This window comes from Quercus robur, chromosome 8, assembly GCF_932294415.1.
Source record: "Quercus robur chromosome 8, dhQueRobu3.1, whole genome shotgun sequence".
Taxonomy (NCBI): Eukaryota; Viridiplantae; Streptophyta; class Magnoliopsida; order Fagales; family Fagaceae; genus Quercus; species Quercus robur.
In genome coordinates, this window is record NC_065541.1 from 46,472,813 (window position 1) to 46,533,760 (window position 60,948).

Here is a 60,948-nt window from a genome sequence, read left to right on the forward strand (position 1 = left end):
AAAGTAAATAAAAGAGAAATAAAAAAAAGGTTTTTACGTTTTAAAAATATTAAAGCCTAGTTTGGTGGTGAAGATATATAAGTTAGAGATTGAGGAATTTAGATTTGTTTTGTTTTGTTTTTGCAGCATTATTGTCAGGGAGAGACCAAACATGGCCTTAAGGTAATACGAGGAAATAAAAATGAAGAAAGAGAAAACAGAAGAGGGAGAGTAGAGAGTGAAATATAAGAAAGAAAAGGAACCTGGAAAAAATTAAAGCAAAAGAGCCAAAACGACGCCGGAGAGCAGCGAGTTCGACGATACCACTGAACGAGGTGAGGAAACCCTTGAAACGACGATTGAGGCGTCGTAGCGTTAACTAAGGATAGCGTTTTTCTTTTTCTTTTTCTTTTTATTTTAATTTTTTATTTCCATTAAAAAATAAAAATATTTATTTATCTTTTACCTTTTACTCTTTGTGTAACTTGGGCCTTATTGTCCGGCCCGTTTTTTATATGAAAATTATGGATTTGGGCTAGACATTTCAAAATGGGCCCTCAAAGAAAGTCAAACCCGCCAAATAAATCAAAAAAAAAAAACCCCTTGTATATCACAATCACAGATCGTCACAAAGATTCAGCAGTTACTCTAATTTTGTAGTAGATAGCACATAATGCAGTTAGAATAAAAGACTGAAGAAACCAAAAACAGTTTTTTTTTTTTTTTTTTTTGGGGGAAAGGTAAGAACCAAAAACAGTATAGATACAAGAAAACTTCAAAATATGTGTAATATAAGTATCACGTACGCCACACATGAATATCAAGAGAGATAAAGTGTATACTCAATTGCTACAGAATTCATATTGGTAGCTAATTATGTCAAAACATAATTTCACTATATTTAAGAATCACTATAATTGATAAGGAAAAAAAAGAAAAGCATTCAAATTTTTGGCCTTCCATGGCTATGTATAAATGTTTTGCATACTACATGATATATCACTGTCATTTCAAAATAGCTTAAGCTGTTAAGACAATTGGTAATTTATCATTTAATCTAACACTACAAAAGCAATGCACTACTTCTCCCAATCCAAACAATGATTTTGAGTATCTTTTAAACTTTAATTTTCTAGATATGACAACCTTCAACTTTATGATAATTGTGTGAGAACTATAAAAAAGTTAAAAGGACTGGAATTGACAAACATAAAAGATTACAATGGTGAATTTAAGGCAAAATTTATCGAATAGTACTTGTTAAGGAAAATTTTAGGAGAATAGCATGTGACTGAAATTACTTAGTTATGTAAACTCTTTTTGGAACTCGAGTTTGTCAAACTCAAGTTCCAACCAAAATCGAGTTCAGCAAACTTAAATTCTAATTTGTTATACAATGTTAGACTGCCACGCAACCTAAACTAATTGAAACTCGAGTTTGATAAACTCGATTTTGGGTTAGAACTCAAGTTTAACAAACTCGAGTTCTAGAAAGAGTCTACATAACTAAATAACTTCACCCTCATGCTATCCACCTAAAATTTTCCTTAAAAAGTACTATTCAGCAAATTTTGCTGTGAATTTAATGACTTTTCCTCCGAATGATGGTGTCCATAATTCTTTGAACACCTAACTTTTATTTTTGGTGTTTATAGTCAGTCCTCAGCCACCCGTTTTGCAAATACTGCATAATTATATGAAGTGAAGGAATCCTTGGGAGTAGCCTTCAAATACTGGCTATAGCTTCAAGTGCTTAGATGCGCTGCCAAACTAAAATTGATATTATTTTTACAGGTTGTGGCTTATCAATATGCATTTAAAGGGTTGGCTTGAATTGCATGGATGCACAATTACTACATTCACGAATAATGCTCAATGAAAAAGATTAGAGAAACACTACTTGTATTCTTGAATAAGGATTAAAGATTAAAGATTAAAGTTTATAGTTTAATACTTGAATAAGAACATCAATAAAATGAATGAGCTTATCATTGATATGTATTCTTGGGGATGAGGGGATCTTCTTAAGCTCAACTTGGTTTTAGCATACTAAGGGTCTGTTTGAATTGAGGAGGGAGGGAGAGTGGAGGACTCTACTTTACTTTCCTCCACTCCCTCTCCCTCCCCCTCAATCCAAACAAACCATAAGGGTTCAAGTCAACACAAATCTTCTTAATTATCTCAAACCATGGGCATCCAGTTTTAGCATGCTAAGGGATCAACACAAAACTTGCCAAAATCCAAATTTGTTATTATTGTGGTATGTGTTAATAATTTAAATATTGTGAGGACTCTAGAGACGGTATTGGTGATGAAATCCCACGGGAAATGGATTTCCATGGGATTTTATCAAAGGCTCATATTTTCATCTACATCAATAGGAAGAGGGTTGTAATGAACATATGAACAAGGTAAATATTTATTATAGCATAAATGTTTAGCACAAACTAACACTTTCTTCCTCTCACAACTGCATAAAAGTTAAAATCAGTCCACCAACCATTGGCATCTAGAAGCAAAAAAAAAATTCCTGAAACATAATTTAAAAAGATTCATCGTTCAAATTCTTTAAAAAAACTTCCCAAGTATACATACACTGCAACTTATGTAGGCTATATAGGAGAAATAACAATGTAGGATAGTGTTTTTTGGAAAATCATTGTATTTTTTTTTTATAATAAAAAAAAGGGTAGAGGGGGGGGCAACGTGAGTTCCAAAAAATCATTGTATTTCACACCATGAATTAGACTTGGCTAGATGGGTGACTTTCAACACACCAGAGAAAAGATATAAGGAAAATCCACCCTTAACACTTTTCCAAGACCCACAATAGTATCTATGAAGGTGCCGACACTTTTGAAATACTTCGCTTGTTCCAATAGTGTTCTTTAAAAAAAAAAAATTGCAAGATACGGGAGGGATCGATACTTATCTTTTATTTCTTTTTAGTTTTAATCTTGAACACTTATCTAATTATCTTTAATTTACTTTTTTGGATCTTATTCTTGGTTTGTATTATAATTTATAATTTTCATTTATTAGTCATGAATTCATTTTATTATCCATTATTGCTCTATGTTTAACATAAAAATGCTCAACAATATTTAAAAATATAAATGATAATATATTTAATAATTAATTAATATAGGTATCCCGTCATGTTGTATCCTAATTTTTCAAAAATTATTGTATCATACATATACCTGTACTCGTATTCGTGTCCGTGTATGTGCTTCATATCCGTGTCCATGTATGTGCTTCCTAACATTGTATTAATCTCCTTCATTCCACATGCCATAAAGGGAACATTGAGTTCATGTCAATCGAGGACAAATGCATCACTCAACTATATATAAAGAATACATAACTTATGAGTTCTAAGGAAGGAGAATAAATTTCAAAGTTCTATGGAAAGAACTGTGATTACTTTCTTATACTACAAATTTACATAGTTTTAGCGTTCATTCAATCTTACAATATAAACTCATGTAAAGAAATGACACTATGCTAGGAAGAAAATCTAAACCTTTTTTTTTAGAAAATGAAGAAAATCTAAACATGATAAGAAGATAATATAAAACAATTTGATATGAGGAGAATTTATTGAAACCTTAAGAGATTGTTCTTGTCTTACTCATAGGAACCAATGTGGCAATGTTCGTGTCATGCATTCCAAATAAACAACATATATTGATCCAATTCTCACAGTCCAGAGAACAAAGAATTCAAGTGCTCAAATTTGTTCTTCCATCATATTTTCCCAATTCCAATAAAAGAGATAAGTTCAACTTATTATAATCTTATAATCTCACACTCACCACAGCCCCTGCTCTCAAATCCTTAAATTGCTAAATTGAGGATTTCATACCAAGTATTTATACTTTGAAATCCTTAAACCTTCCAACATGGGACTTCAAATCTTTTCCACAGTTATGCAAACAACGTTGGCAAAACCAATTACACACAACACAACACAGCCACTTCACCACCCCATTATCCTCAAACATGTCACACGCTAAAGAAACAACATCTAAAGCTCTACAAACACGCATATGTATACATTCATCAAAAACCAGAATTTTAACAGAATTTTAGGACTTCATGAACTCTGAGAAAACATAATTGCATAATGCAATTATCAAAATTAATCAAAACCCATTAACCAACATCATTAATAAATTAAAAAATTAAAAAATTAAAAAAAAAAAACAAAAAAAAAACAAAAACAAAACAAAAGGAAATTGTAAGGACTGAATTTGGATTGGACCTAGTATAGGATTGGGTTTTAGGCCAACAAGCCCAAACAATGAATTTGTAGAGTGTGGGTGAAAGAACTAGTCCTACTCCAGAAGAAAGACAATAAAAGTTGTTGAATTAAGATCATTAAACACAAGTAAAATAAGAAAATCTGTTCTCGGCACGGCCTGAGGAGTTTATGTTATAATGTCTTGTTGATGAACAAAGTTACAAAAGTTCACAGTATTATTACAAAGATTTCTTGATTTTTCCTGATCCTGCTCCTTTAGGCCACCTTCCCATGCTATATACTACAATCTTAGTATCATCCCCACCATACACATGTAGATTAGATTCTAGGAACTCCTTCTTGTCCCATCCAACACCTCCCAAAACCATCAACTAGTAGCTGTAAGACTGTTTGACCACTGTTTAGGTATCACCTCCACATTAATGCGGCCAGAGAGTTAGTTGGAAGGCATTTAATGTGGAGATAACAACTTTTGAAGAGATTTGTTGCCTCCCCTTTGCTTATCTCTTATCCAATGCCCGACTCTTATTTGTGATACAACCTTAAAGAGGGTCCAGGATGATAAGACATTCTTACTGATTTCGGATCTCCGTTTCCGAGATGACTTTTCTCCTTGGACGTATTTTGGACTATCATATACAATCTTTATTCCTTCTTCTTATACCATTCCCATTATAATTTTATTTGATCATCCTCAGATTGGTTAATATCCTCAAATTGGGTCATAGGCCCAATTCATACAGTTTTAATAGTACCTTCTAGATAATTGGCCCCCACAATAGCCCCTCAAAATCTTGCTTTCCGGCTCCTCGGGAGGAAAGAAGGATTTTGATATCCTCAATCCATCCCGTTTATGGTTATGCCCTCCCGAACTCCCAAGTGCCTTTTTACCTACTCAAGGCACGCTCCTGACGCTTCAGCATCCATAGCGTGTCATCATTAAATTTTGGCGGCTCCCTTATCCCCCACGTTCAATGACAGGATGTAAATCCAACGGTGGAGGATTTTCTTAGGTTTACGAGTGGGAATTTTCCCGCTTGTAACTTCTGCGCCACTATAAATAGTTTTTCAAATCAATTCATTTTCCTACTTTCAACAATCACACAGTCCTAGAGCTCATACACTGAACCTGTCACTCTCTCTCACATCCCTGTGCGTCTACAAATACTAAAAATTTGTCCAAGGACTTTCTTTTCAAACCTATAAGTTTCCTTGAATCCTCTTAGTTTTCGTTTCAAACTTGTTAATTTTTCTTCAAAACTTCTTAGAAAATGAGTAAGTTCAAGCGTTTAGTTGAGTCTGAGGAGGTATGGAAAGATTTAGGGCTAAGTATAGGATCCCACCAACAGTGGGCATGAGATACGCTGCCCAGGGGGAATGGGAAGGTGCTAGGAAAACAAGAGAGGTGGTAATCCCCATGATCGCCTTCATAGAGGGAGGGATGACCATTCCCATAGGCACTATCACTAGGAACTATCTTAGGTTCTTTAGACTATCTCCCACACAGTGCGCCCCAAATATGTTTAGGGTATTGGGTAGTATAGAAACTCTAAACGAGAGAATGAAACTAAATTTGACCCACCATGATGTGAATTGGATATACAACTTACACCATCTGACGGGACAAGGATATTACCTTAAGTCTAGGTATCCCGCAGTAAGGTTAATCCAGTGCCTCCCCACATCAAACAAAGGCTTAAAGGAAGACTTTGTAATCTTTTCTGGGAAATGGCATGATGGCCTACCCTGTCCGACTAAGGAGGGAGAACCAGGTGGGGGTATAGCCGTAGATTTATGTGTCTTGGCTTGTATTTCTCTTTTATTTCCCAATATCCTTGCTTCTGACAAAATTTTCTTCCATTTTAATGATTTTGCAGATAAGCATTCTACTAAACCCCAGCTCAACTTAGTCAACAAAGAGAGCTTAGATAGGATTTTACGGGCTGAGGTGTACGTAAACGAAGCCGACGGTCAACTACGAGCAGTGCACTTAATTCTTGGGTACACACCCATTTCTCTCGCATTTCAAGCCTCTAAGTACGTGATAAAAGCCAACGATCCTGGACTCCACCGTATTAGTGTTGCCTACGAAGGATTCGTTGTCCCAGAGGGTATTCCCATTCCTGAAGGTACACCCCTTACTCGGCCACTCTTTGTAGCCACCCCTTCAGTAGGAGCATCCTCGTCCCAACTCATCCTTAAAGAAGAGGAAGAGGAAGAAGAAGAAGAAGAAAAAAGTCCAGAGGGGATCGTAGATTTGTTAGATTCCTCAGAGGAATTTGAAGTGTTCAACCAAGCTCCATCTCCCGAAGGTATACCGGCTGACATTTACTTCTAGCATCAAGCAAAAGTGTTTGCTCACTCCCAAGTGCAGAAGATCGTAGCAATATAATTCTCGAAGTACCGAGGTCGAACCACAAAGAGCGGGGTAAATTCAAAGACAATGTAATTAAAAAACTTTTGGTGAAGATGAAGAATAATTTTTGTTTGGTAATTGTAAACAAGAATAACAATGATAACTTATTTAAATCAATAATGTAAATACTAGGGCATCAGGGTGTTTTCCTATATCGATATGAAATTCTTTGTGATCTAAGAAAATATCTATTTCATAATTGATTGTTCTTATACAATTAAAAACTTATGATTCGGTTGAACTGAGACAATTCAAGAACGCATGATAATCTCGATTAATAATGCGGTTAGAAAAGTTTTCAGAAAAACTCATTCACTTTAAAACCTGATTTCTATTTGAAACTATTAGAAATTCCTCTAAACAATAAGAAAAACATGATTGAACTTATTGAAAGCATGGAAGAACTAATAAATCAAAAGAAATCTAATTGAACAATCAAATATGTTGTTGATAAAATCCTAGAAAGAATCACATTTAATATTCATACCGTATAGAAGAAACATAACCCCTAGCCCTAGCAAAGAGTTTAGGCTGCCATTAGAGAAAGGAAAATACAAGGTTTTCTCTCCAAATTTTTTTCTACACCGCCTCCCTCCAAAACCCTAATGTCTAAGTGTCCAAAGAAAATAAAACATTTACTATTTTAATTTCCGTCCAGGTTTATAGCAGTAACTTGTGAGTTAATTTCGGCCTTAAAAAGTTGAGAATTTCGAAAAACTCAAAACTAGAAAGCTGTAGATATTTAAGTCACGGTTCCAACCCATCTGGCCTTGTGTCAATTGGATTTTTGAGGAGAGAGATACATCCAAAATACTGATCAGTACTCAAATCAGATTTTTCCTTTTCAGGTTCTGCCTCTTTGATTTCTTTCCTTATTTGAAGCTTCCAATCATGGTAGATGATCCAAGAACTCCAGCTGCACCTCCTTAGACATTTAAGCATGGTGCTTTAGCTCCACTTTAATTCTAGTTTGGCCTCCATTCTCTCACAAATTCTTGTAAACTCGTCTTTCTCACATGATTTCCTGAAAGTAGAAAATTACACACAATAAATAGCATCTTATTCAAGAAATTATGTAAAGATAAATAATAGGGACTAATGCAAATCATGGCTTAATTATACAAATTAAGCATAGTAATAAGGAGATAACGCCCATATAAATATATAACAAGTATACATTTTAAGGCGTTATCAAGAAGTCACCACTTCGGATGAGATAGGTATCCAGAGGAAACCCCAAAAGAGTTTGATGGAATTAATAGAATCCCAGCCCGGAAAGGGTGCACCGGGGAAATCCGCACAACCAAAGCTTCCTCCTTCTCCTCCGCCATCTCTGCCATCTAGACCTGATCCTGCTGATCCGAAAAGGAAGAGAGAGTAGAAGGGAAAGGATGTAGTGGATGTTGGGAAGTCTCATCATGCTCATGAGGACGAGACCCAGAGAGCTGCAAAGCAGCAAACGACTAGCCATACATCGCAGAGAGGTGTGGAGAGGGGGGATAATCAGCCTCTAGAGCCTCAGGCTTAGCCTCCAACACCCATGCTAAATGGTGAACCCCTGAGGGATGATGCATCACTCAGGGATTTCAATGGGGGTATTGGATGCCATGTTGCCTCAGCTTTGGAGGGGGCTCTATTACTCCCGACCGATATGGCCGAGCTGAGGAACATCAGGAAGAATGAGGTTTTCCTCAACCTCAAAAGATATTTAGGCATGGTATGATGCTATCCTTCTTCCTTTTTTTTTTTTTTTTGTTATGTTACTAACCCTTTTCTTTTAGGCTGTCCAAGCCACTTTCAGGGTTGAGGAGATAACCAACTCTTGCTATCAGCAGTTGGACGATGAGAGGAGAAGGCGTGTAGCAGCTATGCAATCGTTCAACTTTGCTGATCAAAGCAATGCAGATTTAAGAAAAAAGCTGACCGAGGAGGAGAAGGCCCAGAGGAGTGCTGACTCGGCTCTGAAGAGCGCTGAGAGACAAGCCGAGGATCAGAGGCAGCGCCTTCGTGAGGCCAATGACCAGCTGACTTCTTCCAAGGAGCAAATAGTAGCTCTCAGGAAGAAACTGGAAAAAGCCCAGAAGCTCAAGGATCAAGCTAAAAAATTGAGAGATGAGGCCAAGAAGGCTAGGGACGAGGCTGAACAGCATGGTTACGACGTCGACGTAGCCGAGACCGAGGATACCCTCCGAGCAGAGGTTCCTGTCGTATGCCGAACCTACTATACTCAGACTTGGGAGGAAGCTCTCAACCGAGCCAGGGTTGAGGCTTCTTCTGAGCTGAGAAGGCCAGAAAAAATTTACTTCCCACCAGCCATACAAGCCTCGAACCTTCCTTCCACTCAAGGTAAGGTGGCTTCTACGGCTGCTAACCCGATCGGGGAAGCATTGCCTCAGGACCCTCTTCCTCCCAATCAGCAGGAGCAGCCAAAGGAACCTGAAGTTTCAAAGGAAACATCCTCGAATAAGGCTGCAAAGGTTCCATAAGATGGGGCAGCTTCCCAAGGTTTTGAACAGGCCTTAGCTTCAACTACTATGCCTGCCGAGGGAGCCCCTAAAGAGAAGGAGAAAACAATTCCTACTAAAGCGGATAAACCAGATAATAAGAACTCCAAGGACAAGCTTCAGATAAAATTAAAACATTGAATCTTCCTTTTGTAATGTAATTATGACTTCTGCAATGTAATTTGTTTTCTTCCAAGACATGTTTTAATGATATATGCATTTTTACTTTCTCAAATTTGTATGAGTTGTTATTTATTTTATTTTTACTTTATTTGTTTTGTTTACTTATATTTGTTTTATTATTATTATTTTTTTAGTAATTTTCATTTTGACTGTCCTTTGTTTGAACATAATCATATGCTAGAAAAGTACAAAGTTACTTACACAAGAGAAAAACAAAGTTTACACATTTTTTTAATTGGCAATCAGAGTGGATTGTAACCATTGAATCCGTAGTACTATTAAGAAATAATTTGAATCTATCAATTCTAGCAAGTTTAACTTCAAGAAAAATGTTCTAATGTTTAATCAAATAAAGCTAAGTCCAGGGCACTCCAGAATACTTTAAGTGATGCTCATGGGCTTACTGCGGTTTATATCTTTATTAGGTGATAACAAACCTTGTGATCCGAGAAAGGGAATCAGGAGTTCATTTCCTTTAAATGCTTAAGTTCATGTTTGACTAACATGTTAACAGATACCATTTGGTATTAATTTCCATTAAGTCTATGGTCCGAGGAACCAACATGACTTAGTTTCTGTTCAATACTTCAATAGATGTCAAAGGGTATTGATTTCCACTAAGTCTGTGGTCCGAGGAACCTGACATGACTTAGTTTCTATTTAATACTTCAATAGATGTCAAAGGGTATTGATTTCCACTAAGTCTGTGGTCCAAAGAACCTGACATGACTTAGTTTCTGTTCAATAATTCAATAGATGTCAAAGGGTATTGATTTCCACTAAGTCTGTGGTTCGAGGAACCTGACATGACTTAGTTTCTGTTCAATACTCCAATAGATGGGGAAACACACAATACATGATTGGAACAAATTAAAGAAGAACTAAACAGAACTATTTTTATTAATAATAATACCTCTTTAGATTGTTTACATTCCAAGGATGGAGTACAGTTTTTTCATCTAGATCCTCCAAATAGTACGCACCTATTCCTACCACCGAAGTGATTCTATACGGCCCTTCCCAATTAGGCCCCAATTTTCCCTAGGTTGGATTCTTGGTGGTTCCCAAAACTTTCCTCAATACCAGATCTCCTACAGCCAACGGTCTTAGCTTTACATTTGTATCATAACCTTGCTTGAGTTTATGCTAATAGTAGGCCAGTTGGACCATCGCGTTTTCTCTTCACTCTTCGATCAAGTCTAGACTCTTTTCTAACAACCCATCATTGTTGTCCGAGGTAAATGCATTTGTTCTCAGCATCGGGAAACCTGTTTCTAGAGGGATTACAGCCTCGGCCCCATATGTCATTGAGAAAGGGGTCTCTCCTGTTGACCGTCAAGGCGTTGTCTGATACGTCCAAAGAACATGTGGTAATTCCTCCACCTATTTTCCCTTCACATCATCCAACCTCTTTTTAAGTCCATTCACTATGACCTTGTTGACAGCTTCAGCTTGCCCATTTCCTTATGGATAGGCTGGAGTGGAATATCTATTCTTTATCCCCAGATCAGAACAGTACTTCCTGAAGGTTTTGCTATCAAATTGAAGGCCATTATCCGAGATGAGGGTATTAGGGACCCCGAATCGAGTAATGATATTCTTCCAGATAAACCTTTTGACATCCACATCTCTGATATTAGCCAAAGGTTCAGCTTCGACCCATTTGGTGAAATAATTTATGCCGACCAACAGGTACTTTTGATTTCCTAGTGTTTTAGGGAAAGGACCTACAATATCCAAACCCCATTGAGCAAAAGGCCAAGGGCCGAAAAGAGGATTAAGAACTCCTTCAGGCTGGTGAATGTTTGGCGCAAATCTTTAACACTGATCACATTTTCTAACATATTCTTGTGCTTCCTTTTGCATACCCGGCCACCAGTATCCTTGAGTAATGGCCCGGTGAGATGAAGATCTTCCTCCTGTGTGACTTCCGCAAATTCCTTCATATAGTTCTTCTAGGAGTAATTCTGATGTCTCGGGATGTACACAAAGCATATATGGTCCAGAAAAAGAACGTTTGTACAACTTTTTATCCTCGGACAGCCAAAACCGAGGAGCTTTCCTTCGTACTTTCTCAGCTTCTAACTTCTCTTCAAGCAATATATCCCTTTCAAGGAATAGCAATATAGGATCCATCCAACTCAGCCCTAACTTGATTTGATGGACCTGGAGCAAGTCTCTCTTTATTTGGGTAGGGGTGCATAAGTCTTCGACAAGTATCACTCGGGGCAAATCTTGTGCCGAGGAAGTGGCAAGGGTAGCCAAGGAGTCTGCATAGGTATTTCCACTACTGGGGATATGCGATAAGTCGAAGAATTCAAACTTTGTTTGCATACGCCTAACTTGGCCCAAATATTCCTGCATTCTTATATCTCGAGCTTCCAATTCCCCTTTTACTTGACCTACGACCAGTCTTGAATCTGAGAACACTTCCACTGTCTTTCCACCCATTTTCTGAACCATCGTCATTCCCATCAACAAAACTTCATATTCTGCTTCGTTGTTTGTAGTCGAGAATCCCAACCTCAAAGATTTTTCAATGGTGATCTTCTCAGGAGATACCAGAACCAGCCCCACTCCTGATCTCCGCTAGTTTGTTGCTCCATCCACATATACTTTCCAGGGTGAGGGATATTGTGTGGAGATTAGGCCAACTGATTTTTCGTCCGCGTCATGCTGCTTCACATCTACTTCTTCAGGAAATTCAGCAAACTCGGCTACTAGATCGGTGAGGACCTAGCCTTTTACAAAGGTACGAGGCATATGCTTGATGTCAAAAGCCCTTAGAATCGTGCCCCATTTAGCAATCCTCCCAGTATAATCCGCGCTCCGGGGTATTGACTTGAGCGGTAATTAAGTTAGAACAACCACGGTGTGCGCCTGGAAATAGTGGGGGAGTTTTCATGTAGCATGCACCACTGCCAAGATAGCCTTCTCCAGTGATAAATACCAAACCTCGGCTTCATGAAGTGACTTACTTACGTAATAGACTAGTCTTTGGATGCCACTGTCTACTCGTATCAAAACAAAGCTTACCGCATGAAAGGCTACCGCCAGGTAAGCAAACAGAACCTCGTCCACCTCAAGACTAGACATGATGGGCGGCCGAGATAGGTACTCTTTAAGCTATTGAAATGCTACAGCACACTCCTCGGTCCATTCAAATCCTTTCCATTTATGCAGCAAAAGGAAAAAGGGTCTGCACCTATCCACTGACCTGGAGATAAATCGGTTTAAAGCAACAGTCATCCCGGTCAATTTCTAGACCTCCTTAGGGTTCTGAGGTGGTTGCAAGCTATTAATGGCCTTGATCTGATCAGGGTTCACCTTAATTCCCCTGTGAGTCACCATGTAGCCCAAGAACTTTCCCGAGCCTACACCAAACGAACACTTAGAAGCATTCAGGCATAACTTGTGCTTTCTCAGAATTCCAAAAATGTCCGCAAGATCTCCCACATGCTCAGACACCACCTTACTCTTTATGACCATATCATCAATATAGACTTCAATGCTCCTGCCCAACTAGGGTTCAAACATTTTTGTCATCATCCATTGATAAGTAGACCCTACATTTTTCAAACCAAAGGGCATCACTTTGTAGTGATAGTTTCCAGTGGGAGTGACAAAGGCTGTCTTTTCCTGATCGTCCAGCGCTAGTGGTATTTGGTGATATCCTTAAAAAGCATCCAAAAAACTCATCCGAGGATGACCTATCGTCGCATCCACCAACTGATCTATCTGAGGCATAAGGAAAGGATCTTTGGAACAGACCTTATTGAGGTCCGTGAAGTCCACACACACACGACATTTCCCAGTTTTCTTTTTCACCACCACCGTGTTAGCTAAACACTAAGGATAGAAAACTTCCTTGATAGCCCCTGCCTGTTTAAGCTTGGTTACTTCATTTTTCTGACAGCCTCGGCATGCTCTTTTGACAGACGCCGAAGCAGCTGTCTCTTCGGAGTGATGGAAGGGTTAACATTCAGATGATGACAAATGAAACTTGGATCTACACTCGGGACTTCATACGCATTCCATGCGAACACATCAACATTTTTTCTAAGGAATTCAACCAATTGTTCCCTTTCCTGTAGGGGCAGTTGAGCTCCAATCTGAAAGAACTTCTCCGGATCATCGCCAACAATTACCCTCTCTAGATCTTCACATTTCGCCTCGTCGGCTGGTCTATTGAAGGGCAACGCCGGAGTTTCTGATTGCTATAAGCCATTATCAGCAGTAGCCGAGATTTTAGCCTCAGGCCGATATTGGATGGCCGTGACCAAGCATTGTCTGGCTGTAGATTGATTTCCTAATATCTCCAAGACTTGGCCTCCGGATGGGTACTTCATCTTCTAGTGAAGAGTAGAGGAGACGGCCCCCAAGGTATGAAGCCAGGGTCTACCTATAATGGCCATGTATGGAGAGAAAGCATCTACAATAATGAAGTCCACCTCCACCACATCCGGGCCGGTCTGCACAGGTAATCTAATCTGACCTTTCGGAACGACCATTTTACCTTCAAAACTCGCCAGAGGAGAACTGTAGGCTATTAATTTTTTAGGATTCAAATTTAGCCCCTTATATAAGTCAGGGTACATTATCTCAGCTCCGCTACCTTGGTCAATCATCACTCTTTTCACATTGTACCCACCAATTCTAAGTGTAACCACTAAAGTATCATCATGGGGCTGTATGGTTCCAAGTTTGTCCTCATCTGAAAAAGCTAACACCAGTGGGATGCCCATCTTGACTCTCTTAGGCATTGAGCTAGATTTCTCAACTAGGTAACGAGATACTGACATTACCCTGAAAGGACAAGATCCGGTCCTCCCTGGGGCAGCAAAAATGACATTTATTGTGCCAAGAGGGAGCCTCAAAGAAGCATCTCCCTGAAACTCTGAACCCGTTTGGCTTCCTCGACCACTGGAATGATGCAAGAGTTGCTTTAACTTCCCTTCCTAGACTAATTGGTCTAGATGGTCCCACAAGTTTTTGCAATCCTCGGTAATGCGCCTATGATCCTGATGATAGTGGCAGTAAAGGTTTTGATTGCGCCTCATAGGATCTCCTGCCATCTTGTTCGGCCATTTAAAGAACAGCTCGTTTTTAATCTTCTCCAGGACTTGTTGTACTGGTTCTCGGAATACGGCATTAACCACCTGGGTGTTGGCGGATCCTGGCTGCCCAACAAAATCTTTCCGAGGTCGGTTATTATTGTACCGGTCCGACCTGAAATCCCTCCTCTCCTAAGGGATCACCTTAGCTTTTCCTTTCCCCTGTATTTGGTCTTCCTCTACCCTTCTGTACTTGTCAATCCGATCCATAAGTTAGTGCACACTGGTAACAGGCTTACCAGTCAGAGACTTCCTCAGGTCATTCTCAACTGGGAGGCCAGCCTTGAAAGTACTAATGGCCACATCGTCATAATTTCCGTCTATTTGGTTAAACATCTCCCAATATCTATCTGAGTAGGCCTTCAGAGTTTCCCATTCTCCCATGGACATAGATAACAAGGATCCCAAAGGCCGAGGAACCCTGCTATAAGTGATAAAGCGAGCACCAAAGGCCCGGATGAGTCTCTTAAAGGAATCAATAGAATTAGCCCTCAAACCATTGAACCACCTCATCGCTTGGGCCCAAACTAGATGGAAAGACCTTACACATCAAAGCCTCATCCTTAGAATAGACGGCCATCCTTTGATTGAAATGACTAACATGTTCCACTGGATTTGTTCGACCATTATAAATGGTAAATGTGGGTTGGTGGAAACTCCAAGGAAGACTCGTGCGAAAGGCAACTTAGAAACTTGGCTCAACGCCTTATTCATGGCATCGTTCCCCAGGCCTTTGTAAGGTGGGCTCTTGTGTCTACGTCTATGGTAGTATTCCTCATCGTAGGAGAAAGATTCGTTGGGTGGAGTTCTGGATCTCCGTCTATAGCTAGCACCATCTGTCTCCTTAGAGGACAGCTCGGAGTTAGGCGATGAATGTCTTCGCCGTGCATGGCGCAACTCCTTTTTCAACTCATCAATTTCACGTTACATGTCTCTATCGTTCCTTGCATGGGAAACATGGCTCTTCCCTCAAGACTGGCTTTTACTAGTATGAGCCACGTGCACACTTTTTTCACGATCTCCTCTCTGTTCGAGGCCCCTACGTGGATTGCTATGTTGAGACCCCCTTGATTCTGCTTGGTGTGGATTAGCATCCACCTGGTGTGGTCCTGTCACTACCTGGTGTGGACCTGCTTCTTCCATCTCAAACGTTGTACCCGAATTTCTTTCAGAATAGATCAAGTCCTTCCCACAGACGGCGCCAATTGTAAGGACTGAATTTGGATTGGACCCAGTATAGGATTGGGTTTTAGCCCAAACAAGCCCAAACAATGAATTTGTAAAGCGTGGGTGAAAGAACTAGTCCTACTCCAAAAGAAAGACAATAAAAGTTGCTGAATTAAGATCATTAAACACAAGCAAGACTGGCTTTTACTAGTATGAGCCGCGTGCACACTTTTTTCACGATCTCCTCTCTGTTCGAGGCCCCTACGTGGATTGCTATGTTGAGACCCCCTTGATTCTGCTTGGTGTGGATTAGCATCCACCTGGTGTGGTCCTGTCGCTACCTGGTGTAGACCTGCTTCTTCCATCTCAAACGTTGTACCCGAATTTCTTTCAGAATAGATCAAGTCCTTCCCATAGACGGAGCCAATTGTAAGGACTGAATTTGGATTGGACCCAGTATAGGATTGGGTTTTAGCCCAACAAGCCCAAACAATGAATTTGTAAAGCGTGGGTGAAAGAACTAGTCCTACTCCAAAAGAAAGACAATAAAAGTTGGTGAATTAAGATCATTAAACACAATTAAAATAAGAAAATTTGTCATCGGCACGGCCTGAGGAGCTTATGTTATAATGTCTTGTTGATGAACAAAGTTACAAAAGTTCACAGTAGTATTACAAAGATTGGTATCATCCCCACCATACACGTGTAGGTTAGATTCTAGGAACTCCTTCTTATCCCATCCAACACCTCCCAGAACCATCAACTAGTAGCTGTAAGGCTGCTTGACCACTATTCAAGTATCACCTCCACATTAATGCGGCCAGAGAGTTAGTTGGGAGACATTTAATGTGGAAGTAGCAGCTTTTGAAGATATTTGTTGTCTCCTTTTTGCTTATCTCTTATCCAATGTCCGACTCTTAGTTGTGATGCAACCTTGAAGAGGGTTCAGGATGATAAGACATTCTTATTGATCTTGGATCTCCGTTTCCGAGATGACTTTTCTCCTCAAACATATTTTGGACTATCATATACAATCTTTATTCCTTCTTCTTATACCATTCCCATTATAACTTTATTTGATCATCCTCGGATTGGTTAATATCCTCGGATTGGGCCATAGGCCCAATTCATACAGTTTTAATAGTACCTTCTAGATAATTGGCCCCCACAGAAATAAAAGCATGGCAAAGATAAAACTATTATCTTTTAGAACATTGGATGCAAATGCTCTTCTTTGATTTACTCTTCATTTAGGGTTCCATTGATTCTTGATACTGGCATTAGTATCATATTAGGATATTATTTTTTTTGCTTCGTTGCTTTATTTTATTTAATTTTTCTATGTCATACATAATCATATCTAAACTTTTTAAAGTTGTGGATTCTCTTAATTGATATTAGTCTTTTGTCGTCAAATAAGAAATTTGATATTAAAACCCCTATGTGCACAAAAAATTAATTAGTGTATTGGTATAATAAAAAAGAATAATTATCATAAAACTAAGGTTGAATTCTATTGTAAAATTAATAATTATGGAAAATAATAAATAAAAAAAATTTCCAAACCCATAGCAATTGCAAGTTGCAACCTATGCGAGCTATACCTATAGGGATTAGCGACCCATATGAAATATGAATCCCCAAAACTGAGGGTAAAAGTGGCATTACTGAAAAAAAAATAAAAAAAATAAAATAATAAATAAATAAATTAATTAATTAATACAGTCAAGCAATATAAAATCGAGAACCGTCTGTATTAGCCAAGCAAATTCAAAATTCTCATAAGAAGAGAATATGGCTCAATTTTCCTCTACCCAAATTCAAAATTCTTAGAAAAAGAAAAAGAAAAGAGAAAGCTTCTTGAGAGACTTCATTCGGCTAAAGAGGATTTCAATTTTCGATCCTCAAGCAAATTGTGTTTAGAATTCCCCGAAGAAGATTTCAATTTTCAATCCTCAAGTAGATTGTGTAGAATTCTCATTTACTTTTTCTTTGGAATCTCTATTATCAGGTAAAGAACATTTCTTTTAGTTTTTACCCCAATTTTTCAAGATAGGGTTTAGATAATATGTATTGAATGCATGTTTAATTATGGTATATTATGTTTTTAATTGAGATAATATGTATTGGATATGTGTTTATCTAAGAAGCATAGGTGTGGATTTGGGTTCGGGTGTGGGTGTGGGTGCGATGCAGTGTAACGACACTGAAATTTTTGAAAAAGTAGGACACAGGTGAGGTAGGATACGTTTATTAATTAATTAATAAATATATTTATATTTATATTTTCTATATATTGCTAAGCATTTTTTTTTCATATAATGGTAAACATATACCAATTTAAGAGTAATAGTAGATAATAATGAGAATTGAGATGATTTTAGGTTTTTTCCTTTAAAGTTTGCCCACAAATGGCAAAACGGTGTGTTTTGATCTAATATTTTACCATTTTTTTTAACAAGAATTTCAGCCCATATCGAACTGAATCAGACCAAATCAAACCATATCGGGGAAAAATAAAAAATAAAAAATAAAAATCGTCCATGTATATGCATTTAGCTGCTTCCACAGTCGCACGACGCGTCCATGCAAATCGGACTTGGGTGCGCTAGCCAAATCGGCGCACTCGTGCTTCCCAGGTGTTTATAATAGTGTTCAGATAATATGTATGAATGTGTGTTTCATTTTCGATGGCAAGCTCTTTGGTGTTTAGAGAAACAAAAATTAAACCACTCAGTCTCAAAATTAAAAATTTTCACTTTTTGTCTTTGTTTTTCAATTAGGGTTTTCTTGTGATGATTTTTTGTTTTCCAATTAGGGTTTTATTGAGATTGATTTTTTTGTTTTTCAAGTAGGGTTTTCTTGTTTTTCAATTAGGGCTTTCTTGTGATTGATTTTTTTTGTTTTCAATTAGGGTTTTCTTATTAAGAGGATGATTGTTAAGTGTATTTGTTTCAAAATTTCATATTTTTCAATGAATTATGAATCTCATATGTGACCATGCCATTAACTCACCAAGAATAATGTAAAGTGGGCCACTAAACTGTCAATATGCTTTTTTAAAAAAAATAAAAGCAATACAAAAGACCTTTCTAATAAAAATGTTGTAATTTTTGGGGTTTCTTTTTGTAATTTATTGTATCATACACTTGAACTTATTTACCAGCTTGTCAAATCTTGACACAGATTAAGAAAGTTTCTTGAGAGAATTAATTTGGCTGAAGAAGATTTCAATTTTCGATCCTCTCGCAGATTGTGCTTCTCTGGAATCTCTATTATCAAGTAAAGAATATTTCTTTTAGGTTGTGTTTGGATGGTAACATTTGGATTTGGATTTGGATCATTGATTTAAAATGCCTTGATTTGAAATCCCTTGATTTTGAAATTCTTTGTTTGGATCTTTTTAAACAATGAAGGATTTGAAATTTATCATTTAAAATTTCATTGTTTGGATACGTAAATTTGGATTTAGATTTGGATTTAGATTTAAGATCAATAAAATATATTTTTTAATTATTATTTTTCTTAATCATTCTACATTTTAATTTTAAATACATGAGATAATATTAATAATCCAATTAACAAGATGATGATTAAAAATTTTTAGTCATAGCCAACAAAAAAAATAACTTGCCAGCTATTGATAACTAAAATATTTTAAATCAACTAGAGAGGACACCCAAATGCATGGGTTTTTTTTTTTTTTTTTTTTCAACAACATTCAAAATCACAAACTAAAAAATTACTCTAAAGTTTTCAACTCTGGTATTTGGTATTTGGACCTTGGTATCAAATCTGTCAACATCCTAAAAAATGTTAGATTAGCAACAAGAAAGGAAAAAAACACAGTACAAACAAGATGAGCAATACAAGCACAGTAAAAACATAGTACAAACAAAATAAAAAGATCACAAAAAAGTAATTTTTTTATACCAATCATACAAAAATAATAATTTGAACAAGCTGGACTCTATACTTGTTCTCGATCAGAGCCTTATATCCTAACATAAATTTGAACAAGCACTTTTATTTTGTACTATTTAGTTCTTGCTAATATTAGCAAATATTATTTGCAAACTGCTCGAGGTAAAAGACACAGAGATACTGATATATATGTAGGCATTTAGCAAGGTCTCTTAGACGATATTTGTTATCTAAAGACTTTGGCTTTAGCCATTCCCAAGTTTAATCAATCAATCATCATCTGGTGCTTTTATAGCCATACAAAATACATATGATCCATTTTGTTAGCGCACCACTTATTTGACTATTCTACAAATTCAAGTTTCTGTAGCCTCCATATTATCTGTGTAAGATTAGTCTCACTACAAATGAAATACACAACAAGATTTTTAATTTATATAGAAGCTGTACGCAGACATACATGGCAAAACGGGTCAAAATTTTCTGACCCGACCCAACCCGAAAATACATGACTTGAACCCAATTTTTTGGACCCGAAACAAAAACGGGTTGACCCGTGACCCGACCCAATCCACGACCCGAACCCGAACCATTTTTTAAAACTTTTTTTTTTGGTAAAAAAAATAAAATTAAGACAATATTAGTTTAATTGTTTGTTATGAGCTTTAAGGAAACAATTGAGACATTTACATAACTATATGCAAATTAATTAAAAGATGAATGATTGAGCATTCTGTAATGAGTAAAGATTTTTAGATATCAAATAGCAAAGCACATGCCAAGATAATCTGGTTATAGTACAGTTAAAAATATAGATTTAAAATTGTAGAAATGTGTGAGAAACATTCATAAGTGTGAAAATAGTGAAGCCAAAGTATCAAATTAACATAAATTATGAATGCTTAGACCTATTTTTTAACAATTTATGTTCAAAATAAATGGTTTTTCAAAATAAATTATGATATTTCTTAGAGTGTGTATTGCTCAACAATGATATGATATTCATAAAAGAGACCATGTATAAATAAGTAAACAATCAAACTTTAATATATATCTCAAATTAAAATAGAGTACCAACCACAATTGACAATCGATTATAAAATTAATTTTCAAGATTGCAAATTTCTTATATGTTTTTATTCTTTGTCAAATGAATTATCCAATAAGTCATTTGTAATTTTGTTTTATATTTTGAGATGTTGATATTGTGTAGAAATAAAACTTGTGTACTTGTTTTACTTATCTTTGTTTTATTTTGTTTTAGATAGCAATGCTAGGATTTGTATAATTTTAAAATTATTGAATAAGTATTACTAAGTGTAATTCATTCTTGATATAAGTGGTGAATTCAAAGTAATGCATTTTATATCAAGTAATTTGTTGCATGACTTTCTAAATAGCAAATACATGTTGTTTTCTTAAAAAAAAGAAAATTCATGTGAAAAATACGAGTCAACCCGACCCAACTCGCAACCCATTTGACCCGAACCCCTTTTTAACCCGCTAAAAATGACTTGTTTTTGACCCGCAATCCGATTGACCCGACCCGACCCGCCCGTTTTGCCATGTCCAGTACGCTGCAGTGCTAGGATTGCAGTGAATAATAGAAAATTGTTAGTATTGAATTTACAGTAGGAGAAGACTTGAAACTATTAAAATCATTTGCGGATGAATTAGCACTTATATTGCACTTCTCTCAAATCTAAGAACCTTTTCAATTCAACACACCAAAACATGCCTGGTTCGATAATATTTCCTATGTGTCTGTTGGATTTGACTTAATTTCTAATTTTTTTATTATCCAATATGAAAATCATGTGAACTGAATTGGACAATGCAGGCATGAGATTGTGGGTGTAGTGACAGAAGTGGGAAAGTAAGGTACAAAGTTCAAAGTTGGAGACAAAATTGGTGTTGGCTGCATGGTTGGAGCATGTCACTCTTGCGATAGCTGTGCCAACGAACTTGAGAGTTACTGCCCCGATATGATCCTCACCTATGGCGTCAAGTACTTTGATGGAACCATCACACAAGGAGGCTACTCTGGACATCATGGTTGCCGATGAGCACTATGTGGTCTGTATTCCAAACAAGAATGGGTTGTAATTTCTAAACATTCTAAGCTTTTCTAAACATTCTCGGCTTGGCTTGGCTTGATTCATTGGTCAGGTCAAGCTTGAGCTCAATATCAAGCCCAAACTCAGGCTCAATATCATGTTTTTGAGCTTGAGATCCAACACAAGTATATTATCAAGCCTATATCAAGTTTATTATCTAGCCTATTTGGTTTAGATGAGTAATCTCAACTTATAATTAATTAAAGTCTTAGAAGGATATGAATTTACTTGTCAAGTTCATATCAATTTTATTACCAAACTCATAAATAAGCCTAGGCTCAACTTGTTTTGTTACTTTTGTATCAAGTCTTGGTGTTCACAAGTTTGTTCACGAACAATAGTTTTTACTTGGGCTCGGCTCGTTTATTAAACAAGCCTAAAACTAAAGTTTAAGTTTGGCTTGTTTATAAACAAACAAACATGAACAAGCTTTTTATCGAGCCAAGCCCAAACTGTTTATAAACGGCTTGATTCATTTACAGCCTACAGTTTAGGCTCTCAAGTTTAAGTTTGGCTTGTTTATAAACAAACAAACATGAACAAGCTTTTTATCGAGCCAAGCCCAAACTGTTTATAAACGGCTTGATTCATTTACAGCCTACAGTTTAGGCTCTCAAGTTTAAGTTTGGCTTGTTTATAAACAAACAAACATGAACAAGCTTTTTATCGAGCCAAGCCCAAGCTGTTTATAAACGGCTTGATTCATTTACAGCCTACAGTTTAGGCTCTCTCTCTCTCTCTCTCTCTCTCTCTCTCTCTCTCTCTCTCTCTCTCTCTCTCTCTCTCTCTCTCTCTCTCTCTCTCTCTCTCTCTCTCTCTCTCTCTCTCTCTCTCTCTCTCTCTCATGCTAAGTGAGGCTTTTATAGGTAGTTTCATGCTAAGTGAGGCTTTTATAGGTAGTTTAAAGTATGAGTTTAAAGGGAAATAAAGAGAAAACAAAATACCACAAATTTGTTTAAGCAACAATTAAGCCAAGTCTAGATTTCAACAAGAAGCGGAGAAGACAACCTAGCTCTCCTAACTAAAACATAGCTCTCCTAACTAAAACATCGGTAACCGCATTACCTTGTCGCACGGTATGCAAAAAAGAAACTTTTTTAAGGAATTAACAATAGACAAAGTATCATTAAGTAAAAGGCCAAAACTCGAGTTAAGCAAGACACCATTTCTCAAGGCGTTTATGACAATTTCCAAATCACCTTCCAAAATAGAATTATCCAACCCCACTTCGCTGATTAAATAGGCTACTTGATACTTCACAACTCTGTCAATTTCTAATGGCCATATCTCACTTATTTAAAATTCAAACTATGTCAAATTTGCATCTATTTCAAATCCCCATGTGTCCACTTTCCAATTAAATAATTCACACCAAAATTTGTTATAGTGTAAAGATATGCCAAAAGATCATAAACTCATTGTTAAAGGCTGATTTTTCGTCGTTTGTCAAACCCATAGTCTCGTTGTGAAATTTGGGCTCTTCAAGGCCATAATAGAGTTATGGGTGTGCTGGAATTGGTTCAACTGCAAAAGATAGATATGTTATTTAGAACCAACCTGCGCACAAATAGCAATCCAAGAAACCAAGAAAGAAAAAAAGACAAAATATGCATGTGAAGGAACTAAGAAATTTAGAGAGAAAACAAGTAGTTCAATGGATTTTATTATTTATGTGTGAAACTCAAAATACTGGTTCCTTGAACCATAGGGTCTTTAAATCCGTGGAACCTGAGAATTATGGTTCCTTGAACCATAGGGCCTTTAAATCTATGAAACCCGAGAATACCAATTCCTTGAACCATAGGGCCTTTAATCTAGGGAAGCCAAAATACTGGTTTCTTGGGCAATGGGGTCTTTCTCCACGCTTGCTATACAATGGGCTTTGTCCTTTTCCTTCACCACTGTAGGTTCTACACAAAAACAACAATATAATTCAAATATTCTCAAATAATTGTTAGTTCATCAAGTTAAAATATACATTTCCAAACATATACATATATATACATAGACTTCATAAAAATTGGTCAGCGACGAGGTCTTTGGTTCCAAATCTCACAGACTTTATACTTTTGCACAAGACTTGTGAGATTTGGAACTCAAATCCAAGTAGCTTTGCTTGGACATCTCCTTCCAAGAGATTTAGATGAGGAGGATTTTGTGGGAGAGAGGAATTTCCTATTGGTGCATGCCAAATACTCTATAAGATACTTTCATTTTCTCTTCTTCTTTTACTTTCTATTTCTCTCTCTACTTTCTTTTACTTTTCTAGTTTTTGGCTTTTGGGTTTGTTCTTCCCATGGTTGTATTGTTGTTTTCTCATCTCCTCCTCTGTTGGTTCCCCCTCCTTAAGGGAATAAGGCATGCCCCTTTTTATAGTTGGGTTTGGATGGGTGTTTTCCCCTTTTGCCCTTTTATTTTGGTTTCTTGGATTTCACTCTGCTAACCCAGCCCCCTGACACATATTATCTCAACCAACCTTTTTTCTCTATTTTGGCTTTTGCAACCATAAAAGGTTTACTTGGCTCTACTATAAATAGACCAAAGGTCATTGGACAGGCTCTTGGTTTCAACAGAGGTTCCCTATCCTTTTCTATTGACATGCACCTTGAGATACCCACCACTTTTAGCCTTTTTAGTATGGACACTTTCCCCAGCAAAAGCATCCTTTAAAGAGCTACAATGGATTACCTCAAATAGAAATATTCCTCCCCTTCCACCAAACCAACACTCCCTAATTCTCACCCAAAAAAAAAAAAAAAAAACAGTGGATCTCCATTGTATGTCTAGGATACAGGGGTAGAACCCATTTACATACTCTATTTTACACATTGGTTTCTTTAGGGGTTGCTTTAAGAGTGTTTTATCTCCTCTTCTTTGTTTTTTTATTCTTTTTACATTATGACCATATTCCTCGGGCGAAGATGCTTTCAACCTGCTGGGTAATTCATGGTTTTTTGCCATGAATTTGAATATTCATGTTGGCCTTCCCATGTATCTGCCAAGGTTCTCTTTTGAAGGCCTGAAAAATGACACTTCAAGATTTTTTCGGCTTGATAATGACTTCACATGCTGAGCCACTTTTTCTGAAAAAATGGCATAGATGTTTTTTCCCTTTTTCGGCTTGACACGAACTAATTTCTTTTTTATGAAAAGTGGCTTTGAAGTCTGAAGTCCCAAAGCATCTTTTTCTTCTTTTGTAATTTCCTTCTATTTGTGGTTCCTCGAAACGTCAGACGTCCCTCTTCTGACTTGTCTACCAAGGAAACTTGGTCCTTTGTGGCTGTTTTTTTCATGGTGGGCCCATTGGGCTTGACCCTCCCTTTTTGCTAGGCTTTTTGGAGATCCCCTTCAAGGACTCTTTCGATGCCTTTTCTTGGTTCATTTGCACCTTATTCAATGTCATTTTCTCTTTTTCTTTATTGATGGGCTTTAAACCCATTCTTCATGGTTCTTCAACCTATTTTTACAAGAGTTTCTTTATAGAACCATGGCTCCTTTGTATTCACATAAGACCCATGATTTGATTCCTCGAGCTGGACTTCTTGTAATTTTTTGGGTATCAGCACTCATTTTGAGCACCTTCCGAGCCTAACTTTACCCTTAAACAATTTTATTGAAACAACCCAAACAACCCAAATAGAACTATATTTAGAGATTTTAATTTGCTTAACACATCTATGAACCCTTTGATGACTTGCTAGCAGTAGCCACACTAGGCCTTGCGAATCGGGGGAACTGCTATAGATAGATGAAGTATTTGGAGGATCCAAATTCAGGCCTGGAAGAGAAATTGACGTCAATTCCTTTGGCAACAGCAACATTGCAGACCACAATGCATTTTAAGGGGCCATACATAGGGAGACGGATCTGCATGAGCTGTTGGACATATCTACGGGCTATGTTTTTGAAGGATATGGATATGATGAACCTATTAGGTGATTTGGAATTCATTTCCTCGTTAACATCAATGTTTCTATCTTGTGTCTGATTGAAGAACTCAAATATGATTTCTACAAATTATGCTCATCCAGCATTGGAGTAAAATTTTAATTTTTCAACATGAAGAGACAACTTCAATGGGGATTAGTGGACTAATGTTAACTCATACTATAGTTTCTTAAAAAAGGATTTCGCATGTACTAAAACAATTTCAATTAACAATGACCACAGTTGCCCTTCAGACTCTCACAGTACTACCAATTACAATGTTCTTTCTTTCTTTTTCTTTTTTTCTTTTTTTTATCATTTGATATAGTTGACAGTGCAACTAAACTATAAGGCTCTTGACAAATACAAGAATGTTCTTTACAAGCTCATAATATGACCAAATCAGAATACATCACAAAATAATAATTTACATAGCACCATAGGGAACAATAACTTTTTTATATTTTAGAACCAATAACAAGACGTAGATGTAGCAAGAGCAAACAAGAACAATAACCAATTTTCCTGGACCATGCAGACGTCTACTCTCATAATAATAATGTTGTGGTTGTCCTTTAAATATGAGGACCAGTCAAACCAACCAAGGATAATGCACGCATTCATTATCAAATAATTGTAAGGAGAAAGCAACTTTATTTGGAAAGAACTTTGCACTTAGAGATACAGAAAGAAAATGGCCATACATTTTACTTAGAAGAGTTATTCAAGCAAGCAAAGTGAGTTTTCATCTAGACTGACCTTTCAGGGTCAACACTAGGGAAAAACATGAAACCATGTACCTTGAAACATTCTTGCCATTGATGAGAAGTACAAGGAGAAAAGGGGGGAAAATTTGTTCTCCAAAAAATCATCACAACATAAAAACTGCTTTTTTCAACATGTTTTGCCTCTTCTCTGGCCCACATCACCTAAAGCTATTGAAAAGAAAAGAATATACCATTGGCCATTCCAGTCAGCTGCAAAAATTATGAAAACATCCGCAGGAAGTTGTTTGCATATGCCATTGGCTTGACATCAGGGTGTGGCTGCAAATTGATTAATAACAGGGAGGGGGAAAAAAACTAATATCAGATTACCATTGAAAAACATCGAAAAAAAAGCCTCCACACACACAGAGGAGCATATTATAACAAAAGATAAAAGAAAAAGAAAAATATAAAAGTAAACAGCAGTTATTTGAAACAGTAGCTACTGACAACTGCTGAGAATGTAACAATGTTTGGCTTCAAATCAGGTGCTTCAAAACGAATAAAGGCGCCCTTGTTACCCATCTGCAAAACACAAATTACAGACCAACGTTATACATCAACTTTGGCACTATATCCAGATATTCTGAAGACACATAGGCATTACTTCATTATTTTATAACCAATCACAGAATTTTAAAATAAATAACACAAGCAATCATAAGTATCAGATTCTTCAATTTCCAAAAGAATATGCTACTCACTTACATTACAAATAAAAGTGAACTACATAAAACAATTGATCACAGTAAAAAAGGATCAGCCATGAATAACGTACCTGGTCACAGTAATTTGGAGCAGAAAATACAGTTATAAGTTTGCCATCATGCTCGATCTCATAACCCTCATCCTTTACTTCATGAGATCTCACAACCAAATCTGTCAATCGAGTAAAGTGTGAATTCACCGACTTGAGAACATTAGAAGAGAAGGAAGAAAAAATCACTTGAGACCAACTTACCTAAATTATTTTCCTGCAGAAACCTTTTCGTCACATCTCCACCAAAAGAAAGACCAACACCTCGCTTGCTAGGACCTCTTCCAGGGTTGGGTTGTGGATCACTCCATAGCAATTCACACATTAAACCTGATGAAATCCAGATAAGTACTATAAGCCCCATCCATCCAAATTAATAAGGCGGCTTACAATCACATATCTCAAAAGCTCTAACTTCACCTTGTTAAAAGCAATGTAAAAAGTCATTTGAAGAGAACAAGGGAGGACGGGGGGCTGAAGCCCAATTTACCTTCCTCGGGCGGTTCACAAAACCGGTCAATTGCTCTTATGTCAGAAAGTTTCACCCCATCAACACTAAAGAGACCTCCATGAACTACAAATACCTTCTCATTTATCACGTGTGCCAATGGCAAACAACAGAACACTTCTGCAAATAGTTCCACAAATGTATCACTCAACTTGGACTTGACCTCACCCTCAAAACCATATATCTTGTTCATGCTCTTGCTCTCGTGATTTCCTCTTGCGAGATATATGGCTGACAACATAAAAAGAAAAGGTTAAAAGATTATCAAACTGAATTGAAGGTTGCTAACACTATATTTAATGAAGAAATGAAGCAGCAGTATTGACATAGGACAAGCCAAAACAATTCAACAATAAAATTAACGAACATGAAAAATAAAGATAAAACTTAGGAGTTAGCACCAAGGCTTGCTTGGAGTCAGTACCAACCCAAATTCTAATTGTCATTGAAACCATAATGACTTATTACTAAAAATAACTTTGCTTCTAGAAATTAAAATACTAATAACCTAATAAACTACTAGGATTTAAAATAAAACTAGAATTGGCCAATAAAAATGCAATTGTATTGCAAAATAAAATAAAACTAAATTAACATAATTTTTGCTTTGAGCCTCCCACATCAAGTACATTCTAGAAACAGATGTGGAAAGAGCTGTATTAGTTCAGATCCAAAACCATATAATATCTATGCTGTTTGTTTCAATGGGATTTTTTTTTTTTTTTTTTTTTTTTTAAAAAAGACTTTGTTTTCTATAATACATTTTCTAGAAAATTGAAAATTGACCTGTTTGCCTGTTGTTGGTCACAACCTTGAAAATAAGCTAGAAATTCATTTCTGTTGTTTAGGTTGCATGGAAAACCATTAAAATTTCTTATAATTCAAAAAAATTATAAGAACAAAAGCTTTTTCACAAAAATAGATCCCAAATAGGAAAATACTTCTTAGTTTTGGGTCATTTGGGGGCTTGGGGAAGTATACCCCAAATTCAGAATCTATGCAAAATAAATAAATAAATAAATAAGAGAAAGTAACTGGTTTGAACAAAATAGATCCATTGGAATTGGATAAAAATCACCAGTTGGGTTGTGAAGAGAAAGGAAACGACGAGAGAGAAATTATTAGGAAAGTTTTTTGTGGCGGTTAGTGATCTGTTAAGCAATCAATGTTCCAGAAAACGTTTTCTGCTCTATTGGTCTTGTTTTCTATTGATCACAAAACATTTTCTGTTGATTTGCAAACTAATTAGGATCAGTGAAATATATTCTTTTTTCACCATTCTACCCTATTCAAAATCATACTCTCTTTATCACCTCTTGAATTGGTATGCCATTTTTTACTATTTCTATTAACTTTATTTTAGTTCTTCCTATACCTTTTCTGTTCCTCAACTTGAAATCAATTCACACTTCCCCATTGGTGCATTAATAGGTCTCATTTGCACATGATCAAACCATATCAAGTGACTCTCCATCTTTTCATCAATAGGGGCCACCTTTATCTCTAAATGAATTTCTTCATTTTGAATTCTATGTTTCCTTGTGTTTTTACTTATCTATTGTAACATTCTCACTTTAGCTACACCTATTTTATTAACATGTTGCTTGTTAATAGCCTAACATTTAGCACCATAGCTCTTTTCTCCTTAACTTAATAGGTATACTACGATCACATAATACTCCTAATAACTTCTCCACTTCATTCACACTGCATTTATCTTATGATTCACATCCTTTTCAATCTCTTTATCCTTATGATTTATTGATCCAAGATATCAAACTCACTTACTTTTTGGTATTTCTTAAGTATCAAATCTTACAACCCCCTCATTTTCGTTCGTACTTTTACTAAACTTACACTCCATGTTCTATAATTTAGTCCTACTTAGCCAACAGCCTTAAAGATTCACAGCACCTCTCTCCAAATGTCTAACTTGACCAAAACTTAACGTCTCATTTCATCCACTTTTTTATAGGTTCCCAAAAAAAAAATGAACTCATCCATAACCAGGGCAAAGAGATATAAACTTAATGTTGATCCTTGATGAAAACATAGGAAACCCACTTGTGATGCCCCCACTTGCTCTCACACTACTTACAGTCATATGTATCCTTAAGATGCCTTTGAGGAACTCATTTCTTTTCTAAGAACTACCACATAACCTCTTGAGTACCCCACCCATACACTTTTTCTATGTCAAAAAAATATGTGAATTTTTATAGTTTCTCAATATATTTCCGTTAGATGTCTAAGTATAGAAATAGCTTACATGGAAAATCACTCTAGCATAAAAAAAAATATAAATTGGTTTTCTGAAATTGTAGCTTTGTATCCTAACTTATGTTCAATCACTCTTGCCCAAAGTTTCATGTCTCCAATATTGTTTTTTGTGTCGCAACTTATTTTCCGTTGTACCAAACACCAGAAAATGCACCTAAAAAAATAATAATAATAATAATTCCACTGAAACAAACAGAACATAATTAGAATAGCAAAGAGCAAGAAAAATTATCTTTAAAGGAAACAATTAAAAATTAGGACACAAACATGTAAAAAGTAGATTTCCTGCATGACTTAAACAGCAGTGGCCAAGATAGATATGATTCTACAAAAATTGCTTACATAAGTAAAATGACCACACCAGAAGTGCAAAAATATATCAAGAACAAATAAAATTCACCTGCTGGCGACATGCACTTAAATGCAAACAAAGTGAGTATAACCTCCAGCGAAAACGATCCCCTATCCACAAAGTCACCGTTGAATAGATATGGATTCTCATCTGAGGGAAGCCCATTAAGCTCAAAAATATTTAAGAGATCATAGAACTGCAGGCATTATAAGATATAAATCAATAAATTAGTGCCATAGAACCAACCCCCCTTCCCCCCCCCCCCCCCCCCCCCAACACAAAAAAACCAAAAAAAACATAAGGATTGAAAGACATGACAGATTTTTACAAAATGACAATAACATAATCAGGCATGTCAATATGATGTAACAACTACATAGGGGGGGAAAAGCCTATATCTCATGCAATAAATAGCACCACTAGGGTCTAGATGAAGTAGAGAGATATTAAACATCAACTTTATATTTGGAAATCTTTACAAAGAGAGAAGAAATGTAACTGGGAATATAGAGATATCCAAGAAATAGAGAGCAGTCATCATGGAGCAGAGGACACCATAGGTTTGAAATTCTCTCTTTCCTATCAAAAAAAAGGATGTACCAGTTGAGCTATGGCTCATTGGTTCCCCGAAGGACTAGATTTATCAGGCATAATATCATAATTCTTAATTAAATCAGTCAATAGGTACCACAACCAGGTTTGATTTGATAAAACCTCCAGAACCAAAAATGTTGAATATGATATGGCAGCAAAGACAACTGCTTCAGCTTTAAAAAGATTGAGAATCACATTGTTGGCAATGTAGTGACGGTTCAGGAGGTCCTGTTTGGCTTTGCTAGTTAATTTTGCTCCAAAGCATAAATAGCAACCAGTACCCATCTTATGGTTTCATGACCATCTGAACCTACCCATTTATACACAGCTGTTGTATTACCTAGCAGTGCACTCTTATTCTCTATCATCTAAAATATACCCGATACCATTTCTCCTTTCTTCTAAAGAATAGCATATTCAAAATTAACTCAAAACCAAGCACATTTAAATTAGAAGTTAACTCAACACCAAGCACCCATTCAAGTATTTTAAAGATACGAAGGTAATGTAATTACCTGACCATGAACATCGCCACAAACAGTGAAATGATTACCATCAGGAACATTTATATCAACAAGAGAAGGCAAGGCTCGCAACATATCTCTCATTTGCAAGACAATCTGGAATGCGTATCTACATTGTCAACACCAAGATTTCAAAATCAAGAGATCAGAGTAATAATGTTTTAACCACATTTACAACACTGACAATCACGCTTGATAGACATACCGTTTATGTATGCACTTTTGATTCTTAAAATCATCCATCATTTTCTTCACAAAATCCAAGGTAACTACATCTCCATCTATTCTTGCACCAGAGTACTGTGGTTCCACATCTAGATTAGAAATCAAAAGGAAATTTCATTAGGCCTGAGAGATAAACACAACTATGATCAAGAAAATAAACTCTTCAAAAATCAGTCTTTATTATCAATCAGGAACAATCCAAAGTAATTCACTATAAATCACAAGTTTAAGATCTACTGTCAACTCTAACACAAAAAAGCCTAATTTCAATCCCAACAGCTTGGATCAGCTACACAAATCCTTTTAAGTAAAACCATTTAAGTCTAATTCTAATAAAATTACTGTCAACCATGACTTTTTCTTATTAGTTTTGGCCCCAATGGTAGTGGGAAGGGGAGATTCAAACTAATGACGTCCATTTCACTAGAGGTGCTCACAAGCCAATTGAGCTACCCCTTGGGGTTGTCAACCATGTCTCATTAGACACAACATAAATTACAATACCCTGTAAATAGCCTATTGCAAAATACGCAATGAAACTAAGGCTCCACTAATCCTCTTACTCTAGGGGAAGTATCATGCCAGTAGAAAAGGCAAAACCCCATTTGGTGCCTAAAGTCATGGACATATAAGGGAGGCATTAAATGTAATATCTCAAGGCAATATTTTCCCCTTTATTCACCAATTTTTTTTTATAAGTCCCCTTTTTCACCCTTTGAATTATGAAACTGCATGATACTTGAAAAAATATTCTCAAGGAAATACCCTATAAAAAATGGATGAATCTATCAATTGCAAAAAATAAAAAAATCTAGGTGCTAGAAGTAAATTTTTTTCTGAATTCAAATCATGAGAATGACTGATGGTCATTCTTTAATATTTTATTGACCGTGAGCTCAGACCTAGGTCATATACTTGACCCTTATGAAAGACACCACCACCGCAGCCACCCCACCAACGTGCCCCTAGGACCACCAGCACCACCACTAAAATTATTGCTACCACTATGGCTGCTGCCGTTCCCACTATCATCATCACTACTGCCACAACTGCTACTGCCACTGCTGCTACAGCCACTTCGGTGGGCACTGATGATGAATTGGGGCCTGTTCCTATAATAATATATAAAATAGTTTTTTTTTTTTGATAAGTAAAAGATATATTGATAAAAAAGGGAACACCCTAGTGCACAGGAAGTGTACAAGGGAAAAGAAGTCAAATACAAAAATTACAAGAGTCTAGGAAATCAATAAAAGAGGGGAAAGATTTATCTTGCAAAGCAAACAACCAATCCCTTAAAGTTCTAAAAAAGAGAAGCTTGAGGGCAGGAATAGAATTCTCAGTATCTTCAAAACATCTACTATTCCTCTCCCTCCAAAGACACCACAATAAGCAATGAGGAATGATGGACCAAATATAACCATTTCGATGACGACCAAAGCTGCCTTGCCAACACCATAACAGCCCCAGAACAGAGTGCGGCATAACCCAAGAAACTCCAAAAAGGCCCAAAACCATAGACCATAGATCCGAAGCAAAAGGACAATGAAGAAATAGATGGTCAACCGATTCACCATTTCTCTTACACATGTAGCACCAATCCAGAATCCACACCTTCCTTTTACGTAAATTATCAATCGTCAAGCATTTCCCTAAAGCAGCAGTCCAAACAAAGAAAGCTACTCTAGAGGGAATCTTTTGCTTCCATATACTTTTCCAAGGAAACCCAATGGAAGCGGTGCCAGCTAAAATTCTATAATAACCACTAACCAGGAAACCCTTAACTTTGTTAGGAATCCAACACATTTTATCCTCACCTCGCCCCCTTATATGCGAACCATAAATAGATGCCATGAAGTCGGACATAGACTCTAGATCCCGAGCATGCACACTCCTAATGAATCTCACATCCCAAAAGAGGACACCATGAGCGAACATCATAAGCTCAGCCACACTAGCATCCTTATTCCTACAAAATCTGAACAAGTCTGGAAATCTAACAGCAAGAGAAGTCTCCCCACACCACCGGTCTTGCCAAAACTTCACTCTAGATCCATCGCCAATATCATACATAATATGGTGAGAGAAAGAAGGCCATCCCTGACTGATATTTTTCCATAAACCAACACCATAAGGGCCAATCACAGCTCTGGAGAACCAGCCCCCCCACATACAACCATACTTTGTCTCTATCACTTGCCTCCAAAGGGCATCTACCTCAACCCCAAAACGCCAAAGCCACTTTCCAAGTAAAGCTTCATTGAAAAGTCTAATCTTCCTTATCCCTAAGCCACCCGCATAAATAGGAGAACAAACGGTAGCCCATTTAACCAAATGGATTTTAGGATCCTCTCCAAGACTGCCCCACAAGAAATTCCGCTGGAGCTTCTCAATACGGTTAGCCACACTAGCAGGAATAGGAAATAAAGAAAGAAAATAAGTGGGTAGATTAGATAGGGTGCTTTTGATAAGGGTGACTCTACCTCCCTTGGATAAGTATAAACGTTTCCAACCCGCCAATCTCCTCTCCATTTTCTCTAGAATAGGATTCCATATAGACTTATCCTTGAATTTAGCTCCCAAAGGAAGACCTAGGTATTTCATAGGGAGAGAGCCCTGCTTGCAGCCAAGAACAACCAAGAAAAGGTCAAAATCATTGACTACCCCAACCGGAACCAATTCTGACTTGCCCAGGTTGATCTTGAGGCCAGACACCGCCTCAAACCAAATAAGAATCATGCGAAGGAACAAAATCTGATCTAAATCAGCCTTACAGAAAATAAGCGTGTCATCTGCAAAGAGGAGATGAGACACCGCCATGGATCTTCCCTCCAAGTTACCTACACTAAAGCCCGACATGTGACCTTCAAGCACTGCTTTGTCCAACATACGACCAAGAGCTTCCATCACCAAAACAAACAACAAAGGAGACAACGGATCACCTTGCCTCAAGCCTCTGGTGCTACCAAAAAAACCACAAGGAGAGCCATTGATCAAGATGGAGAAGCGGACAGTAGAAAGACAAAAGCGAATCCATTGTCTCCATTTGGCAGAGAAACCACTTCTTTCTAACATCTGAAGCAGAAAATTCCAGTTTACATGGTCAAAAGCCTTCTCAACATCCAGCTTACAAATCAGCCCCGGCAACCCAGACTTCAATCTACTGTCAAGGCATTCATTAGCAATAAGAACAGGATCAAGGATTTGTCTGCCCCTCACAAAAGCATTCTGAGATGCAGAGATTATATCCCCCATCACCAAGCGGAGACGATTAGCCAAAACTTTAGCAATAATTTTGTAAACCCCCCCAACCAAGCTAATGGGCCGAAAATCTCCAATCTCATTAGCTGCATGTTTTTTAGGAATAAGAGTAACAAAAGTTGTGTTTAAGCTTTTCTCAAACTGACCATTGGCAAAAAAATGATGAAAAACAGCCATGAGATCCGGCTTAACAATCCCCCAGCAAGCTTGGAAAAAAGCCATAGGGAAGCCATCAGGACCAGGGGATTTATCACCATGAAAACTTTGAATAACATCAAAGATTTCTGCCTCTTCAAAAGGCCTCTCTAACCAATCCGCATTCTCCCCAGATATCATTGGAAAAACCAACGAATCCGGAAACGGCCGCTCAACCTGCTGCTCAGAGTACAAATTCATGAAGAAATGAGAAACGTAGTCTGCAATTATACCCTGATCCGACGACAAAGTACCATTAACCATAAGGCTTTCGATGGCATTATTTTTCCTGTTGGAATTAGCCATTCTATGAAAGAATTTGGTATTGGCATCCCCTTCTTTCAAATGCAACACCCTAGACTTTTGTCTCCAACTAGTCTCTTCCATAAGAGTCAACTTTTCAATATCTGAACGAAGGTTAGATTGAGCTAACTTCTCCTCAGCAGATAAACTATGAATCTCCTCTTTAGCATCCAAATCAATCAACTTACTCCAAAGGGCCTGTTTCTTAAAAGTGACATTGCCAAACTCAGTTTCATTCCACTTTTTTAAGTCCGACTTCAATGCAGCCAACTTCTTAGCAAGAATAAAACTAGGGGTACCATGGAACAAATAGGAAGCCCACCACTCCTTCACTTTGTCTACAAAGTTATCCACCCTTAACCACATATTTTCAAAACGGAAGGGAATTCTACCTCTTCGCTGACACCCACCCTCCAACGAAATAGGAAAATGGTCAGAAAGAACTCTAGGCATCCTTTTTTGGGTGAACTGAGAGAAGTGATCAGCCAAAAGAGGGGAGAAAAGGAACCGGTCTAGCCTTGAAGCAGAGGAAGAATTAGACCAGGTATAAAGGCCCCCTACCATATGAATATCCAACAACCCATGCAAAGAAACAAAGTCAGAAAAACCAAACATAGACCTGGAGAAGCTGGCAGCCCCCAAACGCTCAGAAGGAAAGCGGATAATATTAAAGTCCCCTCCAAGGCACCAAGGCAAATCCCACCAACTGATCAGCCCGGTTAGTTCCTCCCACATCAACCTACGCCTGTTGTTCAAATTAGGCCCATATACACCTGTGAAAGCCCACTCAAATTGGTCGCCTACATTTTTAAACTTGCAAGAAACTGAAAAATGCCCCACCGCTTCCTCCACCTTTTCCACAACCCGGCTATCCCACATCAATAAAATTCCTCCCGAAGCACCTTCAGAGCCCAGGTACAACCAATTGACATAAGGACAACTCCAAATACTACGAACAGTACCTCTAGTAATCCACTCTAGTTTGGTCTCTTGCAAACACACAATATCAGCCTTCCAGGATCGCAACAAGTTACGAATCTGAAGCCTCTTGTCAACTTCGTTCAGACCTCTGACATTCCAGGAAATAAGCTTTAAATTCATTGAGCAACGGAAAGAACCCGATTCCTATTAATACCACATCGCCTAGAAGATGAAGAGCCATAATTAATAGAACTAAACAACCCTTTCAACTCTCTTAAACCTTTCACCCCCGAACCTTTTGAACCACACGATTTCTTTTTCACCTCAGCCCTCCGATATAATACAGCTTCAACAGCCAATAAAAATTCTGTTGCTTGATCTTCTAAACCCACAAGTGACGTGCCAAGGAAGCTATCAAAGTTATTGAATCTCTTTTGAAACCAATCGGAGTAAGGTTCCTGACTCCTTGAAGTGTCCACACCCACAACACTATCCCCATCTACAAGAGACTGCTTCTCCTTGGCCAAGGGTAGAGAAAAAGCAATTGGATCAACCACTAGGGGCTGATTAGCTTCCTCTGAGAAGGAATCCGAAGCCCAATCCTCCACCAAAACATCATCTTCTTCGAACAGAGCCAAAGACATGTTCGTGACTTCAGAAAAATCCAACGTAACAAGCTGTTGTTGCTTTTCCAAAACCTCTGTAGCTTCACAAGGAGGCAAAGCAATCTGCACCGGAACCTCAACCCTCCTCCCATCGCGTAATTCAAGAAACCACTGCTCCGAGTTTCCCCATTTCTTGTCAAAAATGCCGGAATGCTCCTGGAGAAACAGTCGGGGATCAAGCATTAAGCTCTCATCGTAAACTGTGGAGCAAACCGACCCATTCCTGAACTCCTCGGACTCGTCGGAGCCGAGAAGCACAGACTCGGCTACATCGGAAACAAGAATCGAGTCCGTCGTCGCCGGTGGCTCAAACCTGGCTTCGACGGACTTGTCGGTTCTGAGAGAATGGGCAGCGGTGACATCGGAGACCCCATTCCTGGCCTCCTCGGACTCGTCGGAGCCGAGAAGCACAGACTCGGCTACATCGGAAACAAGATTCGAGTCCGTCGTCGCCGGTGGCTCAAACCTGGCTTCGACGGACTTGTCGGATATGAGAGAATGGGCAGCGGCGACATCGGAGACCACCGACGACCTCAGAGGCAAAGTCGAAGGGCACGGCGACGACTGGAAGGATCTCGCGCCAGGACTTAACCAATCTGGAGGATGGGTCTCTCGCGACGGGCAGGTCATGGTAGTCGGAAGTTCTTTACAAGCAGATCTTCTGGGCTGCCAGACCAACGAAGTCTTGGGCTTAAGTTTGGGAACATGAGGTGGGTTAAGTGGGGGGGCTTCAGCTAGAGCATTGGGCTTAAAGACATCTTTCAAGGGCCCAACACCAGAACAGCCCACTTCCTTAATGTTTGAACTCTTAATGTCCCACTTGCCATTCAGCCCACGTACCAAAAGAAAAGAAACTTCTAGCGAGAGGGGAGAGTCAGCCATTGTAAGAGCGTCATCCTGAAGATTAAGCGTGACTTCATCCTCAGGAACTGTGCTTACCTGCCCAGCACCCCTATCACGCAAATCCAGGCTCTGAGACTTCTGACTGCTCAATCTAGACTTGTGAGCTAGATTTGATTTGATAGAATTTTGAAAATTGGGCATTGCAAGCTTTCCAGTTCTACTACCACCAAAGGATTTCCGATCACCTTCCACCGCTGCCGCCAGAAAAGACTTATGCTTTCTGGACTTTTGCAATGACGGAAACGGGGCAGAAAGAGGTGGCAACTTGTCGCCAGGAGAGACGGGAGCAATGGCCTTGCGAAGATGAAAGCCAAAACCTCTCCACCCACTACCCAGCTTTCCTTCTGGTACAATGATGAGGCCCTTCCGACGACCATGAAGAAGCTCAGAGATCATAAGAAAGCTTCCATGTGCATTGAATCCCATTTGCAAAATCAGAACCTTATTACCATCCCTGAAGGTTCTAGCAAAGTTATCAGGACGGGTATTTGACAAGTGATCCTCAATATACGTAAGCAACCGAAAAGCACTCTCTTTTCCCATGAAAACCGATCGGAGAGAATCCTTATATCTTTCAAAAATGCGTAACAAGAAGAAAGAACCACCCTCTTCCACAGAAAATTCAAACGATTTGGATTCGAGAAAAAAGAAAATGGAACCACCCATAGTTTCAGAACTCAAATACAGAAGATCACAATATATGAATCAATTAGTTTATGTTACAGAAGAATTTTCTTCAGGAAAATACAGAAGAAATCTTTATAACCATAAACCATCTATTCCCAACTACTATCTATTCCCTTCAGCAAATAACTTCAACCCCTATAATATATAAAATAGTAATAATTAATACTAATTGACCTTAGATTTTAACCTATAAATTATAAAATTGAATAGATTAATATTAATTAAGCAAGCCTAGCAATAAGGCCACTATCGTCTCTAAAGTGAAAATAGGTGGGAGTCTAAATCCTCATATTTAGCCTAAGTTCAAGCTATTGAAAGTGCAAAACCCCTGCAGTATATTGCAGATATTTGCTGCCAGAAATACCCTTTTATAGGAATTATTTTCTATACAATCTCCATCTTTAAGGTTCAGAATTGCTACAGCAACCGAACTTCTAGATTATACATGTGTAACCCAAAACTTGCACCATATTTGTTTACTTTTTAAAATACAGCACTATGCCATATTTTTAGCTTCACTAAGTGGACTTTTACCAATTCTAATGCCTTCTGACTGCTCCAATAAATATTCATGTGTCAAATGTCACCCTTCCTAAAGTTTTCAAAATAATTTTTTAAAACCATCAAATACTTGCATATGTTCATTTTTTACATCAACATAATAAAATTTTACCTATGACAGAATGGCTAAATAATTCAAAAACTATTTTATCAGTCAATGAACTCAAAACAAACAATACTGGAAATGCTTCAGCATTTGTGTATAACAAATGCAAGTTTTAGACAATATTCACAATAACATATGCTTTGAAATAGGTTGCAACATAAAAGCTGTAATTTTGCAAATTTTACCTATGGCAGAATTGCTAAATAATTCAAAAATTACTTCATTAGTCATTGTTATTAAAGTACTCAAACCAAACTATTCTGGAAATGCATCAGCATTTGCGTATAACAAATACAAGTTTTAGACAATATTCACAATAACATATGCTTTAAAATAGGTTGCAGCATAAAAGCTGTAATTTTGCAACAGTGGACTTAGCTACAAAATAAAATTTGATGCAAGGAATCAAAACTAGATTTAAAATTTCTGAATAAATTTTGAAATACAATAAAACGGGAAAGATGGGGAAAAAAAGGGATGTGTTGAAACCCAATGCCAGCATACATTCTTTAGGAGCTGACGCCTAAATAGGCAACAAGCCAAGCCTACAGTTTTCATATTGCAACCAAAGAGAATAAGACAGATGAGGCTCCTACGATCATATTTCATTTACTCCTCTAACAGAATGTATTTAAATTTACACATTCATCTGGCAACAATAGGCATAAATACATATCAAGATTCAAAGCAATATAGCAGTGATTGTTCTGAACTAGGAAACAATTTAGAATCCATTGACCATGATTCATATGGAGTAGTAGATACTGAAAATACTATCAAAAAAATACCTATGGAACGATAATCTATAGAATCGGCTATTGAACGCCTTTCAGACTCGGGTACAGAAATTGCTTCCTCAAATTTAAGTTTCATCACTGCTTTCTCACATTCCTTCAATTTCCTGGCAGCATCAGGATCATTCGGAGATAATTTCTTGACCTAATTTTAATGAATGAATGAAAGATGTGAGATATATATATATTTGTACATCAAATAATATTTGTTAAAGAAAGTATGTTCTTGGATAGCTTGCATTTATTTTCCCCCAAAAAAGAAGACGATAGAACTGCATTATGAGTAAATAAAAATGGAAATGAGAAAGAAAAATGTGTTATACACTAATTTTTGTGTAACTTCAGAAATGCATGTGCCCATTGATTTAATGAATTAAAAGAAAACAAATCAGATGACAAAATAACAATGGATTGCACCCCGAAGGGTAGCACAATCAGCTAGGGACCACACTTCAAGAACAGAGGTCACTAGTTTGAATGTCTTCTCCACCCCCCCCCCCCCCCTTACGGGTGCCAACTTACTGATCTTTGAAAAAAACAAAAATCTACATAACAGGAAACACATGATATAATAACAACCATATGTGCAAATACAGAAAAAAAAAATTTCATTCTTTATATTTTTTATGATAAACTAACACAGAAAGATGGTTCCTAAAAAAAATTATAATGTCTAAATTGGAAACACCAAGAGATGCCAACTAGTTGAACTACAAGGCTCTTGGCATGATTCCTAATAAAATAAATACATAAATAATATACACAGCCTTACCTAAGATCTATATGTATATTTATTATAGGCCACAAAACACCACTAAGCTGCAATAAGATTTCACAAAATGAAGGGTAAGTATTCAGTTAAAACTCACTTAATGTTCTCCTTTAATATAGAACTTTTTAAGTCAAGGATGTATGTTTTGGACGTCGGGGTAGATGACCAAAGAAAAGGTGTCTAGCATTTCATCCTGCAATGTTACATTTATTAGTGTGTTTATGTTGACTAGAGTGCAAACCTCCTACCTCTCAAAGCAGTTTGTTCTACGAAAACTTTTTTTTATTTTTTGATAGGTAATCATAGATTTATTTCATAAAAAGGGCATCATGTTCACAATGGTGAACACTCAGAACTTAAAACGAATACAAGTACCTCAGGAAGAGATACAAATAGAAAGAAGAAATTCAAAAATGGGAATACATTGTGTAAAACCCCAAATTTTACCACACTGAAATAAAGTCCCAACTATTATAGGCTTCAAAAGATCTATTGATCTCACAATATCTTCAAAAGTATGATTATTATGCTCCCGCCAAACTAACCACATCGAACAAGCTAGAACCATATTCCAAATATTAGAGGAATGCTTCCCCGGCTAATTCCACCAGCCAAAAAGAAGGGAGGCTACTGTCTTCGGCATCACCCACTGGATTCCAAATATCAAAAAAACTTCACTCCACAAGGCATAAGCAAACTTACAATGGAGAAGAAGATAATCCACAGTTTCCTCATCACACCAGCACATGCAACACCAATTAACCAGTGGTAAACGCCTAAGAACCAGATTATCAATGGTAAGAATACTACCCCTAGCTGCTGTCCATAAAAAGAAAGACACCATTTTAGGTTCCTTTGTACTCCAAATGCACTTCCAGGGAAAAGAGATAGAAGAAGAGCCATCCGGATCAGCTAGCAAGTTATAATAAGAGCGAACATCAAAGACATCAGACCGATTCAACTTCCAAGTCAACATATCATCTCCCCTCCCCACTTGGCATATTAGAATAATGATGCTTAAGCAGAGAGCATTCTCTCTACCTCCCTTTATGAAAAGCTCAACAGAACTATAAATTACAGCTTCTATTACCCCCTTCTAAATTAGAAACAACCAAATCAGAAATCCAAGCTTCTTTGGAAACAGCACAAGCAAACAGATCTGGATAGAGATCCTTTAGAGGGATAGGCCCACTCCAAGTGTCATTCCAAAACCAAAAAATGAATATGATGGCCTTCCCCCACAGCATACTCCACATGTCTAAAGAAACTCTCAGCTCCTGCTCTAATATTCTTCCACATTCCACAGCCATGGGTCCCTCGAACATCCCTAATGCACCAACCCCCAGTATCCACTCCATATTTGGTTGCTATAACCTGATGCCATAACCTGTGAACTTCTTTCCCAAAGCACCATAACCACTTACCAAGCAAGGCTTGATTAAACAACCCCACCCTCCTTATACCCAAACCACCTTCCTCCATCGGTAAACAAACTTTCTCCCACGCAACTAATGAATATTTAAAGACCTCATTAGAAGTCCCCCAAAGGAAATTCCTTTGTATCTTCTCCAATCTGACTACTACAGCTTGAGGAATAGTGAACAGTGATAATAAATATATAGGAAGACTCGAAAGAGTACTCTTTAACAAAGTAAGTCTGCCGCCCTTAGACAAATATAACTGTTTCCACCCCGAAAGTCTCCTTTCCATTTTTTCTAAAATTGAATTCCATATCGAGAGATCCTTGTAATGTGCCCCAAGAGGCATACCCAAGTAATTCATAGGTAGATTTCCTACCCTACAACATAACAGTATAACACACAAGCTAGAGCATGTAAGTTACCTACCTCACCTACTGGCACAATCTCACTCATACCAACATTAACTTTCAAACCTATGATAGCTTCAAAGAAAATCAACACCATTCTTACATATAATTATTGTTCCTAGATTGGAAATTTGCTTTTAAATGTGTCAATACTTTCTCTCTTTTTTTTTTTTTTTTTTCTTTTGCAGGGAAGGGAAGAGAGGAGATGAGTGAGAATACTGCATTGCTTAATTATTTACGCAATAAAAATTTTTTTTAAAAAAAAAATTACGAGCTTTTTTGCTTATGTACGTACAGCTTTTCCCCCCAAAGAATTACATGAATTATGAAGAGTGCAAGACCACTAAAAAAAATATCTAACAATCAATGATTTCACCTTCTTAACTGTGTGTCCGTTTAAAGTTTTGTTGTTCCTCTCCTCCACATAAAGGAACCATCTTCCAATTACAAACAAAAGAACTATGATGTTTACCCAATAAGCATCTCCACCCAAAAGAAAATCTACAACCGTCCCAAGCATCACCCAATGTACCCCAGACATAGTAAGATGCAAGGACCACATAAAATTTAAATTCATCTGTTATTCCTCCACATAGAAAATCCCACTACAGCTTCTCCAATCTATTTCCACATACATTGGAATAGTAAACGGTGATAGAAAATAAGTTGGTATTAGACAATGTACTTTTTAGAAGGGTCAACCTCCCACCCTTGGACAAGTATATTTTCTTCCATCCCACCAACTTATTTTCTATTATTCCAGCATTGGATTCCAAATCATTCGCTCCTTGAATGACAAGCCCAATGGCATACCATGGGAATTGCTAACAACTCTATGATATAGAATATTTCAAAATGAAGATAGAATGCCTCATCTCCTCCACTACACTTTGACATTAACCAGACAAGCAAGCACCACTTGCTTTTTTCACCATCCTTAATTGCCTACCTTTTGCTGCTCCTTACTCAATTTGGCTGCCATCAATTGGGTCATTTCTAGGGGAAAAATTTCCCTCCTTCCTCTTCCCCCTGCTTTCAAAACAACTAGCAAGGACTTGTAGGAAATTGCTTCTTAGCAATCAGATGTAGCAATATCCTCAGAAATCACACTACCACTAATTTCTCCCTCTAGATCCTAACAAAAACAATATAAGGATTAAGGAGGGCCTTAGCCGCCTCAAGGATTTAAGTGGGCTGTGCTATTGGGCTGAATGCAGATCAGCAACTTGGAGAAACATGCATTTCTGAAAAGAAACCTCCCTTTTTGGATATGCTTTCTCCTTTACCAAAATTTTTTCCTTCTTGGGAAAGAAAGGAGTGACAATATATTGATGCACACAAGCTTCAAAATTGATGAAAAATTATTAAATATTTGCACAAATACATAAACATCTACTACATCCCATTATAAGTGTCTTCTTTGCAAAATGCACTCCTAGCACTTTATTTTGTGCCTCTTAATGAAATTCTATAACTTATCAAAACTAATTATAAGAAACAATAAATGCATTGAAGCTTTGTCTAAGTATTGTTTAGCAAAATTTCCTGATGTTGATGTTGAAAAGTACCAAATGAAAACATTTCAACTATGAAATAAGGAGTTATACAGAAAAGAATATTTCAATGTTCAACTAGTTTTTTGGTTTCTCTCTAGTAAACATTCTGTATACTAACTTATAAAAAAAACACATCCTGTATATAGGGTGAAGCCTGCTGTTTCTACATCAGTGAAATTTTAGATTACTTACCAAAAAATTGTTAAGACTTATAGATATCATTCCAGGAAAAAAACTGGTTGTTGGACAGAGGAAATTTTTAATATGAATAAAAAATGACAAGGAATTGTTAGGTCAACCCGTACTTATATAGATTTAACACAAATAACCACAGTAACTCAATTCTTCAATGATTCAAGCACTAATAGAGGGGATGGAGTGATTTGTAGTGTTGTTATACATAGCTCAAAGAACTGAGTGGAAATATATGATATTGATACAAACCATGTTTAGACTGACAGAATCATGTTGCATTGAGTAAGAAACTACATTGGTGACAAACACAAGGATGCAAAAGGTGCTCAACTTCTTGTACAATATTCAAGATAGAAAGAAACTTAACTACTTTCAAAAAATGGAGCACAAATGTATCAAATTTAATTTAAAAAATCAATAATATATGTCAGATTTAGAGGCAATAGAGTTGCATTACATATTTTACAAGATAATCCAAAAATCTTTCAAATATTTATCAGGGAAATATTGAAATGATTATCTCCATACTTGTCAACCAAAAAAGAAAAAAAAAAAAAAGGAGGAGAGGAAACGCATTGAAGCCAACCACTGCAAACAAAATACCTGCTGAAAATCCTTAAGTGCTTCTTTGAATTTCCCCATGGCAAGATAAGCCGTTCCTCGCCTGTAATAGCCCTGTTAAGAGCAGATAACCATTAAAAAAAAAATAATAAATTTAAATTGCACAGTTATTACATATGATTTAGGATCACAAGCATGCCTTTGAATATTTAGGATCAACTTCGACAGCCTTTGAAGCATCCTGTATGGCACTACCATATTCCTCCCGTTTAATGTGTGCAAATGCACGGTTGGCCCAGTATACAGCATTCTGACTGTTCAATTCAATTGCTTGCGTATACAAATCAATAGCTTGTGTATATTTGCGGGCTGAAAAGTGAAGTGATATGATTAGCCCAGAAAACAGCATGATAAAGGTAGCAAACTGTCCTTGACAAACACAACACTGATTAAAGAAAAATTATGCAAAAAAGAGTGTTCACCAGGGAAAGAAAAATAGGTAACCTAAAATACCTTTCCCAGGAGTTATTGTATTCAGTTTACTTGCCGGAAATTCAGTAAACCATATTTAGGCAATGCTAAAGAGACTGCTCTTCAAATTTGAATCCAATTTGAAAATTTTAGATTTCCTTGATATTATATTTTATTAAAATGAAGATATCAAGAGGATGGTGCAATGCTTTAACAGAAACACACCCACTTTTTTTTTTTGGGGGGGGGGGGGGGGGGGGGGAGGATAACACTCAACACGTGCATATAAGGAATTTACCTAAGAAACAGCTTGCAGAAACATTACCTTGGAATGCTTCATTTGCCAGGACTTTGATTTCTTCGGCACGCGAAATACTAGAATTTTCAGTTTCCATACTGGGCATAACCTTTTGTTTCTACAAGAAGTCAGATTGAATGTTAGTAGATAAAAAGATTCCTTGAACATCCTATTATCCTCTTTTTACAATGTTTTACTTTGACCTGCTTTATTAGAAAAATAAGAATCAGTAAATTAGCTAAGTATTTTGCATTTCTCTATGTGCCAGGGAGTACTGGAGTGACAAATAACATTTTAGAATAGATATAAAAAGTCCATCAAATTATCAATTACCAATTTAATATTATTAAAGCCCCACATGGTAGCCGCAATTAACCTTCCCTAATTAACTTGCCCGTATGAACTTGGACTAATAAAAATAGTACATACCATATATGTGAGCAACCAAACTTCCTCTTTTAAGTACATACAAGAAAAAATTTTCAAAGAATAAGAAATTACTGTCTAAGGAAAGTTAGCATCATAAAGTTGACTCCTAAGAAAGCTAGCATTCTTCAGGGCACAAGCTAGAAAGTAACATATATTCAGGAAACAAGTTTACCCCGAGCATTTGGTGTTGCAAAAATTTACTGTGCAATCGTATAACAACCAATGTGAAGAACTTAATAACCCACACCTTTCTTTCCATTTTTTAATTGGCACACACACACACACAAAAGGTCTCTATTTAATGTCGAATCTAATAAACGCAATTTATCTCAATAACAAAACTGCAATGAACAAACGAAATCAAGCTACCGGGAATGCTAACTATGAAAAAAAGTATACCAAAACCTATGATAAATAACTGCATTAGACCAGACACGACATGATAAATGTGCCAAACACAAACCAAAGCCCTTACACTAAAGCACTTTCCTCACAAGAAGTTCTGATTAAATAGTTCTCAATACACTTGCATTTTAAAACGTACTAAAAGTGAAACTTAATGTAGGCTGAAATCCATAATTTACAAAAATCCAAAAAATCGTATAAATGCACATAAAACGGTCAAATTTTTATAATTTAAAGAAAACCAAAATTGGTGCCCAAATTTAATCTGCATGACACAATTCTCATACACTAACAAAACACTGATCAAAACTAATTCAAACTCAACATAAATTGTGCACTAATGCGCCAAGAATCAGCTACAAATATAGATACACATACCCAAAAAAAAAAAAAAAAAAATTAAAGCTTGGATTTTTTTTATTTGGGACCTTGGAAAATAAACACTTCCAAACAAATTAACCCTGATCCAATAGCCCAAGTCAGCTTTTTACAGAAAAAAAATCCAAAACAACACAACTCCGTAAGATTCAAAATCTAATCTTTTTTATCATCTCTCAATCTAAGAAACCAAAGGGCAGCTCCCCCTTATTTGATTCCCGAGAATTCGCAGGAAAACATAATGCAAGGAAATGAAAATTTCACTTTTTTTTTTCTTCCTTGGCTTTTTTCTTATAAACCAAACAGAGAATAACTGGAAGGAAAGAAAAAAAGAGTAAGGAACAACAGTGAGAACCTGATGAAGAGAGGAAGAAGCTATTGCATTAGCTGAGAATAGCCGATCTCGAAAGAGAGATAGAGAGAGAGAGTTGGAGGGAAAAGTAGAGAACTGAAAAACCCTAGTTTTTCCGAAGTATAATGTAAAGTATAAAGTACTACCTTAGTACTACTACTAATTGATGGTGTTTGTGGCTCGAAGGGTCTTGAAGACTTGAATATTATTGGAGGTGTACTGTCTAGTCGCCTAGAATAGAATAGAATAGATAAGTGTAATACAAATTGGGGTTTTTTTTTTTTTTTCTTTTTTCTTTTTCCTTGATCTTCTAGCACAAAAGTAGGCAATTACAAATTCTCTCTCAATTTTTAATTTTAATTTTTTAATATTGTTTGTCTTCCCTATAAGAGTGAAATAGATTTCACATGGTTTTTTTTTTTTTTTAAATAAAAAAGAGATTGCACATGTTGAATTCATTCAAAGATCTAGTATTTAAAGGATTGGAGTGATTGATGGTCTGAGAGCTATCCTTGGTTAAAGTGATTACTACTATAGAGAAACCAAGCTTAGTGGCAATGGAATTGTTACTATTGTAGGGTTTAGTAATAGTTATGAATTTGTATCAACAAATATAAAAATACATATAAAATGAGTACTATCTGGGTTGCCCTATTGTTTTTTCAACAAGCTAATATCATATAATTTCATGCCATCTATAATGTGTTTTGATTATTTTCCCGATACAACATTTAAACAAAGAAAAAATAGTGAGTTTCAGTTAGCTCAAGGAAAAAAAGATTGAACTACAAACTAAATCTTTTAGTATTGAAGTAATTTTGCTCGTAATGTTTAAAAAATTATTAATTTAAATCCATAACATTTATATTTGTTTTTAATGCCGTCATTCTGTCCATTTCCATTAATGATGTACTTATTAAATGTCAAGTTGACAATTAACCCACACTTACATAAGAGGAGACCTCACCACATCGTTTGGGGCTAACTCAATACAAATTGAGGATAATAAGGTGATAACTTTAAGTGGGGCATTTTTATATTTGATTAATAATTAATTAAAAAAAAAATCCTTCTCACTTCTTAGTGTGTTGTATGCCAAGCTTAGTTTGGCTTGGCTTTCAAACCCGGGTTCGTTAAAAGGATTCAAGTTTAGAATCCCTTTGTTGTTAGAAACTCTGAGAAGGCTATCATTTTTGTTCCCTAGTGAAAAATATTATTTGTATTAGTAAAAGATAATCATGGCTAAGCTATGTATTAAAAATAACATAAAACTTATAGGAAAATGTTGGTGATATGTTAGGAAGATTGAAGATCTAGGGAGAGAGAATTTCCCACATGCAATCAAGAATCCAAGAAACTTGTTATGACATTTGCTGTATTTAGCACAAGAACATTATGTTTTATGGAATAATAATAAATGAAGTGGATGAAATAGTATAAGAAAATTAACTAACAAAGAGGGTGTTTGATAGTCTTAGCTTAGGTGTGCTTTGGCCCTTAGCATATTGCTTATGTGACTTCGAGGCTTTGTGTACAACATTTAGTGACTCATTGTGGGATGTGGGTTGCTTAGCTATGGACTATAGTCATTTTACGAAAGCTTAAATAGCAATGAAGCAACCCATTCAATAACAAGGAAATTCATTTATCAACACTCATACTTGTTTCACAACAACTCAATCACCTACAATAGCCCTGTATATTCAAAGATAACCCAACATCAATACAATCAAATTAAAACAATATAAGAGAAATATGTTGAGGATAAGCTTTGTAGCTGCTACCACATGGATTGCTTGGGTTGAAATAGACCATCTAAAGCTTCACTTTGCTAAGTACTGGTCGGATCATACATTCCTTTCATGGTTAAACTTGTGGCTCACCATTGTTGCGTCTTCAAGCTACAACCAACCATTTTTATAACCACAATGCAAAGCAAGAGAGATATGATAATCCATACATAAGCATAATGGTAAAGAAGAATATGAGTGAATGGTATTGTGGTAGGAAGAGGAGAGATAGCTCATGAGTTGGTACAAGTCAAAGTGTCAAAGATGATGTTTTTATATCTTGGATGATTTTATCAGTTTTAATCTTGAAAAAAAAATGGACTTTTTGCAAAAACAATTATAACAAGTATTGCTAGTAAATATTTTTTAGCAACATATGTACATGGAAAATAATCTAGTAATTTCTTTTTATATAACCAATAATCATTTTATTACATTTGAATATCATTACAATTATTTTTTCATTGATTAATAATATATTACGTATTTTCACTATCTTTTAACTATTTTATGATTTTATTTATGAGATTTTCATCTACATTTTTTTAATATGTTTTTACATTGCTAGTAACAAATTTATCAAGAGTTCTGATTTAAGATTCAATTTTTTTTTTCATCTCCGAATTGATATTTTCTGGTAATCATCCAAATTTAAAAAATATTTTTTAAAAAATCAATAAAATATTAAATTATGAAATGATATGAATAAAATAAAATTTAAAGTGCACAATAGAACATAGTTTATCTAATGTGTTATTGTAACTGTGAGGACACTTCCCCAATTAATCGGTATTTGTCCGCTTTGGAGAGCCAGTCCCTCACGGTTTTGTCACGAAGGGGTGGGAGCTAAGGATTTTTGCCATGAAGTAATTGAGTGGGAGGATTACTTAGGCGATGTGAGACTGGAGTGAGCCTAGGTGTCAATCACTTCATGGCAAAAATCCTTAGCTCCCACCCCTTCGTGACAAAACCGTGAGGGACTGGCTCCCCAAAGTGGACAAATACCGATTAATTGGGGAAGTGTCCTCACAGTAACTTAACAAAATCACCCAACAGTTTCGATCTACTTGAATTAAAATGGATTTAACATTTAACTCAATGAATTATTACTAACCAAATTAAGATTAATTTCACGTAGAAAACTAAATGTCATAGTTCATGCATAAGATTTAACAAAAAGAGATGAAGTTTTATTATATTTTTGGTTAATTACAAATTACACCCTTAAAACTTGAGGGTGTTTGAAATTTATACTCTGAAATTTCAGAATTTTGATTTTACCCATTGAGGTTCTATTTCTTTTGCAATAGTAGACCCTCCATCCATATTTTTCATTTAGTGCCACATAAATTTACCACATATATTTAATTTATCGAATAACCATGATATAATAAAAATAACATTGCTCCAAACTATACATAGCCTACAATAACACTACTCCCTACATTCCCCCAAATTTACTGTATCAAGTAATTTTGTTGACTTAACGCTGTATAGTTTATATTAAGTGCGTGTTTGGCAAAAATTATTTTTACCAACTTATTTTACTATTCAGCTTATTTTTGTTACTATTCATAAGTCTCACTACAATTTTGGTACTATTTATAGGTCTCTCTGTACTATTTATGTTAACTTTTACTTTTATCTACAGTACTTTCAGCAAAAAATTTTCAGCTTCAACAAAATAAGCAGATCCCAAACAAACTCTTAAGTATTTGTTTTGGAACAATTTTTTTAGCTGAAACTGAAAACTTTTAGTTGAAAGTACTGTGGATAAACTTTTAGCTGAAAGTACTATAAATAAACTTTTAGCTGAAATAGCATGAGACCCATAAATAATACTAAAAAATGTAATGAAATTCATGAATAGTCACAAAAATAATCTAAATAGTAAAAAAAATTAATTTTTTAAACCAATGCCAAATACACACTAAATTCTCCAAAACTTGCTAAATTTGTTGGATCATGAAAATAAGCATCCTATGGTGATGGGTTCCTTCGATGGCCTGGTTTCAGGTCAACCTTCGGAAATAGACTTCTACAACTTTTTTTTTTTTTTTTTTTTTTGGATGGTGACTTCTACAACTTTTTGAGCCTGAAGAAGTGAAGTTTATTTGTTGGGTTTGTCACATTTGGGCTGTGAAAGATTAGCAACTAACGTTATGGCCCATAGATGTGGAAAAAAAGTGTCATCAACAATATGCACAATTCCTATTAAGTAATTTTATTTAAGATCCGTTTGGTATACCACTCAATCACATATTTTCAGTTTTTAAACAATATTATACGTATTTTTACATGTTTTTTCATTCATACGTATTTTCACACATATTTTCAGTTTTTAAGTGTATGTACTAAACACCACCTAAGTTTTGCTAATATCTTAACTTGGTTAGACTTGATTTTTTTTTTTTCAATTTGAATTTTAAGCTCTATTCGTTACGGTATTGACATTTTCTAAAAAATGAATCATTTTTTGAAAAAAAAAAAAAACATTTTATAGAAAACTATCTTATTTTTCTACGTTTAGTAGCAATCTTTAAGTATATTTTGATTTTTCTTACTTAACTTAGTGTAAGATAGAGTTGTTTTCCATACAAAGAGATAATTTTCCTATGACCCATTTTATTTTGATACTATCAAACACATGAAAACATAGAAAACTTTCACATAAGGTTTTTCTATATGTTTCCTTCTTTGTTTGATGTGGGTTCCCTATGTGCATAATCAGATTTGGTTAAACTTGATTTATAATTTAAATTTAATTTGTTAATATGTCACCTTATTTGCTTGATGTGGTTTCCTTATGTGCCCTCTTGATTGACATAATTGTTGTATGACCAGGAAGGTTCCTTGGAGGGGCCCTTATTAAAATGTGGCTACAAATACAAAGATAGAGACTAGCCCACTTGGCCTGACAAGCTTGGGTGCTTAATACCTTTCCAAACTCGTCGGACTCAAGGTTTTGAGTGTAGACCTCTACATAGAGGTTAGTTTGATTCCTAGACCTAAACAAGTGGTGACTCCCATTTCTCCACCTTAGCCCACTTGTTGGTGGTGTATTCCCAAACAACCATGTCTGGGATGGTACAATCACACTTCCATTGTTGTTTTGATGAACAATAGCATTTTTTTGTCTCCAAACATGGTAAACAATAACCCATATAGCTAGTTTGCATATAACAGCCCTCAAACTTTTTCCTTCACCCCATGCCACTATATCATTCCATTTGACTTTAGGATTTGAGTAATGCAAGGGTTACTACAAATTTTTCTACTTAGCTTTTACAAGTCACCAATTAAAAAAAAAAAAAAAATTTGATATTCTTTTATGAAAAATGCTAACGAGTACTCTTAGGGTATTGGTTAAGAATCTAGATAGAGAAAGCTTTTATGGGAAAAGAAAAAAACAATTAATGTTTTGACAGCTTTTTTCATTTTCCATAAAAGTGATGTCAAAACTTTCCTAAAATGGGCACTCGTTAGCATGACCCTTCTTTTATTATGTTTTTGAGATTCACCAATCACATTAATTGCCATGTTAGTTTGTTAAAGTCATGTTGTAAAATTTGGAGTATCTTTAACATTTTTTTTAGGATTTATGATAACATACAAACTTGACAGTTTTCCAGATTCTTTGAGAGAAAATACATTCAAAGAAGAGTTGCTCCCATCTTTTTACTCTTGTTTTGCACAAAACGCACTGAGAATCAATGTTGATTTCACACTGCACAAACATACTAGGTCACCAATCTCTTATGCATTACAAGCCACATAATAAAAACATGTTTATGGATTGCTTGAGGGAACCATAGCAATTTACCATTTTACCTCAGGAAACCTGATTTCTTAGATCATTCCAAGCACTGACACATGACAATTGTACGGTCTTGCGTGGAACACATACTGGTTTGTCCTCAACTCATAGTTCCACCAAAGACAATCAACTTTGGATGGTAATCAGTGTTGGAGTATGTGTGTTTCAAACTCTTAAACTATGCTTGTGTCCCACATTGGTTAGAGATGAGTTTGCATATATGTTTATAAACCTTTACACCTCTTAAGTGATAGCTTGAAAGACAATGGGCTAAAGGTTGGAGTTGGGCTTGGATTGGACTTAAGCTTGTCTCTCTTGGGCCTCATTCCATTTCCTTATCTTTTGCTTTCAGCCCATCTTAGTTCTGCCCGTTGGGCATTAAATAAGCAGCCCGTTGGGGCATTTAATGTGCTGCTCGTTGGCTTGCACAGTGTCCGGTGGTTCAACCCATCAGCCCTCACTTCATTAGCTTATAAACCCTACAACTCACACTATTCATATATCATATTTTCTTCCTCTTCTCCAGCCACATATCCTCTGTTTTTGCTCTATTTTGCTGCACAGTTTCAGCTTCAGTTTTTTTAAGGAAAGGAAAGGCAAGAGTAAGGTTGTTCCTAGTTCTTCTTGCTTGAGTGTGTGATCAATTTGAAGAAATTACTATAGTCTAATCTTGGGAGGTTGTTTGGCCAAGAAAGCCATTCACACCGAGTTCTACTATAAGTGGCACGAATCAACCTTTAAAGACAACGCATTTGCGTGATTCTATAGTTTGTGAGATCTTTCTAACTCTATCTATTTATTTTTGTCATTACTAATTTTTTAGGGTTTGTATTGTTGAATCAAAACTTGTTTATTTAGCCATATTTTCCAACAATCAATTCCTTAAATTAAGCATGCTTCCATGTTCAGTACCATTATTCATAATACTCATCAACAGAGCTAGCTGCATCATACATTAATCTACAATCATATTTCAAGTAGAGAATGCCATTAGAATTACCACCAATCATGCCATAGAGATATATTCTCACCTTAGCCAACTTCAAATTTGCTGGGATGCCTAGTGATATTTCTAAAACTTAGAATCTTTCTCCATGACTAGGTGCGTTCTTGAGGGGTCTTCACCACCTAGAAACTCTTACCCTTGAGAAGATTTACATGTACCTGTAACCCAAGCCACCCAGATAGAATCTAGCTGAGAAAACAAATCTCAAATAATTACAGCCGTGTTCCACTCCTCAAGCCTTAAGCCTCCTACAGACTTTGGTTTGCAAACCAAATCCTAATTGACCTTTGCTCTAGTTGCTGATGAACTAGAGCCATTCCACAATGAGCTACTTAATTTCTGCTTCACAACTTTTATGACCATCTTTGGCAAGATGAACAACCTTGTCCAGTATACTTGAAGGCTAAACAATACAGATAAGGGTTCGTTTGGATACAGCTGAAAACTGAAAACTGAAAAACACTATAATAAAATAATTTTTAAATGTGTGAATAGTACCGTGAGACTCATTTTTAATGAAAAAATTGCTGAAAAATAAAATTTGTGGGTTCGTGAACAGTACACACCATGCACTGTTTACGGAAAAAAGTCAAATATTGCGGCTACTGTTTATGAACAGTAGCTACAACAGTGAATGAACAGTAAAAATATTGGCCTGGAACACGTGAAAAAAAAAAAAAAAAAAAAAACTGAAAACGCAAAACATGCGTTTGGGAAGCGCAAATGCGCTTCTCAAATGCACACTTGGTCAGCTGAAGTCTGCCTGCTTAGGATAGCATTTTGGAAGACCACAAATTGGTTCTGACCGTAATTTTATCAATGAGAGGCTTACAATCCTTTTGAAGCGGCACTTCAAGATACCTTACAAGTTACAAGGAATTTCCCCCCTATAAACTCTAGCAAATTCAGTATCTATTGCTTAAGGAAGATGAGACAGAAGCAATAAAAATTTCAATCTTAGCATAATTGGCTCTCAAACCTGAAAGTCCTGTAAAGCAATTTAGAGCTTCAATTCATGTAACACTCTTACAGATTGGGACCAGCTCCCAAGAAAACTATTAGGTCTTCAACAAAACATAGATGCGTAAGATACAATGGAGCACACTCGGTGCTTAAAAGTTTCTAAACTGTTTAACTCTTTTTTTAGAAACTTCGAAAAATCCTTCTTTGCTAGAACAAAGAGGTAAGAGGATAATAGAACCCCTTGCCTGAGACCTTTACTACCACCCCTAAAGTAGCCCACTAAACATCCAATAAAGTGTGTTTGGAAAAAATTATTTTTGCCAACATATTTTACCATTCGGCTTATTTTTGCTACTATTCATAGGCCCCACTGCACTTTTTGGTATATTAATGAGTCTCACTGTATTATTTCAGCTAACTTTTACTTTTATCTACAGTACTTTTAACAAAAAAATTTCAGTATCAGCAAAATAAACAGATCCCAAACAGACTAATCTATTGAATACTTGAAAAAGTTATAAACGCTTTGATACAATGCACAAACTTTGGGGGGCTCCAATAGCAAGCAAACAAGAGATCACGAATTTCCACTCAATTGAGTCACAAGCCTTCATTAATTCAATTATAAGAGTGGATCTGAGTAGGCCTTTATCTTTTTGAAAACTCTTCACTATTTGACTTGTAGAAGGAAATTTCGATAGCTGATTTATTCTTGGATTTCTAGACTTTGATACAAGTTCTAAGCTAACAAAGTTGGTTTTATGGTTTACAAATTTCATTTTATGAATTTGTTTGTTGCTTTTCAGGTTTCAGCAAGTAGATAATATGGTTGCCTTTCATGGAGAAAATCACACATATAAAGAAAAATATGTTTAAAAGGGAAAATTTCTTGAGTGACTTTGTTGAGGTCTTTTTGCTTACAAAATAGAGATAAACCAAATCTACGTTAAGGAAAGAACCCAAAACCAACATGTATAACTAGGTGAACACAAAAGCCAAAGCACACTACATGAAATTACAACATTTTCTCCTCTATCTTTTCCCCATAAGCAGCTTTTGGATTTCTAATGCCTTCCCTGTGATAAGTAGATGGCATTCAAATGGTGCCAATAAAGTCTTTCCCTGTGAGATCTGTCTATATCTGGCACAACTGTACAAGTGTTAGGGGCTTTTCCCATGTTTCTTGACCAGTGTAGACTCTAGGCTGCGGGTGAAGAAGGGGCCATGGCACTGCCCAGTGCCCATGAGACATCGGTACGTAGTCCAAGCACTCTTTCATAGAACCTTTTTTATTGTTTAGCAGAATTTCAGAGCAGTTGAAATTCTATTGCTCCTGCTAAAGGTGAGACATAATTACGCACAGTATCTGCCATAAATCTGTTAGAAGCTAACAATGTTTTAGGTCCTTCCAAATCTACAAACTGAACAAAGATATCTAATAGTTGACAATTTGGAAGATATAATCTACCATTGCACTTAAAGAAAACTAAGAAAAATCCTCTTCTTCATCAAAAAGAAAAAAGAAAACTCCTTCTAATCTTGCAAAAATAATAACATTTTTTTTTTCCTTTCAAGGACATATTCCATACGTAATGAATTTATCATTATTTTATTGCTTCAGGAGATTGTGGGCGATCTGATCCTTCAGAAGGAAAGCCCCATGCATGCAATGCAGATCCATTGCTATATGATAATCAATAAATATATTGTGAGAGCTCTCTATTAGCCATGGTTACAAAAATCTCATATTTCAGTCTTTAGTTCACACTAACCAATAAAAGAAGTAAATAACTGTTTTTGGTTGCCAAACAAGGGCTAAAGCACTTCAAGGTTTGAGCATGATAAAATTGCAATAGAAGAAGGAAACATCTTGTAGATGACACCAGGGCTGGCCCTTCCACTAGGTCAATTAGGCAATTGCCCAAGGCCCTCAAATGAAGGGGGCCCCAAAATTTTAGAAAAGAAGGGATAGAAGGAAAAAAAAAAAAAAAAAAAAGTTTCAGATAAATCTAAAAAAAAATCCAACACATCCTTTTGACCAAAAAAACAAAATTTCTATTATATTTGGTTAAACAATGGTAGCACAATTTTTTTTTTTGGTCTAAACAAAATCAATTGTCCTAAAAATAACACCATTATCCTCTAGACAAACTAAAATTCAACAAGATAAACTACAAATCTGGTCTAAGAAATTAACCACAAAACAATCACAAATAAAAAACATCAAATCCCTAAATTTTTTACCGTTTCTCTTTCTCATTCTTGCTCAGCTTCTTTCTCTCAACTCTTGTTCTCCGCTTCTCTCATTCTTTCTCTCCATTGTTGTTGGCTGCCTGGCTCGAGCTTCCTCCGATCTAAATCATCCAATCACATCTTATCGGAAAACTTTGAACTAATTGAGGAGTGAGGACTGCTAACTGCCTTTTTTTTTTTTTTTTTTTTTTTTTTGCTATTACGTTTTGATTTTGTAGATGGATGAGTTTTGACTTTTGAGGTATAAGGTTGGCTTTCTCTACTTTTTATTTGTTAAGACTTGCCTGTTTATATTGAGTTATGGCTGGACGTTTGGGCTTTCAAGGTTTTTTTTTTTTTTTTTGGTTATAGGTGTAATAGGATTTGTTTTGTGTTTTTTGTGGGTGGGTCTTATTAATAAGGCTTGTGTGGCCATCTTGGCATCTTCTTGGTTGGGCTGGGCTCGTACTTTTGTTATGGCTGTATTTATTTATTTTTCTTTAATTTTAATCTTGTGTTTATATATATATATATATATATATTTTAGTTATTGGTAATATAATGAATAAATCTTTATTTATGCAGGTTGAGATTGCTAAAAACTTATTATTATTCAGTGAAACTACAACAATACTTTTTATATAAATCAAGTTCTATTTCTCATTTGCTCTATACTTGAAAGTTATTTTTTATTTTAGTCTTTATAAATATATTGTTTGATTATAAATGTCTACTAGAAAATATGCATCTGGATATATATATTTTTTTGGATACAAGATAGAATTCTACTCTAGCCTAATCTAAGTGTATATGTGTGTGAAACTTCCTCCTGGAGACTTGAACCCCGTCCCTTACCCCCTACACTTTACAAGCACTTATACTTGTAGAGTGACCATTGCACCAAGGGTGTGCGGTGGTAAATATGCATCTAGATATGAAAAACTTAAAAAAAGAAAAAAAAAACTAATTGAGTCTCAAAAATGATCAATTGATAAATTTGTTATTAGTAATAAACAAAATATAACATAAAATTTAGATGAAAATATCACAAATGAGCAAGAAATTCACCAAAAATAGATTTTAAATGAAATATATTATAATATAAAAATATTAAATAAATATTAATTTAATTAATACGTATAAAAAATGCCCCATTTCAGTTTTCGTCTTAGGTTTCAAAATGTCTAGGCCGTCCTAGATTACACGCAATCCATTTTTCGTGGCTCCAAAATGTCTAGAGTTACCCTGGATTACACGCAGTCCATAGCCCCATAATTCTGACTAAAACCTGTCAATCCAAGATATTCATCTAAGCACCACTCTGGGACACCCCCAGGAATGGTACCTCCTCCAGCTAATGGTGCCTTGATTGTTGGAAGGGTCCGATTTCCACTTAATTGTCTGGGCATAAGTTCTTTACTTTCACCAGTGAACGAAGCCATTCCACCCCTTTTGGACATTGGCTGGGATGGCATTGCTTCAGAAACTTTTCCTACAGAACTCAACTTCTCCTTGGTAGAAGACGCACAAGGTTCTGTTGCTTCAAGCCCCACTTTCACCCCAGTTAACAGAAACCTTTGGTGACTAGACACGTAGGAGTTTGCTGTGTGTATTGCAACATCACATTTCCTACAGAGTAAAGCTCGATCTTCTAGACAGAAGAAATAGCCAACAGTTTCCTACACAGTATATAGAAAATGCTTAAATCACAATTAAGTATTTAAAAACATAAACTAATTCAAGAAAATCTTATGTTTGAACTGCTTAGAGCGACACCATAACGAATAATTGAACTTTTGAATCACAGCAACATTTTACTGATAAGCACATATCAGGCCCGAAAACTTACAGCATTAATCATTAGATAGAGAGAATTAAAGCACCTGGACTTATAAAGTCCAAGAAAATCTTAAAAGGGGACATACGGGCTTCCTTTCGTACAGATTTTACAAAGTGGCTATTTCGGTTTAGCCAGAACAAGTGCACAGAGTTTTGTCTAGACAACCTGCTACTTTTTACTTTTTCAACGACTTTGAACACTTGCATTTTAGATTTTTGCTTCATAACTCAAATCAATTAATTAGATATCAAATGTAGGAAGCCATGTCAATGAATTTCTTACCACCTACTGAAATGAAAAGAACACAATTATTGCATGAATTGTTTATCGATGCCATCCTTGGTACAGGAAACCAGTATTTGTGTTCCACTTTGAGTTCATGGTTTAAGAATATTCACTATACATTTTTCAAAGTCAAAGAAGAAGATGATAAATTTGGTTAAGGAAAAAGAAAATGAGAGGAAAACCTGCTACCTTTTACTTTTTCAACGACTTTGAACACTTGCTACTTTGGCTAAACAACCTGCTACTTTTTACTTTTTCAACGACTTTGAACACTTGCATTTTTAGATTTTTGTTTCATAACTCAAATCAATTAATTAGATATCAAATGTAGGAAACCATGTCAATGAATTTCTTACCACCTACTGAATTGAAAAGAACACAATTATTGCATGAATTGTCTATCGATGCCATCCTTGGTACAGGAAACCAGTATTTGTGTTCCACTTTACTTTGAGTTCATGGTTTAAGAATATTCACAATTTTTCAAAGTCAAAGAAGAAGATGATAAATTTAGTTAAGGGCAAACATGTTTTTATTCTAACAAAATTTGGACGATGAGAAAAGATTAGTGATAAAAAGTCATTGAAAAATTGTATTTATTTCATAAATAAATTAATACAAAATATATTATGTTCCTGGGATAGTGAGAACCGCCCCAGTGACCTGCCAAAGCCAAATGAAAAAGAATGCAACTTGTACAGTCAGTCTCGCTCCACATCATTTGTGTTTCAAAGATTATCGTTTTTTGATACACAAATTACAGATATTCTATTAAGATCTATAGCAGTTCTGAAAGGCCAGATACCACGTACCCCACCCAAATTCTAGCTATACTCAATATACCAGTAAGCTCTAACTCAAGTGAAACATGAGGATAGGTAATGTTGTAGTGCTTAAAGACCCTCTAAGTCTAGGTGCTTGTTTTGGAACTCAACTTGTCTAGATAAGGAAATCCATTACTATAGCTCCCATTTGGGCAGGGACAATTGGTAGAATTAAACATAACTCTCAGTGAACTTTATTATTATATTAACCCGTGCGAGAGAAAGCATTCAGTTCCACTTCCACCAATCATCCAAAACCAAATCGCCAATTTAAATTACTACTATGCCTTCACAGCATGAAACTTAATTAAAATTAATTACAGAGAAATGAAAGCGAGAAACTGAAATTACGAAAGAGAGCTTGGAAATTTACCTGGCAGATATCGCAGTTGGGCGTGGTGGAGGAGGAGAGAGGGACACGCTGGTGCTTGCTGGCCAGTTTGTTGGCGGTGTGAATCTTGTGGTCGCACGAGCAGCAGAGCGCCGCCTCGTCGGCGCAGCAGACCACGGTGGCTTCCGCTGTCTCGCAGGCGTTGCACTGTATCTTTATCTTCATCTTCTCCTCTCACAAAATTCAAAACTCTTTTTAAACTCTTTCTATATTTATCGGTCTCAACCTCCAGTTCCAGGCAGGGTTTAAGCCTTTACGGATAAAATGTACTGTTCTAATCTATTAGTATTACAAAAAGACACGGGTTGAGTTGAGTTGGGGTTTTAAAACTTTTACGAAGGGCGGCGGGGGTATTTTCGGGAATGTCTTAAACCGAATGGCGGTGACCACTTGGCATGTGGCCACGTAAAGTAGCGTTCGTTGCGCGCGATATAATACTCGCCGGTCTGAAAGTTGTGGAGTGTGGTCACATTTCGCTTTGATTTGGGCCCAACCGAATTGGCCCAAATTGAAAATTAGGCTTTGTTTTGACAACCAGATTTTTTTTTGATAAC

General features: G+C 36.3%; 3 protein-coding genes across 5 annotated transcripts in view; all 3 read right to left on the reverse strand.

The window, feature by feature from the left end:
- The window catches only part of LOC126696549 (protein MAIN-LIKE 2), a 6,161-nt gene extending 5,778 nt beyond the window's left edge, over nt 1–383 (reverse strand). The window contains exon 1 of one of the 2 annotated variants that reach the window (XM_050393269.1): nt 243–383. The gene's annotated coding sequence lies outside the window, so the exon portion shown is untranslated. Of the gene's footprint in view, nt 1–37; nt 158–242 lie in introns of those variants that run through there. The other variant, XM_050393268.1, reaches the window with a different exon arrangement.
- A 25,897-nt stretch (nt 384–26,280) lies between these two features.
- Nucleotides 26,281–47,452, reverse strand: LOC126696594 (serine/threonine-protein phosphatase 5). 2 transcript variants are annotated; one of them, XM_050393302.1, is made up of 14 exons: nt 47,250–47,452; nt 45,710–45,800; nt 45,113–45,282; nt 44,956–45,027; nt 39,996–40,146; nt 32,508–32,717; nt 31,586–31,694; nt 31,372–31,489; nt 30,311–30,458; nt 27,613–27,861; nt 27,327–27,452; nt 27,144–27,244; nt 26,816–26,890; nt 26,281–26,644 (listed from the first exon to the last, which is right to left on the reverse strand). In XM_050393302.1, exons 2-14 carry the CDS (start codon nt 45,786–45,788, stop codon nt 26,585–26,587), a joined length of 1,668 nt encoding a protein of 555 aa, XP_050249259.1. In that variant the 5' UTR covers nt 45,789–45,800; nt 47,250–47,452; the 3' UTR covers nt 26,281–26,584. The 2 variants fall into 2 exon arrangements, with proteins under 2 accessions (XP_050249259.1, XP_050249260.1); XM_050393303.1 differs by lacking the exon at nt 32,508–32,717 and having other exon boundaries at nt 47,250–47,447.
- A 10,712-nt stretch (nt 47,453–58,164) lies between these two features.
- LOC126696611 (B-box zinc finger protein 22-like) lies at nt 58,165–60,686 on the reverse strand. The gene is made up of 2 exons (XM_050393311.1): nt 60,377–60,686; nt 58,165–58,733 (listed from the first exon to the last, which is right to left on the reverse strand). Exons 1-2 carry the CDS (start codon nt 60,557–60,559, stop codon nt 58,305–58,307), a joined length of 612 nt encoding a protein of 203 aa, XP_050249268.1. The 5' UTR covers nt 60,560–60,686; the 3' UTR covers nt 58,165–58,304.
- Between the last annotated feature and the right edge of the window lie 262 nt (nt 60,687–60,948).

What these genes read in the sequence shown, in the direction of transcription:
- LOC126696594 (XM_050393302.1), bottom strand. Translation starts at nt 45,788, where the DNA reads ATGCCCAGTATGGAAACTGAAAATTCTAGTATTTCGCGTGCCGAAGAA. An exon ending in TTGATCCTAAATATTCAAAG is followed by an intron (nt 45,028 to 45,112) that starts GCATGCTTGTGA and finishes TGCTCTTAACAG; the next exon opens with GGCTATTACAGGCGAGGAAC. An exon ending in CAAAAGTGCATACATAAACG is followed by an intron (nt 31,490 to 31,585) that starts GTATGTCTATCA and finishes TTGACAATGTAG; the next exon opens with ATACGCATTCCAGATTGTCT.
- LOC126696611 (XM_050393311.1), bottom strand. Translation starts at nt 60,559, where the DNA reads ATGAAGATAAAGATACAGTGCAACGCCTGCGAGACAGCGGAAGCCACC. An exon ending in CCAACTGCGATATCTGCCAG is followed by an intron (nt 58,734 to 60,376) that starts GTAAATTTCCAA and finishes TATACTGTGTAG; the next exon opens with GAAACTGTTGGCTATTTCTT.